Source organism: Mercenaria mercenaria, chromosome 7 (genome assembly GCF_021730395.1).
Source record: "Mercenaria mercenaria strain notata chromosome 7, MADL_Memer_1, whole genome shotgun sequence".
Taxonomy (NCBI): domain Eukaryota; kingdom Metazoa; phylum Mollusca; class Bivalvia; order Venerida; family Veneridae; genus Mercenaria; species Mercenaria mercenaria.
Genome location: NC_069367.1, coordinates 25,983,964 through 26,056,052, shown reverse-complemented (window position 1 = coordinate 26,056,052; position 72,089 = coordinate 25,983,964). Strand labels below are relative to the sequence as shown.

Sequence of the window (72,089 nt, the reverse complement as noted above, 5' to 3'; positions counted from 1 at the left end):
AACATTGCAGTTCCTTACAAGACAGAGCGAATTTCGACATTCTAAGTAAGTGTTATGCCATTATGGGCCAAAATTTAACGTTTATTTGAAAACATTTTGTATGCAAATGAGCAGGTTTTTTTTCTTTACTTTTAAGATCACACCACTTAGAGGCCTATATATTTAAGTGTTCGAAATTGCTAGTCATCAATGCTGACATCTAAATAATCACGTTACCTTTTGTCATTTCTGACACTGATATTCCGTTGACTTGCGCAGACGGCTTTGCTTGTGTTGTCTTCTTGCACTCTTTAGATATCAACGGATAAATACCTGTAAGATAAGACAATGAGTTCGGGTTTATTCTATATTTTGGACACAGTCGAACACTAAAACATGTTGTTAAATAGATTACGGGAAAATAAGAAGAAGAGAAAACTGTTAAAAAAGTTGTACAATTTCATTCTCTATATTGAATAATTGATTCATTACCTTTGAACACGGGAAGATATCAAGTATAACATAAAATAATACTTACTTGACTTGACACTTGTTCCTCTGTCGTGTATTGCCTGGAAAGTTTGAAAAACAAATCAATGAATGTTTTCCTAACACCTGTAAATTCAATGTTGACTTATTTTAGACACGAGAATGGAAAGTGTTTTACAGACATATAGTTTTGTTTATATGCAGGAGACATTTACTGAAACAACTGATATTTCTTAAATTATTACCTTAGTAACCATCCAGTTTAAAACATCACTTGTATATCCACAGCAAATCCATTCCGTCGAATTGCCAGTCATATCTCTTGTTATCTTTGCGGCCATTTCCTCTGGTAATTCCTTGCCATCAAGCCCGATTTCGGTGCAATTTTGACATACGGTTTGTTCATGTGGAGTTAGGCTTTTCTTTCTGTATTCCCGCCATCCTATCACTAGACTTAACAGTGCAGCCAGCAGTAACACATTTAATATTATCAGACACCAAGCGACAATTTTGGTAGATCGTTTTGTACCCGTCCTCTTCTAAAATACAGAATACAATCAGCGATTAGAGGAAAAACATTCAATTTATTTCTAAGGTCTGATTGAACAGAACAGACAATACTGTCTAAAACATGAATAAATTAAAAGAAAGAAGAAACCGTTTTACTGTAGTAGACATGCGTTGTTGATTAAACGTGGTATGATGACTTTATGGGCTTTCCTTTGCATAACAATTCATACAAAACTTAACATAAATCTGTGGGAAAATGTAATAGGACTGGAATGATGTATCTGTAATGGCATGCGACAAAATATAGAGTGAAGTCTTGGAGTGGAGTCTCGAGTGACATATATGAGTGACCTTGGAGTCTAATTTTGGAGTGAGATTTTGGAGTAAAATTGAATATGGCTTTGCATTCAAAATTTGAAAAGTTATTAAGATTAAAAGCAGTGGTGTTACGGGTGAAATTTCATAACACAAAATACAATATTGATTAATGTATGTTGCTGTTGCTATAGAATGGTGATTGTTCGTAAGAAGAATCAAATTTAATATAAAACGAGACTGGTAGTTAAAGTTTTGATTATGGGAATGATGATAGTTTGTTTTATATAATTATGTCTACAACAAAAACTACTGATTGTTATTCGTGTCTTTAAGATGAAAATGTATATCAAAAATTATGTATCCGACATCATAATCGTCATCATTAATATCCTGAAAATCAATTTATCACCATTGACAGACAAATAATCGAACACAAGGAAATGAATTGTCCAAATTTCAGTCGCCGCCATTATTATTAACAACAATACAAACACTTCCATCACTATAGTCATCATCAACAACAATAACAACAACAAACCGTTATCTTCCGACCACATCTGTTTTGCATCTTGTTCATCAGCAAAAACATCAGTAGAACTAACGATGATGATGATGATGTAATGACAGATTATGATGATGATATTAATGACAACTGTGATGATGACAGTGGTGATTGTGATTATGATGATAATGATGGTAATTATAATGATGATTATCTTTTGTTGTTGTTGTTGGTGGTGATGATGATGGTGACCATGGTGGTAGTGATGAAGATGATAATGTTGATGATGATGGTGGTGATGATGATCTTGATGATGGTGTTGCTGCTGGTGATGAAAGTGTTTGTAATGATGATGATTGTCGTTATGCTTGTGATGATAGTGGTGATGTTAATGATAGTGGTGGTGGTGATAAAAATGTAGATGATGATGATTGTTGTGGTGGTTGTGATGATAGTGGTGGTGATGATGATGATGCTACTGATGATGATGACAATAATTAAAACAATGTTTTCAGGTTTCTTCAATGTGTTGAAAGTAAAGAATTAAAAAATACATGATGAATGGATTTTGTAAGGCACACACTAGAGAAAACAATTTCAGCTGTAACAACTGAAATATGTGGGAATGACAAAATTATTGACCTTAAAACCTTCTTATGGTCCCTTTTTCATAGTTGCAAGAGCAAATTTTATTTATTATTGCCTGTTATCTTTTTTTCTGATCAGGGGACATGGTAATTAGATCAGTGATAAGAGTACCCATGCACGCCTTGACTTGCACTGATAAGCCTAGACTTACAAAGTCTGTTGAGATCAAATAATCTGTAATAATATTAATTTCTTCATACTGACACTGATGTTTTCTCAGAAAAAAAATCTCTCTAGGCTCATCTCAGAGGCAAGAGATATTGTAAACTTTTTCAGAAAGTGGTATCAGAGAGGATTGATTTTGTGGCTAGGTGCTTCACATTTAATGACTCTAACGACTGATGCCAGTCTATGATAAGCCCAGTTGTTTGATTTATAATATAAACAAGGTTAATAATTTCATGTGACCAAATTAGCAAGATGTTGTTTTTTTTTTGTTGAGAAACTCAAATAATTTGAAAAATTAAAGTTTCAATCATGAGCTTTCCAGTTTAATATTGGTAAAAGTACCATGAGAAACTTTCTGATGCTGATGTAAAAAATGATGATGATGATTTAAGAATTAAAACCTAATATACAGTTATAACATTTAATTGAAGTATCACTTTAAAACAAAAGTTTTAATAACACTTTCATCATCACAAACATCAATAATGTTCATCAATATTAACAATATAAATCATCTTCATTATCATATACATGCCATTCTTATTTCACAGACAACATTATAATGAAAATATCTTTATCACTATCAACATTATCATCAAAAAATCCTGTCATAAAAATCATCATCATCATCACCATCATTATCATCATCATCATCATCGACAGTAGCAGCAGCAGCAGCAGCAGCAGCAATAAAAGATTAAAAAAAATCATCATAAAGAAGCGGCATAACTACATAACATTCTTTTCCCTCCCTTTCTCAATTAAAAAAATAACAACGTCATCATCATCAGTGCTATTAACATCATCAGCTGCATTTTCATCATCAGCATTATCAAAACGGCATAAACATCACCGTGAAATAACGCTACAAAAACTATCATATTCGTTCATCATCATCAGCAGCAGCAGTAAAAAAAATCAAAATAAAATCAATAAAAGCAGCGGTATTAACTATATGTCATTCTTTTCCCTCCTTTTCTCAATTAAAAAATAGCATCATCATCATCATCATCAGGTGCACCTCCATCATCAGCATTATAAAAACATTGACAAAGGTAATATCTGCATACTTCTTACAAACATCATTATCAATTAATGCTAGAAAAACCATCATCACCATCATCATCTGTAGCTGCGTTATTTCCAACAACGTCCCTCTTTCCACCACTTTCCTTTTTTATGACCTTCGTTATGTAATCAATATATCTGATATGAAGAAAAACAAAAACAGAAAAAAAAAAAAAAAAAAAAAAAAAATAACCTATGATTTTGCCTCCAAAATCTCACTCCAATTTTTCACTCCAAAATCTCACACCATCATGGCATGACTCTACTCCATGACTCCACTAATATTTTTTCGTATGCCATCTGTGATTACTTGAATGTGATAATTTTAACTTAAACTGTGCTTAATAGTGCAATGTTTGACTAGTGTCAGTATTTTATATTAATGTTTTATAATTAAATATGATATTGTGATATCGCTCTATCTCATTTCATCTCATCTCATCTCATCTCATCTCTCATCTCATCTCATCTCATCTCATCTATCTATCTAATCTATCTTATCTATCTATCTATACTATCTATCTTATCTATCTATCTATCTATCTATCTGTCTGTCTGTCTGTCTGTCTATCTATCTATCTATCTATCTATCTATCTATCTATCTGTCTGTCTGTCTGTCTATCTATCTATCCATCTTATCTATCTACCCGCCCGCTTAGCTCAGTAGGTAGAGCGTTGGTCTACGGATCGCGGGATCGTGAGTTCGATCCTCGGGCGGGGCGTATGTTCTCCGTAACTATTTGATAAACGACATTGTGTCTGAAATCATTAGTCCTCCACCTCTGATTCATGTGGGGAAGTTGGCAGTTACTTGCGGAGAACAGGTTTGTACTGTTACAGAATCCAGGAACACTAGTTAGGTTAACTGTCCGCCGTTACGTGACTGAAATACTGTTGAAAAACGGCGTTAAACCCAAAACAAACAAACAAAATCTTATCTATCTATCTATCTATCTTATCTATCTTATTATCTATCTATCTATCTTATCTATCTATCTATCTAGCTTATCTATCTATCTATCTATTTATCCTATCTATCTATCTATCTATCTATCTATATCTATCTATCTATCTATCTATCTATCTATCGGAAGTCTAACTATGCTACATTTGTTTACGAAAAGGAAAATAAATCCATATTAATGTATATTTTTTATGTTAGTAACCACGTATACCATATTAGTATATGAAGGTCTTACCAAGTTGTCGGTATTTGTTTTTACACTAGTATATCCGTTTTTATCTGCCATATTTAACAAACTTCTCTTTTCGCTTTTGACTTATTTGATTTTGCGAGTTCTTTATTAGTGGAGATAAAAATAGAATTTTCGGAAAATGTAAAAATAAACTACAACACATACGTTCTATTTTAAGCTCAATTACTAAAGTAGGTCAAGGCTAACTAAAAGTAGCTACATCGATTAAAAGCAAATAAATACTGTTAGTGGTTGCATTTCGCTATATTAATTCAAAGCGTCACTGTTTTTTGCAGTTTTGTGATTTAAGTTGCATGCAAGTTGTGATTCATCCCAAATTAATTTAGTTGCAAATTGCAGAATCGAAACAAAATAGAGTGTAATTTAAAAATCAATATGATTGCAACTTCGAATAGCTCTGCTCGTAGTTTGCATTTATCATCGCAAACTGCAGAGTGCAAGTAATCGTCTCAATGCGAAACACAGACAAGGAAGTATCGGCAGTTTGCACATCTGTATTTAAAACTTAGGCCAAACCAAATTGATTAATAGTTCTTCGGAAAATTTCCCCCCCCCCACCCCCCCAAAAAATGGGAGCGAGCGAGCGAAATCTTTTGTTTTTTTTCTCAATTTTGATTATTTCAGTGGCGGGTAGATTTTACATGGAGCGAGCGGGTATTTTTTTTTCTCCAGCTTGGACCCTAAAAGGAGGCATAACCAGTTATGATTATACATGAAGTTAACATTTCTTTAAGAATAAAACAGAAATCAAACATTTACAGTGTGACTAACACAGTAGATAGCTTTTCTATATGTTTTAAAGACTACATGAATGGTGTTGCAAATAAATTCTTGCCAAAACTCACTGAATCAGTTTGTTTTTATTTTGTATTTATAATTACTAAGGGATGAGTGTCTTATTTTTAATTTTGATTGTTCTACATTAATCTGAAGGCGTGCCCATTTAAAGGCAGAGGATGAGGAATAGTTAAGACAAAACGGGCACCCAAGTGGAATAACATATCTTCTGAAACCCAGTTAGATGGCTTCGACACATGAGCAACTTTGTGCCCCTAGTGAAGCTCCAAACGGTAGAGGTGAGGGGAAAGTAATAAATCACTTGACCAATGAGACCAAACGGAGTTGGGCACACAAATGCTTCGACATTGCTCGAATACCATTGGAATAATTTCTTAACAGATCAGGCTAGCTTAAGATTTTGTGGTAGAGGTTTATTTCAGTCAAAAAATGATAACAGACGGACAAAAAATGATCCCAATATGGCCACTCTTAAAAGTGTTATTTGTTGTGCTTTGATTGACCAAGAAATTTTGAGTTGGGAAGGTCTGTTTTTTCAGTTTCTTTCTTTCAATCAATTCACAACCAATTAATATACAAAGAGGGAAAATTGGGGTTACAATACGACAGAAATTATCTTTATATCTACACTACTAAAGTACTTATTTGAAAAGCTTAACATTTTTTTTAAATTGAATATGCATTTTGATGGAATATCTGACTGCCGTACTAAAGAAGTTACGTTCAAAATGATTTGGGCCCCGAGACAATTAAATTTAATGTGATGGATCAGTCAGGATCTGTGAATAAACTTTTTTTTTAAAGAAAGCACTTTGCTTCGGCTCTAGATCTAACATATTGAACTAAAAATAGTTTGAAAACTTTATCTGAACAATAGTTCTATGTTTAATCCAAATACTGTATTTTTAATTGAATCCCCGTGCACGTCTTACAAGTCGGGCTCTGTTCTTTTCACTGTATTCTGTATTGAACAATCGTAGTACGTGCCTGCTTCATCACCTACCGGTACATCGAAGGCCAAGTGTGGCATTAGCCCAGACACTCCAGATTTAAAACAAATGATGAACAACATCATAATTCCTGACCTTTTTGTGTTTGAGTCATCAGCTACATGTAATACGAACGCATGAATTCCGATCAATATCACTTTGACGCATTAAAACAGCGATAAAACCTGATTTGCCGTTATCATTCCGGACCGCTTAATCAGAAAGAAAAAAAAATCGGAGATTTTTACGTACGTGCGGGCGAGTGAATTTTTTTCTTTTTCTCGGGAATGAAATCATTGATGCGGTAGTTCCGACGAACGACAAATCAATTTGGTATGGCCTTAATATATTTACATATAATAAATCAGGTAAATTTTGCTGTCATGTTTTATAAGCGTGTCTTATGAAATAGGGATGTCTTTGTTAAATAAACTAGTAGGAAAGCCTTTGCTCTTTAAATTTGAAATGAATAAATATATGCTGTAACATATCTAAGTCGATTTCTTAGACATAATGCAAAATACCTTCTAGGGGTCTCCGTGGCCGAGTGGTTCACGTCGCTGACTTCAAACCCATAATGGTTGTAGCTAAACTTATGGGACGGTCTGTGGATCTACCCAGGTGCCCTACCGTGATAAAATATTACCAGGAGGGGCATCACAGGTCTTTCACAAAAAAGCTGGAAAGACGCCATATGACCAATAATTGAATGGCGTGGCGCTAAACTTATATCTTCTGATAACTAAGTAATAAGTATTGATTGTTTATAAACAATAGCAAATCTGGTGTCGTCGTATCTGTACAAAGTCAGACTTTAAATGTCAAAATATGTCGTTGTCATGTTTTATACATCACTGAAACAAGTCATTACGACTTTATTTTTACTGTATTAATTGTAAAGATCAGTTCTAAATATAGCATCATACTGAAAAATTTGTTCAACGTGCAAATTTTTATACAATGTATGCTTTTGACAACGCAGAAAGAGGAATATAGGACAAAATCCCCCTTAGACAAAATCCGCCCTTCTGTTTCTGATCTTCCCGGACAAAATCCCCCCTTTGAAATTATCAAGGTGGACAACATCCCCTTGTGAAAATATCAAGTTGGACAAAATCCCTCCCCACACTATGATATTTTTTAAATTATTTATTTACCTTTTTATTTCAGAATGGAAACATATATAAACATACAGTGAAAAGAAAATATATATTTCGTAATAATCAGCAGAAACGATTTGCCTTTGGCCATTTACAAATAATAAACAAGAAATATGGCAAATACAATAAGCACAGCAATATATTACAAACAGAAAATATAATTCAGTTTAAGAAACCGTCATAACATGGGTCAGATAATTACCACCATTAATGAAAGTTTGGCAATCTGCTTGTAATCTTCAGATATGGAATGTCTTCATGTATCACTTTGAATTAAACGATTTTAATGCAATTCCCAACTGCAGTCAAGAACTGCTCAATGCTTTTTTTCTGCATTTGGTTGTTGGTTCACCACTCTATAATATTCTGTAGTTTAAACATTAAGACAAACTTTTCCAACAAAGATATGTAAATAAAATATTTCAATACTAGAAATCATTGTTCAAGTACAAGAAAGTTGTTAGTAGTAAAGGCATAACTAAATTGTAAAATTAAGATAATTTATTAATGAATCATCTTAAATGATAAGAATCATCGTAAATTGATCTGTTGAAAAAAAAAATACAACAACAACACTACTTTACTTTTGAATTAGGGGCACCTCAAAATTTTTCAAATCTTGAACCCCAGTCGTCTGGATCTAGAGTCAAGGGTACTTTTCCACTGAACTATTGATGACGGGGATATTTTTGGTTAAAGGGGGATTTTGTCCTCTCCAAAAATTAATCAAAGGGGGATTTTTCCAACTTGTCATTTTCACAAGGTTTTTTTTCCCATCTTGATAATTTCACAGGGGTGATTTTGTTCAGGTAGGTCAGAAATAGGAGGGGGATGGGGGTGGGGGTTGTCCACGGGGGATTTCGTCCGTTTCCCCAGAAAGTGACGTCAGACGTACTTTAGCTTTTTCCGGAAGTAAAGAAATGAAAGCAAACCGGCTAAACATGGAAGCGAAAGTCGCATTTGTATTGGTCTATAATCATGGGTCACGCACTTTCTAACGATCTGAAAACACCTGGGATGTGAGCTTTTGATCTACGAACCAATATTTGAATTCGGAATAAAGACAAATCCTACAGGGGTCCGAAAAATGGAACTTCGTCAAATCGTTCCAAAGGTCCTTTCCGATGTTGTCTAAAAGTGCCAGTATATGCCTCTGAGTTAGATATTTCAGTATTTGAGAGTTGCAGACGTTGAAACTTCAGAAATAGTTTCATAATAAATGAATCGCACCATGAGAAAACCAACATAGTGCATTTGCGACCAGCATGGATCCAGACCAGCCTGTGCATCCGCGCAGTCAGATCAGGATCCATGCTGTTCACTAACGGTTTCTCTAATTGCAATAAGCTTTGAAAGCGAACTGCATGGATCCTGACCAGACTGCGCGGATGCGCAGGCTGGTCTGGATCCATGCTAGTTCACAAATGCACTATGTTGGTTTTCTCATGGTGCGGCTCAAATGTTGATTCTACGGAAGCGTGAAAGGGACATTAGACGCTAATACGTTTTATTAACTTACAGGCGCGGAAAGTATATAAGCACAATAAATAATATCTATTTATTTCAGTAATATTTACTTACTCCTAACTGCCTTTACCATGTAAGGAATCTTTTAATGATAATACTAAATACACATTAGAAGAATGCCGTTCTATGGTTGGAAATCCTTCGATAAATATGATGAAGCAATAGTTTATATATATAATACGAAAGTGCAAGCTGATCATGATATACACCGGTCGCAAAGACATAATCAATCGTGTCCAGCATGATAAAAGGGTTAATTATGTTTTAAAAATGACCAGCTCATTGATTTAACTTATTCAAATGTACATGTCTATTAATCCGTAATTAATCAACGAGTCTTTATAACTTTTTTAAATCATGTTTCCAGTGCTAACACCTGCCATTTGGGTTTCGACGAGAAACCAATAAAGGAATTTATGTTCTCTTGAGAAATAAATCTTTGTTATTTTTCAGTAGGTACGCAAGAGCTATAATTTCTGCTTCTATTACTCTAATCAAGTCCATACAATATAACATGCCTCGATTTGAGCAGGTCACGGGTGTGGTCAATTTTATCATTTTTTATTTCAAACCGGTTTATTCCTTCACAAATAACTAAGCAGACAAGTCGATAGTTCGTGTACAAAAACACCTTCATCAAATGTTTGAAGAGCTGGCGTTTACCAGTAAAGTTGCCAAAGAGAGGAGCGTGCAAGAAAAATGCAGATAGGTTTCTTGTCTTTTTCATTTATAACGTATTTTATGAAATTAAAGATGAATGAAAAGTTACAATAATTGGCCACTAAAGCTCTTGAATACAATGTAATTTTGAATATTTCCATGTGTTATTTATTAATATCCAACAATCATCTGTTAATTACGATATATATAAAAAAGTATATGATTGCAAATTTGGGAATGAATGAACGCATCTTTCTATGGTTGTTGCCAATAGCAGTTGAATACTTTGAAAGCGTAACAATCTTCACCAAACTTGAACAAAATGTGTTTGACCATAAGACCTCGGGGGAGTTCGATAACTTGCCAATTCGGCCCAGGCACTTTGGAATTATGGCCCTTGAAAACTTGTTTTATAATCAAAACACTGAAAGTCTGATAAGACAGTCAGTTATAATCAAAGCACTGAAAATCTGATAAGACAGTTGTCGGAGACATGCGCTTTTCTCAAAAGCATCTCTAGTTTAAGAAATATAATATCGTGGTTATTTACTTGTTGTTATATTTATATAATTTTGATGGTATCCTCATGATAAGGATGTTGGTGGCGACGTTGTGCTATTAATCATACCTTTAAACACAAAAGTAAAATATGATGATGATGATGATGATGATGATGATGGTGGTGGTGGTGGTGTTTATGATGATTATTAGTCTATGCATTGTACTCTACATTGGGTGATAATTACAGCAGTACTATATTGACCTTTCGAAACTGGAAATAGTTTAAAAAATTAATCATGCATTAAGTGTTAGTTTGTGTCGCACATTTTTCAGTATACGTCAGTACAATCGTTTGCTTTGTTTTATTTCTAAGCAGGTATTGAAAGGAAATTTCTTTTGGGTGATGAGTAAAGAACACATACAGGTGGACAATAGAAATTTATGCTGTTATTTGGTAAAGTTGTTAAAACATGTTATTTGGTAGCAATACCTAAAGGTAAGTAGTCAGGTAAAAGCTATATGTTATTAAACCGTCGTCTTTGGTCTGTTTTGCTCTGCCATCTAAATCGGTTTGTGACCAAATTATCTATCTAAACACTGTTTAGATGTGGTTATTGTAGAAGCGGAGGATAAAATTTCGATGCCATTGAAACGTTGCTATTGGTCCGTTTTGTTCTACCGTATGTGATACAGACTATACATAGGTTTGTGTCCGTAATATCTATGTTAACGCTTGTTATTAAACTGTTTTCCTGCGGCTTTTGTAAAACAGGTTGTCTATGGCGGTTAAATTGATTGAACTGATTTGAACGGCATATGTCATACAAATTTTGCTTTCGAAATGCGACTTTGCTTATTCGGTGTTAGATGCTTCTTGTGCATGTATGTATTACGTAAGAAAATATTTCGTATTATACTGCCATTGACTTAGTCGTAAGAAATTGCAATAACAAAGATTCTTGAATATTGCGTCAGTATGATATCCTACTGCCGCCATCTAACTAATTATTTCCGTTCACAGTGCAAAATCTAGGGTTGTGCGCTTTGTGTCATAATCGTAATAACAAATCATTCATCAATAATAAAAAAAAACTTTTTAGTATTTCTGTTATTTAAAGATTTGAATTCGCGACGTTAAACCCATTAAAATAGATAAATACTTTTTATGTTATATTTACTTTTATTTAGTTGCTTGTGTATGCAGCTTCTACATCCTCTTGTCATTGGCGTTGTGCTGTCGATATATGTTATCATACCAGAGCCAAGGAAGAAGCACTGTCGATTCAAACAGTACACTAAGAATAGTAAATTCAAACAGTACACTAAGAATAGAAGGGCAGCATGAGAGCATTTTCCTACCATTTGTCGGATTACATTGGAGACTTTGCTAAATCTTAATGCTGAACAGACATGTAATTCTGTAAGGACAAAAGAAAAGTAGTTTGTTTAAAAATATAATTTACAAATTAATTGAATCAAACGTGTCGATCGCCAATCTTTTATTAGTATTTTCAGACACGTGTTGTTTTACTTTCAGGACGAACTGGACATTCGCTTTAAAAACATGTCTTCTCCAGTTACGAAGTAAATTTTACGGTCGGCTATAAATCATACGAAAATCTAAATCTCAATATTAAAGTACTGGAATATATGCAATACAAAGGGACAAAATAACATAAAACTATAAACGTACCAACCTAAGACAGGGTTAAAAATATATTAAGATTTGCAACCAGTGTACACACGTATACTGGTGTAAATGTAACATATCTCCACTTCGCATCAGTATGCAATGAATAAAACAGCTTGCAAATGTACGCATATGTACACTAGAAAATCAGTGATCAAATACCAACAATGTGACTATGACAAGATACATATAGGTTATTAGCTTTATATCGGGAAATATGCACGAGGTCTTCAGCGGAAATATTGCGCGACGAAATGAGCGCAATATTATTCCGCTGAAGAACGAGTGCATATTTTTCCGATGCAAAGATAATAACCTTTTTATTACATACGCATCTACACGTATAAATATAGTGTAAATATCATAAATATGTTCAATCGCCTGAATAAGATTGACAATACTGAACTAAATAGAAAAATGTAGTGCAACAACACACACGGCATTACGTCACGCACCCGATATGAAACTCAGGCATCAGTGTATGGAAAAATATTGACGTTTCCGATACCAGTGTAACTTAACGGGGAATAGAAACATGTATGTAATAAGTCGCAATATACAACCTTTAACTTAACATATTGGTATATTTGGAAAATTACCAATTTAAGTTTAAATTTAAGACACACAGTCTGTTCATGTGGTGGCACGGTGTATTTGCCGTGTACCTGCCATTCAACCATTAGACTTGCAAGCAGCAATACGGTTAATATTAGCAGACACCAAAAAATAGTTTTAGTAGATCTTTTTGAAAATATTCTGTCCCAAAATGCAGAATACAAATTTCTTCGATGGGATCAGTAAAAATTATTCTAATTAGTCTTCGTTGTTCTTTAACATGACTTGCATTATTAAAATACAAACTTCCTTTAAACGAAAAGGATTTCTACAAAAGAATTGTTTTACATAAAGTATCTATCAGCTACGGTGTTCCCTAATGGTCTTCTCTGTTTCATGTGTTCTCCCTGTAGAATAATATTAATACGAAGAATGGGCGAAGATGCTAAGATACGATATCACGATACAATAACTCAATAACACGATGCATATACACGAAATTAACATAGCATCTTCGTCTTATCGTATTATCGTACCTCGGAAGAGGTTATATTTGAGTTAATGTAACTTATCTGAGTAGCCAGTTGTTCTGCATAAGAAACGGTGAGAGTAATCTTGAAAAAGGAAAGATCGTCAAGCTTGATTCTTTTCCTTATAGCTGTGGCTAGTGACTGAGTTTCAAATAATTGACAAAGGAAGTGAAGTAAACTCTAAACTCTATATAGCAAAGGGTTTAAACCTTTTTTAACAAAAACACGCCAAGACTGTTTTAGCACATATAATATAAAAGCTACTGTGAAATCACTAATATTAGCGGGGGACTAATTTTCGTAGATTTCGTGATTGAGTCAATCCACGAAATTTAATCCAAACGAACATGTAAAATACCTATTCATTTTATGTTCAAAAATTGAAATCCACGAATTCATACCTTCATGAAATTGCCGTTTTTACCAAAACCACTAAATTTTTATTCCCATAATATTAAATGATTTTACAGTAGGTGTTACATCAGCCATCGCATTTAACTAATTAAATTGACACACGGCTTAGAACTAAGAAAAGTCAGTTTTACGACTCTGACTTTATTCCCACAATATCAAATGATTTTACAGTAGGTGTTACATCACCCATCGCATTTAACTAATTAAATTGACACACGGCATAGAACTAAGAAAAGTCAGTTTTATGACTCTGAAGATTGATTTCAAAAAGTGTACTGAAACTCTTGAAGGGACGCCTACAGAAACGTAATATGAATAATAAAGAAAACTGGTACAAAAAGTTTCAAGTTTCTAGTTTATTTATTTCAAGGCAGAAGGTCTGAGACCCATGTGGCAATACAACAATACATATGTTGTAAAGCTGGATTTTTACAACATAATGTTACATAATACATAGTTTCAGTATTGCATAATATCATCTAACAGTCTAATATTTCATCATAAATGTTTGTATTTACTAATAGTAGAGTATTTTAAGATTTGAAAGCATAGACATTTAGCTAGTCTATTAAGGGTATTCAGCTAGTCTATTAAAGACTGCTGATTTATCTATGTAGATAATTCATCACTCTAACACAGTTCAGTATATTCATTTGATACTTTATTATGGTTTATATATATTTCATAGTCATCAGTACTTTCAGTTTATCTTTATTGTTACAAACTGCATTTAATATCTTTACATTCTTTTATTTTGTATTTTCATCAGCTATTTTTAGTAAGACCAGTTATGAAAGAACTTTGAGCTATTTTTAGATTATAGACGAAGAGGTTACATAAACATTGTCAATGTCATAGCTGATATGTAAGATAAATGTTGAATGGCTTATCAGAAAGATGCTGGCCAATCAGAATGTACTTTACATCCTTCATGGTTGACTGCATTCTGGAAGAGTTTACCTCAGTAGAATTTCAGAGCCATTTTTTCACTCTGTAAGGAATTTTTGGACTGACAACATCTTAAAAACTCTCTTAGGGTTTAGTAATTATTAATTAATTAATTTTGTATTTATTTTTGGCTATATATTTAACCTAAGAGTTTTACTAAATTCATAGTAACTTTTCTTTAAATTAGTAAGTAATTTTCTTTAATTAAGTAACTTAAATTCTATTGTTTTATCAGCAATTATTTCAGATTTTCATCTTTAAATACTTAAGTAATCATTGGTGATTAATTTATATTGCTGTTTTTAGGCACAGAGTCATATAAGTACAGAGTCACAAAATACATTAGGATACTTTAATTATACCATTTTTTAGATTATTATTTACTTTTAGGCAGAACTTAAAACTTTACTCTTTTTATTCATTAAGCTTATTTGGCATTTTTATCAGTATTTTTGGCATTTTTCTAACTTGTATATTTAGATCACTTTGTAAAATATTAGTTTAGAAAGATAAGTAAAAATTTGGTTGGGTTTTAATTTATTCAGCATTTGTGTTTTATTTTCCCTTTCAAAGTAAAGGGTGGTATCATGACGTGTCAGTAATTCTGACGTAATAGTTTACTACTAGTAAACTGCTTGACCACTGCTTCCAAGCAAACTATTAAACGAACATATAGACTGACTGTAAACAAGACAGCGTTTAAACTAAAAAAATTTATTCCCCACAACACATATAAATATGGCAACATGTAAAAGAAGTATATATCCTAATGACATATGTAAATTTCTCATAATAATAATTTTATTTTCCAATAACATTCTATTCAGTAAGATATTGAGTGTACATGCAAACACCAATGTTCACGCAATCTGAAATTTATCGATGTGTTAACAACATGTACAAAACGAATATTTTCGAATAAAAATCTTTTAATTTCATAAATATTTCTGTCTTCTCTTAATCTTACAAAATTCCTGATCGAGTCACGTCTTGCTCGAAAGCGAAACTTTAATTTTGTAAATATTTAATATATAACAAGAGCGCCGCCAAGCGGGGCAATATACACCCGAAGGGTTACATCACAGGATGGGAGCAAAATTTAAAGAACATGACTGTTGAAGCCCAAAGGACAGGAACAACAAAAAGAAGAAATTCAAAAAAAAAAAAAAAAAAATTCTAAGTCCACAAAAAACTCTTACCAGGTAAAGTTAAGTCAAAATACATCTAAAAATTGGATGTACCATCCATGTTGTACCACAGAAAAGTGTTCTCGGTTTTTCCCTACAGCCAATAATAAAAAAGTTTCAAAATAAGCTATATATAGTAACAAAAAAGGGAAGTAATTAAAAAAACCCATTTATTGTAAGAGAACAAAAAGGGATCTGCCAAATAAAAACAAGAGCGCTGCAATGCATAGCAATATATACAAAGCAGTCATATATGGCCTTTGACCCCTAAGTGTGACCTTGACCTTGAAGCCAGTCATCCAAAACTTGCGCTCTGCAAGTCGCCTCTGTGTGGTGAGCATGTGTGCCAAGTTTCTTTGAAATCCTTCAAGCAGTTCAAGAGTTACAGAGCAGACACAGCAAAGTAATATATGACCTTAAACTCCTAAGTGTGACCTTGACCTTGAAGTGAGTCATCCGAAACAAGCGCTCTGCACGTCGTCTCAGTGTGGTGAACATTTGTGCCAAGTTTCTTTGAAATCCTTCAAGCAGTTCAAGAGTTACAGAGCGGACACGAAACACACTCATATAACCTTTGACCCCTAAGTGTGACATTGACCTTGAAATGAGACATCCAAAACATGCGCTCTGCACGTCGTCTCAGTGTGGTGAACATTTGTGCCAATTTTCTTTGAAATCCTTCAAGCAGTTCAAGAGTTACTGAGCGGACACGAAACACACTCATATGACCTTTGACCCCTAAATGTGACCTTAACCTTGAAATGAGACATCCAAAGCATGCGCTCTGCACGTCGTCTCGGTGTGGTGAACATTTGTGTCAAATTTCTTTGAAATCCTTCAAGGGGTTCAAGAGTTACAGAGCGGACACGGAATTGCTAACGGACGGACGGACGGACGGACACCGGGACCATAACATAATACGTACCTTCGGGCGTATAAAAAGTGATGTTCTATCTATCAAGACTCGTAAATAAGACATGAAGTTGTCTTTTCTATATGAATTAAAGAAGGATTTGAATTAGTGGCTTTTATACTGCAAAGTACGCGCAAAGACATTCCTTTGCCGTCCTGTTAGCGCGGTAGTGTTAGCAGATTTTGTTTGTTTGTTTTGGGTTTAACGCCGTTTTTCAACAGTATTTCAGTCATGTAACGGCGGGCAGTTAACCCAACCAGTGTTCCTGGATTCTGTACCAGTACATACCGTAGTGTTAGCAGAAGAATATGAATCGAAGGAATGTTGGGTCGATCCCTGGAAGTGGCGTACATGTTTATGACGATTTTATAACAAGAAGCTCCGTACATAAATTGTGGATTCTCAGATCAGTTTTTGATTCATGAAGAAGTATTTGAAAATAGGATCAATGGTGGTTTCAAAAGAATGACGTCAGTAAAATTATCAAATATTAACAGATCCACACTTTTGGCTTCTACTTTATAATGTTTAAGAAAACGACAATGTTTTTAAAAGTACTTTCTAAATAAGATACCGGTAATTGAATATGAACATAAATCGTAGCATGTAGTCTATATGCTTTTAACATTCATTTTATAAGTCTGATTAAATAATATGTTAGATCAAGTTTGAATTGGATTTAAGATGACTTATTAAATAATTTAACGCAAACATTTTAGTACATTTGTATGTGCAGATGATTCTCATTTTATTAAATGTTCTTGATGATACAACAAATAAATACTGGATAAAGTATGTACATGTATGTGTATAAACACGTTGAAATGTTCACATATGTAACATTATGCACAATGAATCTTGTTATATCTGTATATTTGTTACAATTTATTATACAATATGTCAGACGGACTTCAGTTTTCCTCTACAAAATCCGATGCAAAATGAACAATCTGTCTCAGAGCAAGCAACAGCGGTATGCTTTTCAGCGGGTCCAGGGTGATTTCACCCTCGTAATTCTTCACGGGGTGAATGTTGGATAGTGGAATTTCGAAAATTTCAGACGCCTTCTTTACTGCCTTTTTGACTTTTGTGCTTTTGAAAATGGCCGAAATATCTTTCGACACCTCTTCACATAGAAGATCTGCTTTTGTGAGAATAAGGACCCTTGGTATATCTATAAATAAGAATAAAATGACATGCTTAAATAGACAGTGCATGATGTATTGCTGGATAAACGATTACCTTTTTGCAGAACCTTGCGTCTGACGTAAATGTACATCTATCTTTGAAACAATTGCTACAATTTACCTGCAGTCGACAGGTCGTGACTGTCCTAGACAAAAAATGTTGTTTTTTTAAACCTAAATGACCGATTAACTTTAAATATTACGGATACATCACATATATATAATAAAGATATATTCAAGATGTTTCTGATTTTTGTTATTTTTTTTTGCGAAATGTTACGTAATTCTAGTTGCAGTTATTTGTGTTATTACACGTCATCTGGGCCGCTAGCGCGATTGACCCTAGTTTTGTACCGTGCGATGTCATTTTATCTTAAGAATTAAAGTTGCAAGTTGACATGTTGCTGGTTAAACAAAACCAGTTATACTAAATTGTACAAAAATGTGACATAGTTGTAGAGCTAGTATACTTAGCTATTGAACAACTCCCATACATTAAACGAAATTGCCAAGAACTCCGCTAAACTATAAGTATTTTTGAGCAACCCTAGTGCTTTGAACGAAATGCTAAACCATGGCAATCTGTATGGGCCATTTTGTAATTCTTAAAGAAAGCCACACTATTATTGAAATCTGCATCAATTTAATACTGATTATAAAGATATTAATACATATGTACCGTACTTTGACTTTGGGATATTTTCGTCATGGTTATTTTTTCACCTATTTCGCCACCTGTGACCTTGAGCCGACATGGCTGCCTCCTAAGTTATGCACATTGTCTTGATGAGGTGATCATTTGACACAACTTTCATGAAAATCCATCAAGGGGTTTAGGAGATACAGAGCGGACCCAAAATGGAATGCTGAAACATTTGACCCTGAGTTGTGACATTGACATTGAGTCGACATGGCTGACTCAAAAGTTTTACACATTGTCTTGTTGAGGTAATCATTTGACCAAAGTTTCAAAAAAATCCTTCCATGGATTTAGGAGATACAGAGCGGACACAACGTTGCTGTAACAATCCACCACTCGTGGCGGGGAAATAAAATGGATTTGAAACAAATAAATTTCGTTTAATTGTTAGCCTAAATGTTTATGCGCATGCATAAAGTATTATTTTGTTATTTTGCAATATGTTTTAATTTCATTAATGATAACAAGTTGATTGAAATATATCATTTGAAAGTTTTCTTTTACTTCTATACACGGAAAAGCGTTAGATTATCGTTGAAAATCCAGATACTTGTGTTATGTGTGTTCAAAGTAAAATGTCAATGCATGGTTTATAATTGTTTGTTGTAGAACAAAATTGACCGAATAATGACAATACATTTTACTATAATAATAAATATTTAAATGGGGGCCTACATATCCAAGAGGTTAAGGTCGCTGACTTCGAATCACTTGCCCCTCATCGATGGGCGATGAATTCTTCATGTGATGAAGCCATCCAGCTGGTTTAAAGAAGGTCAGTGGTCCTACGTGATGAAATCGAAGGGGCACCTTAGGTCTTCCTCGACCACCAAGAGTTGGAAAGATGACATATGTCCTATAATTGTTTCGTTGTGACGTTAAACCAAACAAAAACAAAACAAAACAAAAATATAGCAGAATATATTTACTGCGTCTTTTTATTTCTTCTTGTAGTTGGGTGATTTTTTTCTTCATGTCATAAGATACTGAACCGTAAGCTACTGCGTGGCTATCAATCACAAATATTACGCAATGAGTCTTTTCCTCCGGGTCGGGATTTGGGTTGTAATCAGAATGACTGGAAGTCAACGGATGACGCGGGTTAAACTAAAACAGATAATTTAATATAAGACTATGTTAATGTGCATTATCGATTTGCAACTTTAAAATTAGCAAACAAAACTACACAAGCGCTCGCAAATTATTAACTAGTTAAAATGTATCATTTTATTCTAATGAATTTATAATATTATTTTCATCTGACACAAATAAACAGGTTTTAATGAAAATTGGACAATGTCGGTCGCCAGAACTAACAACTATATACTGAATGGTATTTAAATTAAATCTTTTTAAAATCTTTTGGAAAAAAAAGAATACAACCAAGAAAAATTAATAGTGGTCTCGGGTTTATTGGGTCTGATTATGAGAGGTAATGGAAACTGCAACATCCCTTACGTTCCCTGTCGTATCCTCAGATAAATTTACCTTTGGGATTTCAGAATCATTTTTAACAAGTTTTACTTTATTATGTTTTTAAAAATAAGTTTCCTCTTTTATTGAGAAGTTAAGGCAACGTTTCTGACGTCCCTAATACCGGTTTAAGTGGTATTCCATTATAATGAAACTTTGAATTAATGCAATGATCCCAAACTTAAGTCACCACTTAGTCTAAGGATATCTTGAAATCTAAAATCGTTCGTCTTAGTCTACCTGATAAGAATTCCTAACGTGTCCTTCGATAAGATTTACTACATCACTGACATGGAATCCTTCTCCTTCAGTATCTTCCACACCCATTGTGTCGCAAAGACGAAAATTACTCAGTTTCCCTGTTCCATTGAATCTGGTAAACTAAAAGTAGTAATCACTTTGAGTGGTTTAAATGCAACCTAAACAAATGAAAAATGTTATTACATGTGTTCACGGATAGTTGAAAAATTAGAGTGATATATATTAGAGTGATATATATCTGGTATTTTCAACATGACACCGCCTCGGTAGCCTAGTGGTAGAGCGTCCGCTTCGAGAGCGGGAGGTCGTGGGTTCGATCCCTGGCCGCGTCATACCAAAGACGTAAAGAATGGTACTTGTAGCTTCCTCGCTTGGCGCTCAGCATTAAGAGGATAGTGCTAGGACTGGTCAGCCCGGTGTCAGTATAATGTGACTGGGTGGGGTATCATGTCACGTGTCTACGGCGTGATATTCCAGTGAAGCAGCACTATAAAGTTGGGCATTATGCTCACTGCTACAAGTAGACACCGTCGTTTATATGACTGAAAAATTGTTGAAAAAGACGTTAAACCAGAACACACACACATTTTCAACATGAACAATATATTTTTCACTGTTTCAAGAATTACACTTGAATGCGAAATAATGTGAATAACATATCATTGGAAATTGTGAAAAAAGTATATTTCGTTAACGTCAAAGACTTGTATAGTTACTGCATGGATGTAAAGATATACACACGCCTTCTTATCAAATAAATCCCACAAAAGTACTCAAAAGTTTCTTAAAAGAACATCGAAACATCATTATATTGCTTCAACGTTATGATGTTTCGGACGACATGTTGTTAAAATCATATAAAACTATATGATATAAAAAGACATATTTACAAGTATGTAAGATCAAATTATCCTTCACTAGTGAACATAAGGCTCTTGTGAAATCATTACAACCAGTAACGTTATTTCACTTTACACTGCATCCTCTGTATATAATTTTGTAATATCAATTTAAGGATTGCGTAATGCATTATCAACGCATGCAACGGATGCTCTGATACCAGTTATATTGTTTTTAACGTTATATAATTTTTTTTTTTTGTTCGTCGCTAATCATAGTGTTTGCTTGAGTGGTAGCCGACACTGCACATTTACAACTTTCGCTCTTCTTATCCAAAAAGAAATACGCGTGACTTACAGGAAAGCAGTATGTTTAAATGTTTTTCATCAAAATAATAAAAGAAAACACACTTACAGCAGTTGTATAACTCTTCGCTGATGCCCCAGTATAAGCTTTGTTGACAAGTCTTCCTTTGCTAATACTAAATACTGAATTAACGAAAGTTGATTTTCCTGCACCAACAGGTCCTAGTAGCAACAAGCCTGGATTTTTAACTGTTTTGCTGCCTGTGTCATTGCTTTGTATCTCACTCGATAACGCATTGCTGAACTATATTCAAAGATAATTCAGAGATGCATTATATATAAAATGCTTTAACATTCCCGAAAAATCTTTGTTGAGTGTACTTTCATGTTTGTCTTTCTTCAAATACATTTGTAATTACATGTTCTTGACACGGTGTTCTTGTTCTAAAACTACATATATGTAAAGTTAGAAAATTCCTCTGATTTGTGGTTTTTATGGCTACGAGCGCAATCTGTCTGCTCTTATTGAAAGGAAAGATTTACGCCATGACAACTTGAAAACAGGTTCCCGTTATTAACAATATTCTAATTGGTTAAACGGGTGGAAATGCTTTATATCAAACAGAATTGTCACAAATGAAATACGATAACATATTTTAATAAATATTATACAACAGATTTTATCAAAATTAATTACTACATACAGTCAAACCTGTCTATAAAGACCATCCTTGGGAGAGCCAAAATGTGGTCTTTTTTTGGAAGGTGGACTTTATTTACAGGTTAAAATACACTGTAAATGTTAAAATGGGAAACAAAACATGTGGTCTTTAGAGCCAGGTGGTCTCTGTTTAACATTTTCACAGCAGTTCGTTTTCAAATGACGACTTTATATCTATAAACAATATCGTATAATATTAATTGTTATAACCTTATTTATCGAAACATTTCGTTTATACAGATGTGTAAACCAATATAGTTACTTATAACAGAATTAGTTAACAATTTGATTTTTTATGAATTTGGCTATTTTCACTATTTTTGAAAACACTTTGATCTTATTAGAATCTTATAAGTACGAATCTTGGAAAATACAAGAAGAGAAGAATCGATCGTATACCTCTGACATGTAAAATATGACATTTTAACCCCCCTAGACCACCGTCCGTAATTTTTAAAATTGACGAGAAGGACAGCTTGATACCTCAAGAGAATTAAAGAACTATGTTTTACTTACTTCAGGCGTCCAACTACCTCCTATGTCTCGCCATTGACTCTCCAGTGGTGGCGTGTTTGAACGTGGTGGAGCTGCATATTAAGCAACCAGTCATGTTGTAAATTTGTTTCGAAGTAATAGCTATGCGTTCAAAACTAGTAATGAATTGTATTGACATAGACTCACAGTTTTTTAAGAATGAATATATCAAATATACTATAGATCAAATTTTAAAATGATGAACACAGCAATGAACGTAAATATTTTTTTTACACTGAAGTACGTAGAACATTCGAATTTCCATTTGTTACTTGCGAGTATTTCATAGAGCTAATAACATAGTTGTTGAAATTTCTGTGGTAAAAGATTACATCATGCATTTGGTTGACATGTCAGAAAAAATGTATTTATTATAACAACGATGAATAGTTAAAAGTGATATACCATAGAAATAAGTAATTTTTAAAACATTTTTAAACCTTAAATTTATATTAAATATGAAGTTTTATTTTAGTTGTCGTTTTGTCGTTAAATAACCTAGATTATCTAAATTATAAATTAAGATAAAGAAAGATATACTATTTATCAACCTTGTTTAGATCCAAATATTCCCATTTCTGACAGATTAGTAGACAGAAGGAATTGCTCTTCACCTTCAAGATACACGCATAGACACGTAATCAGAACGAAGGGCGTGTCTTCCTTTTCACACCGAGGAATACGGCACACGTAACAAGTTGATCGTTGTACGAGATTGGTTTCTGACAAACACCATTGTTCGTTTGACAAATGAGCTCTTCTGATAAAAGAAGGATACGTTAATGGTTTATCTGAGGTGTGAAATTTCAGATCTGTGTTCTTAGCTTTAAATACGTTATAGTTTATGGCTGATAATAAAATCTGTAAAAAGATGTCCTCTTTCATAGCTGACTGCCGTCTGGATGTTAAGATACTCGGCAAAGAAAATTTAACAGCGATGTATTAAGAAACTATTTGTTAATGATACGTGATCTCATATGTCAAAACAAAACTATTTATGTTTTACATTATTCATTTAGTATTTTGAAGGACTTACTAAGACTTGTATTTACAGCTTTGCTGTAGCTGAAATATGAATAATTTTAGTACACTTCAGTTCTGAAGAAATGGGAGGAGACGCATCAAGAGAAGAAACAAAGAAAGTAAGTATATTATATGCATGGAGAATTTATAATTGTTCATGTTTGTGCAAACTATGTTTTTCTGAAGATGACGCTTTATCTTAATGCAATATGATCCCTCATTAATCCAATATCTTAATAAAATATATATCGTAAATATTTGCTAATGTACAATTAATACATAGCCGAGCTTATAGCCGGCGGTCTTTATGATTTTTTTTCAGATGCAATTTATTTCGAAAGTATTATAGAAATATATGTTCATACATACAGAAAATACGAGATGGGCAGAGTGAAAAATGCTTAAAAAGTTTCAAAATAAGTTTATTGAACTTGGTAAAAAATATGTTCAAACTTTTAACTGATGGTTAAACTTTCATTTTTGCAACTCTTTTATCATCAGCAAATACTGTCAGTTAGATAATAGAAACGGCTTTGATTTGTTTGCTGAATAAATATATGTCAAAGTAACGATTGTCTATAAAAAAAAGCTGGCTAGTATATTTCTTTCATGTGATAAAACTGTTATCTTGTGGAAAATTAGCAGTATTGTCCAGGTGCATCCCCTTGCCTGAAATTAAGTCCATAGAGGCGACTATTTTTTTTACTCATTATTAATGCCGGAAGGTAACCATACGACCTAAATTGTGCAAAAAGTAAAAAATACCATGCAACTTAACAACATGCAGTCTTCGCCTACTTGTCGTTTTTGTTTTCATTTCAACACTTACTTAAAACCACCGTTTTATGATCAGGAAAGCGACGATGAAAACGTAGAGAGGACACCACAATTTCAAATTCTAGATACTTTGTACAAGGTTCTCTATAAAAAGGTAAACGAACTTAAAAGATCGTATTTTACACTTAATGTAACATTTGTCAGTGAAATCGCAAGAAATATAAACCCTATACATAAAACGTTTATTCTGTACACTATAAGTGACACGTTTCCATTTTCCTTTTATAGAATTTAACATTTAACGGTATACTAGTAAATCAAAGAAAGACATTAGTTACATAAAATATTCAAAAATTTTTGTTCTTCAATATTTCCAGCTATTTTGCGTCATCCGATTCTTTAGTAGTTTAAATTTCAGTTTGTTTAAACTCTTCTATGTGATGTGTCGTTGTATGGAGCTCATATTATGCTTCCACTTACAGAAGACTGATAATGGGACTGTTCTTTTAAACAGGGAAACGGTAAAATATTTCGAAACCTTATATCGGGTAAGTATTTATTCATATGATTTAAACTATTGAAAATATTCATAATGCATAAATAAATAAACAAGAAGAAGTTTTATGTGGTAAATGAAGTATAAAACAATAACAGGCATTAGGTCATAAGTTTGCCTCTTATACAAAGTAATATAGTTATTCGGCATCACTACTTACATCCATTCCTTATTCATAATGCCAATTGTATATCTCAACATTACACAGCTTTAGTATCAATACCTTGTTACAACTCAAATCATATCATCTTGTTATGCATTTTGATCACCAGCTTTTCAACTGTGTTCGTTTGGTTGAAATTTGTATTTTGATACTTATTAATTCGAGTTTTCATAAACATTTGCGTTTGAGTTATTTCTTTTTTGTTAGGCGAGATTAAATAATCTTATAGTAGTGTGCAGTTCCACGAAATACATCATTACTTTGCTCTATAAGTCTTATCTCTAATCTAACAAGGAACTTGTTATTTTAGGAAATGCACTGGAAGCAGGATGCACATGCATATGATTCCAATGAAAAAATAACTCCACGACTTGAGACAGAGGTACATAAAAACAACAGTAAGTAGAAGAGCACTGATTTGATATATACTGATGATAATAATATGATTTTCATTATGCAATTTGCGATTAATAGCATCAACAGGAACATGGCATCTTCAGATAATACGACGATTTGATTTATTTCACAAAATGCTTAAAGATATATTTTGTTATAGATAAGACGTCGTGTTTTTTTGTTATAACTTCTTCGTGACCGTAAATTTACAGAAAGATCTCGCAAGTCTATTGAAGTGGAACTATATGATCCTACACCTTCAGAAGCAACCGAAGCCTTCATATCTGCCTTTAAAAAAGAATTTTGTAATGATGGCACCTCTGTTAGGAAAACAACAAATATCTCTGACAGCAAAACACCAGTTCTTTTGATTTGCAATATATCATCTCGTTTAGAGGCTGACATCAACAGAGTGCTGAAGTCAGTCAAGGGTAAGTTGTAGCATATCTTTTTCATCTAGTAGCATAATACAGCGAAACACTTAGTGATAAATTCAAAACGTTTTAATAGACTTGACTTCTGGGTGCAAATATATATCTATTTTGACGTGCAAATACAAGAAATGATTTAGGCGTTCAACAACTAACAACCGCTTATATATGTTTTGTTTGTATATCAGTTTCGGTATTCAAACGTATGATTGGACGGACTTAAAGGAAAGAATATCTTACTTGATTTGTAAGTAAACCTATGAAACAATGTTAGAACTTTTAATTAAGAACATGAACACATTTTATACACATGTTCTTATGCATATAAACATGTAGATGCGTACACAAGAATTGGACATTGATGTGTTAGTAAATGTACTATCGTTTCAGAAACGGATTTTGACCGTATTGTGTTAATTACGCTGCACGTTAAAGATAAGCATGCTTTGCCACAAGAAGAAACAAAGCTTAAGATAGGTATGCAAGAAAGATACTGTTACTTTAAAAGTATTGTTGATATTGCTTTTACACAAGAAAATGGACTATATAGTTGTCGCATGAACGATACCGCAAAAAGTGAAATACGGCGTCTTTACAAGGAAATGCTAGAAACTAAAGTTTAAGAAGATTCAAACGTTTCTGTAACAATACATTATTCTTAAATACATATGTAAAAATATTGATATATAACTGATTTATTATCTACTGTGTTACAATTCAAATCATGTGTTTACGAACGCAGAGCGACTTTATACAAACACAGCGTTTTCTGTTTTCTATAAACTTGTGATGAGTTTGTAGAAAGTCGTTTTGTTAGTATTTTTGTGGCATGACTTGATCTGTATTTTCTTTCGTTTCCTTTGTTTGATATATTAATGAAGTATTTAGAGCTCATGTTTATTCTTTCTATATCCGCAAAACTTCAGGCGTATTATTAACAAGTTTTCGCAAAATAAAGTTTTCTCAAAATCTGTTAATTTTATGTTTTGTAGTGATCAAAATGACAAAAAATGATAAGAACACAAAGTGTGTCGGTAGAAGTTTCGTTATACATAAGCCTTATTTGGGAAAAATAATGAACATTCCCTTTATTTACAATTTTGATGTCCACTTTCATTCTCGGTTACAAAACTTATATATAATCTGACATTGTGATGAGTCAGCATAATTTTATCTACTGTTTTGCTTTCATTTTCATTAACATTCGGTTCATAATATATCCACACTGTTTCCGTTTCAACAGTGATGAATAAATAGAAACATGTATATCAAGTATGTTCACATCACAAGTTTTATCAAATTGAAATTTGTATAAAAAAGCATAAAAGTTTGATTTTAGATTTTGGTGAAATACCAAATTAATACTTTTTTAAATAGTAATTTAGACATATTTTATATCGAATTGTTAAAAGCCATTAGCATTTCATTATGTTTTGTACATGAAAATCAAACGAACACAATGAATTTTCCTTTTATTTATGACGGTTTATCTATCCCAAAAACGGATAATCTCAAATAAAGATTGGATATTAGAAAATATTGATCTCTTATGTGCTTGTTGTATTGAAAATTTAAAGTGCCTTTATTTAAAAAAAAGCTCTTTTAGAACAGTTGAAAGATACATGATGAAAGTAAGTTCATCGCTTAGTTATGATATACCACATGAAAATTCACTTGCGATTATACATAGAAAATGGCCCCGCTTCAGTTTTCTCAAAGTGCATAATTCGCCTTTTTACATCCGTGGACAATAAACAAATCGCCTTATCTGATGGGACACCAACGAATGGAAGAAGTTACAGACAAACAGACGAATGTTAATGTTATTTGAAATTTCGACTGTTAGTTTAATCGCCTGTTAAAGTTTCAAACAACTGGACCCTGGGCTAATTACAAACTATTGTATTCTAACTGTCTTTTGTATAATTAAATATTTCAAGTTTTTTGCATACATTTCTTACAGATTTCGTGGTGATAAAACTATAAAACAATCTTTATGACTAGCTGCTCTCTATTCTTTGTAACTGTCACCTGTTGGCCTAATATAAATAGCGTTTTGTTTAAGTAGACTTGGTCTTAGACCAACGCTGATTGATCTTTTGACACTTTGTTCAGGCAATTAGAGCAGAAACCCTGGGAAATCTTATTTAAGTCGATGTGATTATACAGAATGATTTATCATAATTACTTTAAAACAATGAACGACTTCCGTCGCAGTATAAATCTGATACGAGAACAATGAATACAAAAGATACCAATTACATGTTGTCATTGATAATTGTATCATTATCAATAAACAAATCACGATATTTAAACAAGACTGTCTCGCCAGTTTGCATCTTATCAGATGGGCAGTACTTTTTATTTATGTTTGGTCCTTCATTGAGTCTATTCATAATCGTTTTATGATAAAATATAAAATTCCGTTTAAACCAGTTTGGGACGTGGTAGATGTTGCCTAGTTCATAATATCTCATGAACAGACACATTCAAACCAAGTCTGCTAATATTTTGCTTGGTTTCAATACATGCTATTTATACGTTATAAGGATCTTCAAGATATTTTAAGAAATTTTAAAACACTCTGCTAATTAAAATATATTAGAATGAATTTGAATAAGTACATAAACGGCAACTGCAAACTGCAAATTAAAAACATCAAGTCCAGATGTAAAAAGACAATATGCCAAGAGCGTAAATTTGACCTTAAGCGGAAAGTCTGGGTGAAACAAGAGCATGACGTGCTTCAGACGTGTTTAGCAGTACCTGCACAGACAATGTTCAGTGAAAGGGATGTTTTGTACTGGTGTCGGAAATTTGTAAAACATTATACATGTTTTTGCTATTACGAAATATGTAACTTTTGTTTTGGCATCATTAACTGGTTAACTGTTAAAATCAGACTGCAGCTCATTTATTTGCAATGATATATGTTGACATACATTAAGAAGACATTTCGGCAAGCAAGTTCAAACGTGGATAATTAGTTTAAAATATGGCACAGATAGATTGTTTAACATTATGTTAAAATAATATACGAATCCAAATAAGTTAGTTAAGGCAGTTAAAGCAGTTGTTATGTGTGTGCAAATATTGATGCGATAATACGAGGGCGCTAACAATTTTTTTAAATACAGTGAAAAATGGTCTAATATCGCTATTCTTCAAAATTTGATACATAAGAACACACAGAATGTTAGGAATAAATTATATATTTCAGAACCCGAACATTATTTATGACGATTTTCGAAGGCACCCCCACTGCCACCGAATGTCCCAATGCCCAATGTCATTTTGACGCTGTATTATCAAAGAAAATTAATCATTCCAAATCGTGATATTTAGCGACACCAATTTCCTCACCATTAAATGCATTTGCAAATCGCAAAATATTCGTACAATATTCCTGTGGTATTAATCTAATGGGACATTGAGCTGTGATGCACCAATCCATATCAAGGAGCTATCTGACTGGATGTTATTGTGGTCTGTCGTCTGAACCGCGAGTCGTCAGCGATACATTGTATGTTTTGGGTTTTACGCCGTTTTTCAACAGTATTTCAGTCATGTTACGGCGGGCAGTTAACTTAACTAGTGTTCCTGGATTCTGTACCAGTACAAACTTGTTCTCCACAAGTAACTGCCAACTTCCCCACATGAATTATCAGAGGTGGGGGATGAATGATTTCAGACACAATGTCTTTTATCAAATCGTTACGGAGAGCATACGCCCCGCCCGGGGATCGACCTAGAGCTAAGCGGGCGGGCGTCAGCGATACACATGTATACTATTAAACATCTCATACCACTGATAAAATATTGTTTTCTACAATCATCATGGCATTTGTCTCTTTCCTTGAGTTTTGATTTAAAACACTACATGTCATCGCATATCTCTTTTTAACACATTGATAACCAACACAATATGCAGGCCAAACATTTTAATGATACCACCTGACATTATTAGCGTAACGATTACACCTCATATGAATATTCATTCGATTAAAGAAAATGTAGCTTGAAAAATGTGTGCATGGCACGTAACGTTATGACATCACATGACGTTGCCTTGAGGACCAGTATCTACTAATTACTTGTTCACAGAACATTCGATTTTGACATATCAATAAAAGTTATTTACAATTTTTAACAAATTCATTGATTTTTAATAATATGTGAAGAAATAAGAGCTTATTATCGATGTTTATTGAACACTACACGTACATATTAGATTTACAGTAAAACGAATATTATTTCAGCTTGTTAGAAAACAACAACAATATTTGTAACATATCCAGTATCTTTGGTCCATATAAACATTATATTCTAAAAACCAAGCCATCATCATTATACATTCGGATATAAATTGTATCCGAATTGTAGTCAACTATCATTTTCGCGTATCGGTTAGTTATATCCTTCATATGCATATTGTGGATTTATCGTGCCATTACATAGCAAACATAGCCATGCAGAGACTATGAAATACTTATATATTCGATGATTACAATTTATGAAAGAAGCGGAGGTAGGTCTATATAAGATCAATTGTATTTATTGAAGTCTCATAAACGTTTAAAACAAAAGCCAGTAACATAATTAAACACATATTTAAAAGTTACATAATAAAGTAAATGGAAAATTTTACAATTCATTTCAGTCTATATGAACTGATACATCAGCAGCTGTTAAATTAAACGGGATGTTGTCTGACTGGTTACCTACTATGTCTGGTGTACGTCAATGTGATAGCAGTTCACCGACAATATTTTCTTTCTTTTTGAATGATCTTATTGAAGGTCTTAAGTCTCCTAATAAGGGTTTCATGTGCAGCTGATACACTAGCAAAAACTGGGAGCAGAGCATGGGGTAGTGTTATCTCGAATATACAGAGTAATAGAGATGTTGGTTACAAAACATACAGCAAAGTATATTATTTTTGTGTGGTACCAGTATTGGACTATTGTTCCTCTGTTTGGGGTTTTAATAATTTCAATCAAATACACATGATCCAAAAAAGAGCGGTTAGATATTTCTTAGGTGTTAATGAATTTACTCCGATTCCAGCTATGACGGGTGATATGGGTTGGATTATCACAAGACACAGACAGTGGGTTAATATGGTTAGGTTTTGGAACAGATTGATACAAATGGAGAATACCAGGCTAAGAAAACAAATTTTTGAACATGATTATCAGTTTGTAGGTAAAACATGGTGTTCAGAGATCAAACATATATTACAAGAAGCAAATCTGTTAGAACATTTTTTGAACAAGACATGTGTTGATCTCAAAGAATTGGAAGTTTGTTTATTAGAAAAGTATAAGCTCGATTGGTCTGAAATACAAACAGTATCGAAACCGAGAAGTTACGTACCATTCAAAAACGAGTTTACCATAGAAACTATCTTCTCAGTAGTCTTTCTAAGGTAGAATGATCTCATTTAGCTCAGTTTCGCTGTGGAATTTTGCCTCTTAAAGTTGAAACTTGCAGATATACAGGTCTTAACCCAAATGAAAGAATCTGTCATTTCTGTAACAACGGCCCGATCGATAGAATGAAATTCACATCTCCTTTCATATCTTGTACAGAAAGACTAAAATACCTAGTTAATGACAATTTTATTCAAGTTGCAAAATTGATTGTATTTGGCATGTATAGAAGAAAATCTCTTTTGTATCATTGATAAATTTCAAATCATTGTGAATAGGACTTGAATGTACATAAATATTCTCATATTGTATCATAAAATCTATTTACTGAAGTGACTTACAGGCCCAACGTGGCCGGGCGTTGTAATTGTTATAAGTCAAATGTTTGTCATGTATATACGCAATGTCACCATAGTAAAATATACTTACTAACTTTCTTGCTTATTTAATTACACTGTACTTAGATAAATAGTTATAATTTTGTCAGAAAATAAAATTATAGATTTAGCTGACATTACACCTATAATTTATTGCGACGGGTTTTCAATATTATCATATCTTAATTTAGCAAAGGGGAACGTTAAGTATATATATCAAAATTATGTTTACTGTATTTGATATTGACATCATTAGAGGATTTAGCAGGCATATGATGTTGGTCATCACTCATAATATAATGGGAGTTTTTGCGGAGATAGTAATCGTCAGTTAAACAACTCGATATAAACACGTTTAAAACAAAATTTAGCTTAGTTAAACTGAATCTGGAATCTGAAACAGGATTTAAGAATGTTGATTTTCAAAGATTTCAAGTTGGTCACACGTTTTCCATGATAGGGTTTGGGAAAATAATGATGATACAGAGCTCTAGTAGCATTGGCTTTGGCTTAAGTAATGGTCGTTTTTTTTTTGCTAGGTAATGGGCATATGCTTCATGACCTGCATCATGAACATGATATAACAAAGGATATAACAGTCCTGGAATTTTTCTCTATAGAAGTGGCAACAATTATCTTGGGGTGTGTGGTGGTGGTGGGTGATATCCTTTCAATGAATATATATGTTTCAGATCAGATAACATGGCAGTTGTGCTCATAATTAATCCCATAGCCTCAAGATCGGAAAGAGTCATGAGATAAGTCAGAAATCAAATAACGCAGTGTCTGACATGAAATATTTCAAAGCTGGGTAATGGCGTTGAGATTTCAATTTCAGACAGTTTTTCCCAAAGGCACAACCGAAGCATAACAAGTGACAGACCATGTCTAAAACTATTTGAGACAGAGCGAAATCTTTATCTAAAAGTTCTGTAGCAGAAAACACACAAAGTGCCTATGATAGAGCATTAGACAAATTAATTCATTTCAAACAGAATATTATAGATTGATCAGCATTGGCCAACCCCAGCGCCCCATATTGTGTCATTTATTTCATTTTGCAATGAAGTGGACTATTCAGTTGTATGTAGCAGGAATCAATTTTAAACATAAAATACTGGACTAGGGTGACGCTACACAATATTCTCTAGTTAAAACAGGTAGAACTCATGGATGCTCCCCTGAATATGATATTGTATATTATTCAAAAAACTTAAGTGGAATTCACTGAGAATATATTGTTAAGTAAATAAATGTTAAATAATCAAAGGACAATTATCTGATTGGAAAATCATCCAGTTGTAATATGACCTGTTTTTAAGAGTGATGAAGTTTCGCTGAATTCTAGGCAGAGACAACAATTGCGGGACGACGGGCTAACGGACGAAGTGACGACTATATGCTTTCCCCTTAGGGCAGCATAAAGATTTGTAGAAGGATGTATACACCTAAAGACGGTTTCAAATAATCGTGCACCGATTATGCTCGATATACTGATTAAGATATGCAATCAGTTACCTGAAACATGCTAAACCCCTTATGAAAAAACTCTTTGTTGCTGCATATTCACTAGCATATCATGACCGTTTTACGGTAAATGACGTTGTTGTGACAAAACCATTTCAACAATATAGGGTACTTAGAAAAGATGACCTGATTATAGAACTTAGGCTATCTATTTCATACTTGAAGAAACCTGTTACAATAAGAATTCCAAAGTCAGGCGGAGAAGGTACATGTTGTGTAAAATGTGACCGAATATATCGAAATATTGTTTTGTCATAAAAATGGCCCTCCACCTACAACATCATTCGATTACAATGGGTAGCTATCCATACCATAGTGGTGAGAGACAGCAAACTCGCTGAACAAGGCCTCTTCGACGAGTAAATGTATAAAATGGGACTAAGGTTACAAGACATTTCCTCGAGTAACATTACCGTAAACGTCGATAAAAATAAAATTGTGACATGAAAGTTCAGGCACTATACACTACTATATGATATGGCATTTTGCAAGGGAAAAAGCCTAAATGCATAATTTTACATGTAAGTGGATACAACATCTCATCTTCCAATGCTTGTCAAGTAATTTTTATTGAATGGAAACCCATAGACTACATCTTTCTGAGCGTTCATGAATCACTTGTAGCCAGGCCATTATACTTCCAAGACTAAATTGGAGGAACACCTTTAACACCCTATGCGCTGCCTGAATTACACATAGTGATGTGGGAAATGACACGTATAGCCTCCTAAGACTATCAATATGAAGAACCAAGGAAGACAACTCTGATGAGTTTAACTTCTGCATCGGAGGGCTGGATGTTTTGCGTCCCCTGAATATGGTTCATAGAATAACAGAGTTCGGTAGGTAATACAAAATTAATTAGAGATCTGGGTTCAGCTCTAACAGCTGTTGTGCTAGGCAGGCCTATTTAATGCGCTGAAGTGTACAGCGATAAATAGTGTTGAAGTGTGGGTAAATGTAGAACGGTAAAGATTTGCTATATCATGTACAGCAAATAAGAAAGGTTACAAGTTACTTATAAGCTAAACGTTGTACTGAAACTGCAGTTCAGGGAGTATTTCAATAAACATTAACAACAAGATATGCAAACAGCATGTATTACATGTATATGAAGGCATTATTTATAATCTACCTTGATAAATATACTATTCAGCACTCAAAACTTCTATTAGCTAGAAAAAGGAAACATACATGATGTAGCAATGCAGTTCACAATTTGCTCTAATATTCGCAGTGAGCAAAATGTTAGTGAAATTGTTAAAATGGATAAGATGTTTTCCTTTCTTGAATATTAATTACATGTTCAAGCATTGAATGGCAGTAATTCTAACTTAAATTATGATCACTTTGAAATGTCTGCTGGAAGTTCATTTTAAAAACGCAATCAAAAATAACATACAGCATCATTGTGTCCGCCGTCACTGATAAGTTAGTTTAATAACCATCAGACGCAAAAATGAAAAACTTAAGTTTCTAGCACTCTTAAATTACAATTTCAAGAGCAGGATCATCTGAATATCTCTGGTCTGATATATCATATCCTTCTAATATAGTAGTGTTGTCCTATGTCATTTATAAAAACATTCCATGTAGACATGCCTCAATGATGTTGCCAAAAGTTCATCAAATTATTATTAATGTTGTCAAAAAAACCTTGACAATTTTACACTGTTCTCTATAATAGCATATTGCCAAGGTGCATATGGGACGTAACTCTTAGTACCTTGGAGCACAAGGATAACAGAAGTTTGGCAAGTATACTTTTCCATTGATTTTGAATTCTTAAACGTTTTCCTGGGTATGTAATTATATTTTCCACTGTTGTTTGGTCTTAAATATTTCCGCACTAGTATATCTATTTAGTTTACTTTTCTAAATTGTATTGTATATATCTGGAATAAAAGCCGAATATTTGACCATCGTTATTCCGGTATCTTGACAAGCGATTTACAAATAGTTTAATAACTTTATTTATAAAGGGTAACATATTTGGCTATAGCCAGTCTAACATAGGGTCTAACATATGGTCCTTTAACAAAATACTGTAAAAAATCATCCTAAAGTATGTAACATAGATAGTGAAGAGAAATACATGAATCAAAATAACTTTGAACAAATTAATATTTGGTTTAACGACTGCTTCGCTAGATAACGGCCTAATAGTCTATATAGTCTATATAACTGTTTGAAAAAGGTAAAATTTTTATACTCGACTATTTTTCGTCGAATGCCGTATTAAGAACGAATGTGTGACCATGCCACGTGATTCCAGTTTGCAAATCAGACGACTCGATAACGCATTATAGATAATTTATCAAAAATGAACGATTTATGCAACACTCTGTCTGATTGGACGAGAGTGTCTTTTGTTTTACTCTGCTGATTGTGCTACGCTGGCTGAAATGTAGACAAAGCATTTATGCTAAATTACGCTGTTCACAATTTTAAAGCTAAGTTTCGCTCAGTATATTTAGCAAGAATATTGATATATCTAAAAATGATAAGTAAGTTTAATAAATATGATAAAAACCTGTTCAAATACCAACATATATCAATTTACAGAAAGAGCTGAATACGGTCTGCGTATCACATGTATAAGGGTGTGATTAGAGTTTTCTATGTAGAGAAGTGCCTTCCAGACCGCTGCTGTAATTATTTGTCATAGAATAAACGAAACACAATTGCACATCTAGGAAACAATTGTGAACATTTTAAAGATAACCATTTAAATTGTTGTTCAGTCTGGTGTTTGGTTTTGCTATTTGCAAAATGTTAGATAGATGATAGAATGACACGATTTGTAAACCTCATATACTTCTTGTCTTACTACAATTAGCCAACAATCTTTTTTAAAGATTGTTCTTATTTTTCACTCTCCTGATTGTGCAACGCTAAGTGAAATGTCAGACAATGTGTGTTTAATGACGTTGTTTACAGTTTTAAAGCTACGCTTCGATCAGTAAGTTTAGCAAGAATATTGATATATCTAAAATGATAAGTAAGTTTAATAAATGTAATAGAAACTTGTTCAAATCCAGTATGTATCAATTTATAGGGAGAGCTGAATACGGTCTGCATATCACATGAATGAGGGTGTGATTAGCCGATCGATTAATGTATTCTAGGTAGAGAAGTGACTTCAAGACCACTGCTGTAATTATTCGACATAGAAAAAAAAGCGAAACAGTATTGCACCGTTACGAGACCTTTGTGAAAAATTAAAAGAGAACCATTTAAATTGTTTAAGTTTTGTGTTTAGTTTTGCTATTTTCAAATTGTTAGATAGATGATAGAATAACACAAATGATATGAAAACCTCATAAACTTCTTGTCTTAATACAATTCGCCGACCAACTTTTTTAAAGATATTTCTTGTTTCTATAGTATTTACACCTAAAGCTGCAAAGCAGAAGTCTGTTTTTATTCCAGCTTTCAAAGACTGCATATTTTAACATCGAAGCGATGTGAAGTATCTAGCTTGCCTATATCACTGTGTGCATATGCATGCCACAATTTGCTTCCATACAGTGCATTCGGAATAATAATACATGTATACACTGTTTTTAGCGTCAGGTGATAAAATCCATTCGGATGAAGTCCATTTACGTACCTTTACGCGTGCGTCATGGATTGATTTCTATGTTGCAACTGTTACCAAGGTGGGTGTAGTCTGCTACTTAATCCCAATTTTCACTGGCGTTCTAGTCTATAGTTCCGTTTCTAGTTTTATTAAACACAATCACCGACACTTATTTCCATTAGTTTCTAGAAGAGGCGTCACATATTGACAGCACATTGTCCAAACCTAGAAGCTTTCTTTAAAAACCCGCTAAAATCATGTCATCATCTGCAACAGATGTTAGTATAACTGCCCGCCGTTAGTAAATTAAATACTGTTGGAAAACGGCGTTAAACCCAAAACAAAGAAAAGTATCGAAGAGAAGTCAGAAAATTATTAACCTTAAGCCTGCTGGCGGCATGTGATTTAGCTTTTGTGACCATTGCAGGCTGATCTTGGTCTGCACTGTATGCTTCTCAGTCAATAAGTTTTCAGTAAACACCCCTTCGAATGTTAAATGATATCACCCAAATTGAATGATGCACCGGTCAATTTTAGATATTTAGCATTATTATTATTATGATTATGATTATTATACCAGAATTGTTGTGCGCCCTTTTCAAATGAAAAAAAAAAAAAAAAAAACCGTTCGAGGGCGCTTTACAATTAAACATGTGACATATCGCAGATATGTAGATATGTAGGAAAATCACAAAACATGGCATATGCAATAATAAACCTGAAACTTAAACTGAATAATTTGATTAAACGCCTATATTTTTATAAATGATATATTGAATGGCGTTGTACATAATAATAATAATAATAATAATAATAATAATAATAATAGTTATTATAACAATATTAATAATGACCATTATAATGATTACAGCCTTATTGTAACAAACAGTCATGACTGCACCTCTACCCGTGAGGTCATTTTACCGCTATTGCCAAAACCAGTGCTTAAAGCATCTGGTAATCCCAGACGAGCTGCGTATAGAGGTTCAAAACCACCGGTTAATGGTGCCATCATACACTGTATGAGAAAGAAATACCACACACTTCAACATCATTTTACTAGTGTGAGACTTCGTCCAGTCATCTCAAAAATGATCTCCCGTATTCTTGAATGAAAAAGTGTGTTTTCAGTGATGTTTTAAATGAAAAAAAAAAAAAATTTAATCCCATATTCCTGGAGGGAGTGCGTTCCTAAGCCTTGCAGCGGCTGTTTCAAAACGTCTGTCACCATAAGTTGGTGTTCGAATGTTCGTAGGTGAACCCTTCTGGGATCGTAAGTCTCGTTTTCGTTGGATCACATTCAACATTTTCTTGATATATACTGGACCTTTGATATGTAATGTTTTAAAGGTAAGTGTCAGGATTTTGAATTTGATTCTGTACTTTACAGGTATCCAGTGGAGATCTTTCAGGATAGGAGTAACATGGTCATAGCGGGACGATTTTTTGATGAGGCGCTGCTGTGTTTTGAACGTGCTGTAGTCCTTTAAGATTTGTTTTCGGTATTCCATGCAACATCATGTTACAAAAGTCCATCCGTGTTGTTACTAGGGTGTTTATAAGAGATTTTGTTGCGTCAGTTGTTAGATATTTTCTTTTGTGACCAATTTGTCTGATCTGACTATAGCACGATCTGGATACCGAATTTATGTGCTGTTCCATGTCTAATCTCGCGTCAAGCATTGCCCCAAGGTTCCTAACACAGGACGATGGTTTTATTTCAGAGTCGCCAACAATAATTGTGACGTTTTCAACTAAATGAGCAGTTTTGTCTGAGGCGAAAACCATCACTTCCGACTTATCTGTATTTAGCTTATGGATGTTGCTGTGCATCCATGACACAATTTTCTGAAGACACGCTTCAACACGATATATTGTGTCTGCTTGAGATTGCATATTCGTTGGTTTGAACGATAGGTATAATTGCGAATCGTCAGTATAAAATTGATGTTTAAGTCCATGTCTTTTTCAGATGGAACCAACACGCTTCGTGTACATGGTGAAGAACTGGGTCCTTGTACTGAACCCTGGGGAACACTGAAATGCATCTGAACTGTTTTGATCGTTTCCAATCAATCACACCGTTTGATAACGATCAGTGAGATATGATTTCATTCAAGAGAGAGGTTTATCAGCAATTCCGGAATGATGTTCAAGACGGTGTAACAATGTTGCGTGGTTTATTGTATCAAAAGCTGCTCTTCGTGCCGATTATTTTGTGTCAAATGTTTTTCAATGCGAGAGTTGACCACTTTTTCTACAATTTTTAAAAACATATGGTAACTTTGATCTGTAGTTCTTCAACATATTTTCATCAAGATTTTGTTTCTTCAAGAGAGGTCGTATACGAGAGCTTTTGAAAGATTTTGATACGGTTGAAATTTCCAATGATAAGTTCACTATTTTTGTTAGAATTGGTGAAAGTTCAGCTGTGCATGATTTTAAAAGCCAAGTAGGAATCGGGTCGAGCACACATGATTTATTCGGTGAACTGTTAATAAACTTTTTGACTTCTTCTGATGCTGGACTGAAATTCGTTAAGCGGCTAATGTCTGTGTTCGATTGCGTTTCCGTTTCTTTATCGTCTATGTTTTAATTTGATTGAATCTGTGATGTTATTTTGTTCCGAATGCCTTCAATTTCTTCAATATAGAAATCACTAAATTCCTGTGCAAGGGCCTGGGATGTTTTATCCGAGGGCAGAGAAACCTCGCTAGGTCCGTCCAATAGATGTTTAATGACTTTAAACAAACTCTTTTTGTCCCGTCCGCAGGATGAAACTTTGTCCGAGAAGTAATCAATTCAAGCTTTTCATAGCATTTTGTTCATAACAGCACATTGGTTTATGTATATTTCATGATCAATTTCAAGTCTGCTAGTACGCCATTTCCGTTCAAGTTTTCGTCTGGTGTGTTTGGCGTCGTGAAGTTCTTCCGTGTACCACGGGCATGTAGGTCTTTGCGTTATCGTTTTTGTTCGTAATGGTGCCTGCATGCTAAAGGTTAAAGGCATGGCTAGGCAAATTGCAAGACAAAAATCCATTCCATCCGTTCATTTACGTTAAAGTCTCTTGCACTTTATCATGGCACCAGCGTGGCGACTAACTTGAAAGGTGTCAGTCAAAAGGTATACTCAGTCCAGTACAACTGAACAATTTATATCATCAGACAGCGGTTCCCTCTGACGATCTCTTCTATACTTTCGCTTATTATAAATACTTACAGATATTATGTTTTGCGAACGAAGTGAGCAGAATATATTTTTCTAAATGACAAGAGGTCTGAATTTTAGGGAATCAACTATTTATGCCCTCCGTTTTTAGAGAGACGCGTTGGGTACACCTTCCCCACTCCCCTGAATCAGCTAGTGCATTTTATGTTTTATGTGTCCATAACATGATTCTTGAGCATTTTTAGATCGTCTGATGTCTGAAGAGAAATTTACGACGTATTGTCTTCACTTGATCGTCGGCGTCGGTGTCGGCGTTGCTAAAATTCTTGATAAGGTATACATTTTCTTAATGCTGTTAGAGTTACAGCTTTGAAACTTTGCACACTTGTGTGCCATCATTAAGGGACTATGTAGGCAAAGACCCATAACTCTGATATGCATTTCTTTCGAATTATGACCCTTTTTATACCTAGAAAATCTGAACTATAACTCTATTCCTACATATTGTCCAGCACTTGCAGACGAGCGATGGCACCGCCCGTAGGAGGTGCTCGTGTTGAAGTTGGAGTAGGGCAGAGTGGAGAGGAGTATGGGAATGGGATCACCAACAAGCTGTAATGTACAGATCATTGTTGTTTGTAGTCAAACATTAAAAATGCATGTCAGGTATAAGCTGAGTTATGCGCCTTAGTCCTGGGGTGTTTGCCTTCGGAAAGTTTTTGTATGACACCGTTCTTGTTGGTTTGCCATTTGTGATTTTACAAAACTATACGAACATTCATTTTTATTTAGCTTTGCTGCTAGCACATGATAATTTGATAAACAACTGTGTTCTCGATAACACTGTTGGTCAGGAAAATGAAGACATCAATACAAATTTGAAATATTGTTTTATAGTTCTAATGTCGTGTATAATATAATACATATGTTGACAAAGTTCATCATATTATAGACTTAAGTCTAATAGAACAGACAGTAACGAAACAATGGTAAAAGTAATATAAATAATAACATCTGTAAGAAGATCTATAGAACGCAAAATAATAGCGGACTCAGATTGATTGATACAATCTGTTTATTGAAACAGCTACAGACGAATTCAGTAATTGCTAAATGAGCTATGAATTAAAATATAATGTAAAATGTACCACAAACACATTTTTTAAAGTCAATGGTACTTTTTAAAATAAAATCTGCATTGACTGATGTTCTCTTATGTTCTCTTAAATAGATATTGCAATTTATCTGGTGAAATTGCATTGATAGTTTATAATAATATTTCGACAAAATTAAAAAAAAAAATACTGTTTATTAATTATAGTTATGACAACACAAATGTTATTTCCTTAAAAATGGCATTGTAACAGTTACTATGAATGCATGTAAGTTTTGTCATTATGTTTTATACTGAATGCAAGTTTTTGCCCTTAAATACACATTATTATTAAGATTTGCATATATTATAGAGTGAAGTAACAGAAATTGTATTTATATATTGTCAAAATTGAAATACATTATATCATAAGATACTTGCACCGTAGTTTTCATTCAGCTTGTTCAAGAAAATAAGAAAAATACTGAAATTACACACACTTGATATTGTACAAAATATACAGCTATGTGCACCAATTTCCACAACAATTAAAAATGTAGCACATCTTATTTGAAAATTATACGGGACAAGTTTCGCTTTCTGGCCAATTTATGCCATTTTTGCGTTGAAACCAATACTTGACTGGTTTTCATCGTTTAAGGTAATGAATAGGCAAACTGAAAATGACATGCGATGACGTCCTGTTTACAAGGAATGCATGTACATTCACTCCACTTTTCTCGGACTTTTTTAAAGTTCTATTTTGCAACTTTTCTAGCACCAGCTTCAACACATATCAGCTATTCCCTGCCACCTTGATTCCAGGCAAAACTACAAATCTGGATATCGTTAACATTAACACACTACGTGTCTGTACAATCTGACAAAAGTACTTCATCTTCTAAAAGAAGATCTGAAAATGACCCATTCACATTCGTCAGCTGTATATTTTGGATTTCCAATATTGTTATTTTTATTTTCGCAAACCCATTTTTATTTGAACCAATCAGACAACTTGTTCAAATGTCAAAGATAAGACAAATATGCAGTCCGGGGCTCGAACCCGGGACCCCTTGCTTACAGTACGAGTGCCATACCGTCTGAGCTAACCGACTATCTGACACTTTATGTCATAAGAATTGTAAATATGAAAAACCCAGGCTAAATATAGATTGTTTATTCTTGCAAAATGCTGTAAGTAAGCATTCAGATTGGCTAGCGGAAGGGTCGTCAGAACGAGGCTATCAATAGCACGTCTTCAGATCCTAAGCGTAGCGTAATAGGAGATGTACTTTAGTCAGATTGAGTGTCTGTATTATTTCATTTCAGTTTATCTAGCAATGCAAATTATACTTATGCAGTATTTTTCGGGGACCTTTGTCAGCTCGTCGTTGAAAATGGTCTGTCAAATTAAATGAATATGAGCAAATATGAAATCAAATTAATTGTATAAGTGCTTGGTTGTAAGTAAGTACAATCAGCAAAGACGAGCTGTGCCCTCACCACGACGCGCACGTGTTCCCGACGGTGAGGATGAAGTTGTCATATCAAATTAACCCCAAAGTAATTTTCGCGTGTATATCTAAGATACGTTAAATTGCTAACCTTTACAGAAAGCTCATCACCTGCTTTGAGGTCTACAAGTGACGAAACATAGCTGCTGTAAGAATTGAAATATCTGTTACTCGAAACTGTATGTGGTTGTACATTTGAAACTAATTCCATTTCCTCCCCATCAAGGATATTGAATTTAGATATGCCGTGCTTAATAGGTTTAGTGGTATCGTTTACATTGGGCTCCCCGTTTGGTGGATTACATGACTCAAATAAATCGACGTAAGAGTAAATGAAATATGTGCCATCTACAGGTACGACCAAACGGCCATTTCTGTATCGAATGCCGTATCTTTCAAACCCGCTTGTGTCGTAGAGTTCTCTGCCATGGCGCCATTCTCTTACAGGTACCATGTCGGCACCAATATCACCTAGAAAGAACAAAAAACCTTGATACACAATACAGTTACCTTTCTTCTAGATTATGTAGCCCTTACAGTGCAATAATTCTTTTTTATGTGGTAATTGCATATAAAAATAACAATGTGACACATAAAGCAACATGAAAGAATATTGGTCTCTAGCTAACTTATATGCGAAATGTCTTTGGATTAAATTATTGATGATAGAGAGACATTAGAAATGATGTATAATTTTGATGTAATCCAAAATAAATCCGTTATGAATAAGATTTATGATTTTAAGAATATAGAATATATACAATATATTACTAAGTGTACATCATTATACATTTTCTTATGCCAGGCTGTTCTTTTCCTGTGAGTTTGGCGGCTGGCTTCATTTCCCAGAATGCTTTGTCGTAGATACTCATAAGACGGACTCTGTTCTTATTCAGATACTCCTGTTGTCGCTGTTCATCTTCTGTTTTGATTTCATCATATTTCTTTGTAATTTTCTGAGGAAAATTAAGCACATACTGGAATCAACAAAGCAGTCCACTATGTGCAGTTTAGGATTATTCTTTTTCGTCTGTTTTAATAAGTATTGAAGGTAAATTCATAAAACAGTTAAAGCTACTCCCCCATAGTGTTGAATTTGTGATTTTCTCAACATGTTTATTTCCACTTAGTTTGACAAACAATGTGACACTGATAAAATGACAAACTGGGGTAAAATCTGTAAGATCAGTAAGATGTTGGTAACGATGCAAGACGAAAGTAACTTTTTTGCATTATTTCAAAAGCGTTGCAATGGTTTACTAGTGTTACTTCCTGCACAATGTTTTTGGTCATTTATATGAATATCTTGCAAAAATCTTATATCAATAAGTGTGTACAACTAGTCACCTTCAGAGTACTTATTTTTACGGATTTTTGAGAGATATTATTTCCGAGTCGCTAAAAATGTGTGGGTTAAACCTTTATTGTATACCTGTATATTTTTTTTGTATCTGTCGCCCGTGACTCAATATATCGTCTTAAAGCTTGAATACACTGATGATTCACGGTGTGTTAATCCAAAGTATGTGTCAGTAAACTATTATTCAGTAACCTAATATTCTTCTGTTTCGGTGATGTCACAAAGGAAGTGGGTTTTTAACTCATTCACTAATTTAATATCCGCGGACATTAAATCTATAACTGGTGTACGGAAGTTAAAACCAGTATTAAATGTGAAGATTCTTGTGGCATTGTTTTTGGGTTCAATAGTCTCTTAGACCGAGTTACAAAATGAATTTCGTTCAATAGCCGTAAAATCGCGAGACCATACAACAATTAATTCACATAAACTGCTTGCCTGTGGCTGGAAGATATACCATTTTGTGATTAGTAGGTTAACGATCGTTATTACAGTTGTCCGTAGTAAAAAAATATTTTCCAACCAATAGCAGGATGTTTGGGTTACATGTTTAAATTCCGTGTATTCAGTGGCTGGTTGATCCTCTTCCGTTTCACCTTTACTATTAGAAGGTTTCTGTATAATCCGTATAGAAATAATTCCTACAGACATTGGACATTTACATAGTATGTTTAGTCTTTATGTAGCAAATGATTTATTTATTTACTGGATATGTAGGTCAGACTATCGTTTAGTTTTAACATGTTTTGTTTGGTCGCATGCCGGGAGTTTGGGTTTTGTAGGTCATACTTAAAAACTTAACATGGTGTTTGATTAATGCAGACAGATATTTTTTGTCCAGTCAACAATCAGGCAGATGGTGGGTTATTTTGATGATTTAACATTTATCAATTACAGCCCATATATTGGCTACATCAAGTGACATTCGAATGAGATAAAGTAAAGGTAATAGTTGATCAAATGTGCATGTCTTTAACAGGATATCAAGTCATTTTGGCACGCTCGTTCTTTGAACATGAATTTTATGTCTGGAGAAAATCCGGTAAAGAAGATAATATTAAAAGTTAATAATTTAGAATTATTTTCCTTGACGGTAATCGGGTATGGTAAATATCTTGGTATCTAACTTTAATCTTTCAAATTGTATCTTAACAGAAGAAAATCATGTTGTCTTACCCTCTCTAGATACTCATGCAACAAATCAGCCGTTGAACCACATTTTAGAGGACCAAACTCACTCGGTAGACATATTCCATCATTTCGAACAGTTGTTGGCAAATCGGGCATAGTCCACACCAGACCTAAAACTGTACCAAGACATAAGACTACACTGATTAATACAGCAACAACAGCTAATTTTAACTTAGTTTCCATTTTTTATCCTGGTTTAAACTCGCCCGACGCTAAACATAATACTCGTTATCTGTTTACGTTAGCGATTTTGTATCTGTAATGTAGTTTTAAATAGACATTTACAGCTATAGGGAATTTCATGTCACGGTTTAATGTACATGTTAATTCATATAAGAGATTAAAGGATACTGAGAGTGAATATACTTACGACTCTGTTGTAGATATACCTCCTTGTATATCTTGCTTTTTGTCACATTTAAGGTTTTAAAACACCGACTCTCTTGTCATCTATTTTTACGCATGACAGAATGTGAGAAACGGTACGAATCATGAAGGACTTTTGAAGTACATGTACATGTAAATAATGCATCTAGCAATTAGATTTTTTCAACTCCTTGATGTCCACATAATTATAACTACATAATTTTAAAATAATTAAAAAAGCAAGTAGCAGAATGTAGTGAATACAATATAGGGATAACAGATGTTTTATCGAGTCCGGTAGGGATTCTGCGCTTCGTATATCATGAACATGTTAACGCTATAGCAGCATACATGTACACAATATAATTATATATATATATATGTTCTCCATCAGCGTCATTAAATGTTCATGAAATACGGGGGAATATTAGCAGCATTTTTGATCATGTTTATGTAATTTATTTCCGAATTATCCGCTACAGAACCGCAATAATTTTATTCTTTGCCACGAAACACGTATATAAAAATGTGTGTTAAAAGCGCGTGAGCACATTTACCATTTCATGCAGCAGTTTTGTGCTAGAATGTGTCAAATGTTACAAGATAGAACAAATATGCAGTTTTATCTCGCGTTATCATAAAATAAGTGTTCAAACTTTCAGGCAGTTTACAGTCAAACTTCGAAAACAAACATGTACTTATATTAAAGATCAATGATTTGACACTCATGTTCATCGTGTTTATCATGGTCAGTATCGTTCACGGTTTCAGGCTTGGAAGCTCTTGGATATACTTCCAAAGATAGAAAGGACTTTTTCAAACGTTTAACCTACTAATACGCAATTATCATTGTATGCTTACTTAAACAGTACAAATGGATACCATGATAATATTGTATTTGTTGATATCTTTACTAAGATTAGATTCAAATGATATATATAAGCTTTGCATGTAGTCATGCAGTGACAAAATATTCATTAGCAAAAATATATTAAATGAATGCAAATAATGCATTGGAAGACTAAACTAAAATCATATTCAATACATTTATAGAGTCATGCATTCTTAAAATATTCAATATTTTATACTTCTTTAGTTATACGCCTCAAAAGATATCAGGTAATCTCCGCATTGTGACTTTTAAAAAAAGATTTTCGGTTGTACAGGTATTTATTCCTATTGGCTGTTGTCCAAATGAACTGTTTTTATTTTTAGAAACAAATCATCGATCTAGTTACCTGACAAGTTTCGTTTACTGTTACAAACCTGTAGATCAGCTGCTATATGTAAGGCAGACTGTCGGTCATGACAGCGTAACTACTAAAGTTATCTGATACGTGGTTTCCCTAGTGCGCCAGTTAAGTCGGTGCATGCTAAGTGACAAAGCTTTACGTATGATTTTTGTTTTGTATAAAATTATACTTTTCGGCGTAAATGTATATGCATACGACTACGACTCGATCAAAAATGGGGGATTTCTCAAAATAACAACGAAATTAATAATATATGACAACCTCTAGACTCGTATATGTACTTATGTCATCATCCTCTTTTTATTTTTAACAAGCTGTATATATTACTGCTCTTACTTTCTTAACAACATGAATATCATGTATAATGTAACATAGCAACATGCTTTTAACAACTGCCCCGACCTCCCAGTTATGATCAGAAATTGATTGTTGGGAGTATTTCCGTAGATGTAGATGATCATCAGTTCATATTGATACCGAGTCTTACGGTCATGACCCAGATTGGTGTGAAAATCATAAGGAATGATCTTGCTTATATTGAAAGATGATTTTTCTTCCACCCTACCTCTGATTTTCGCTCCGTAGTTCTATAGCCCAGTGTGAAATCATCCATATTTTATAGGCGATTTAGAACCAAATATATTTGAGCGATGACCGTTAGAAAATCAGTAGCGAGGCTGTCAGAAAAGAAAATAAATATATATGTATTCTGGGTCCAACATTAAAATTTATATATACTAGTAGTCTGGTTTCTGTTACAATGAAAATAAATATCTTACGAAATCTAAACTCTCTGAAAACATTTTGCTTGCTTCGCTCTCTATAAATATTACAGTATTTAACAAATCTTAGTGTCTCCCAGCCAAGGTCAGTATGCAATAAAATGTCATAATCTCGCTTCAATTAAAGGCTATGCTAGAATATTCAACAAAAATAAGTTCGCTTCGCTTGTAATAACTACATGTATTTTATTCTGTCCTATATCCTACATATTAGGTATGAAAGAAGTATTGTTATAACTTGATTTTAATGCCAGAGCTGCTTCACGCGCAGTTATTATGTTGCCCGTTAAAACTATATTTAAAAATGGCATCCTTTGGACTTAACCGTCTACACCGTAATAAGTTCTTAATGAGCATAACAATTTAATGTTTATTTGTACATGATTTTGTTTACAGAAGGAGGACAATTATGAATTATTATCATAATGTAAATTGATGATTCGGATCAAGTTTTGTATATGTACAACCATCAGTTGTCAACACGACGCTTTGGCTCATAAAAGTATATTCAAGTCTAATTTCCGGTTAGGCGCTGGCTGTGACATTGTGCGATCATCTAAATTTAAGAACTTTTTCAGCTTTCATTGAGCATATTTGACCCTATTGGCTTTTTGCTCCTCGGTTAATATATGAGGCATCCATCGGGCGCAGACCTTTCTTAAACCCAAGTGCGTGGTGAAAATCTCATGAGTTCTCCCCTGTCGTCTTCATTAATCAGGCGTCTTACAGAAGCAATGTTCTTTAACGTCACTGGTATTTTGGGCCTGCCAGAACGAGCCCTGTCTTTAAGGACTGACTGACTATTTTTGAATTTATGTACCCACCTGTTAACCATTTCTCTGATACGGCACACTTCCCATATGATGTATGCAGTTCACTGAGTATCTACCTTGCTGGAGCTCTCTAATTTCAGATTTTTGTTCCCTTTTCATAGCAGCATTTATTTTTCATAGTGTATATGACTACAACTGATACACAAAATTAAATATCTCCAAAACGGTATGCTAGTTTTCAATAACACTTTTCGACGTTTATGTAAACGAGTTTCCTGCGTGTCCAACTTATACGGAAGCGGGCGATTGTCATTGTTTTTAGACTGGCCGTCAAGAAGTCTGCACAATGTGGTGATTCTATACTCATAAAAACATACGATAAACATCTGATAAGTTAAGTACATTTATAAGACTATAATATATCACCGAACGTAAAAAAACAAAGTACGTCGCAGTAACATATATTATATAGCTTTGCTTTTAAATTGAATAACAAATTCTCCTCGACCTTTGGAAAAGTACCAAGATTATAAGTTGTGTCGATTATCTTCTGCGTCGTTGCAAAGTATCATATATCTAATAAAGTATACGTTCTACTTTTCGACAAGCTACAATCTGATATATAAATATATATGTCCTAAATGAAGAACTATTTATATATCAATTCGTCCTACTTTTCGATGTGCTAAAATAGTACTACATATGTGAAAAATGAAAACTATATTAAGAACATGAACATGTGGTTTTCAAATAGGAGGGTGGCTTCTTCTGTGAGATGAATATATCTATGTTGGATGTAATAATTATTTTATATGGTACGTGATGTGTCTGAATTGCCTTTGTGATAGTGTACATGCTCTAATTTTATGACTTTGTTTGGACACGAAATGTATGATTAATTAATGAAGATATGATATACACAAACATGTACATGTATACACATATTGTTAGAGTATGATTAATTCCGGGTATTTAGGCGGATTTTACACCATATTGAACAGATAAAATGTAAGTTAATCCATTTATAATTATATTTAGCTTTTGAAGCCTTTCACAACCACATCAGTCACATTTTTAAAATGAAACCTATCCTTAAGATAAACGACGTAGCAGAAACAAAACTTCCAAACCGTACATACAAACAAAACAGGTAGGATGCATGATTATTTTCAGTTACTTTTTAACATTTTTTAAGCACCTAATACATAACAATTTATGACGACGCTTAGAATAGACACCTGCTGCTTTCCTAGGGTTTCTGATTAGTTCAGTGTTTTCAAACATTGTTATATCAAAATTTTTATCTCTAATGTGCATTTTTCAAGAATTTAATTAACGTACCAGAATTACCTTTTTGTACATTTGTGCTTGATTACCAAATAAATCAGTGTTGGTTGAACATGTCTGATAGAATATCATATATAATTGAGGACAAAATACAAATCATTTAGACGCAATGATGGATGTTAAAGATTACCAACAGCAGGACAATCAAGTTTGTAAATAAATACAAACAAGTGTTCGATAGTTATGATAAACTATGATCTAATACACAGTTTAGTTGTAGTTGTGTAGTTAACATGCGCGGAGGAGAGGAAAGGAAATATTTCTAAATTGTATCTCTGAAAAAATGTGTAGTTGTAGTCAGGCTGTTTGATAGACAATCTACTATTTTTGTAAGTGATCTCTTCCGTCAAAATGACGATTCAGATGTTTTCCATTTGTTATGTCTCTTTGTCCTGAAATATGTAATATACTGATTACTCACATAATGACTGATGTATGATTTTTTCTTGCCCTTAAACAAACGCATTGATGTGCCTTACATGACAGAGAGAGTAACAGTTTTCCTTCTGAATTCCTGCCATCCAATCACTAGACTTAACAGTGCTGCCAGTAACAACGCATTTAATATTAATTCAACAGACACCAAACGATAATTTTGGTAGACCTTCTCCTAAAATACAGAATATAATTTTCCTTCATATGATGTGTGAAACTTATTTCTTTGAACAGAATATTTTAAAGTGTTAAAGTTACAAGATATAAATATCCCCCGTTCATTATCCAGTTTCATTGTGATAGATATGTATGCATAAATTCTTTACATAAGACACTATTTTTAATAAAAATGGTTCCTGCGAAATAAATCTTATTTTTGTAATTTACAAAAAAGTATCTAATCAGCATTTGATGTTTTATGATTTGGGAGAAAACTCTGTCTTATACTTGTATACCTACTTTTTGTTGCACTTATGCTGATAGAAAATGTTATTTAGCCCACCCACTTAGCTCAATTCCTCAATGATCATAATAAAAGTAAATGAGTGTATTAACAAACCGTGTGCGGTTTTCAAACAAAACGGAGCTTCCTCCATCAATGACAATTAACGAAAGCAAAATTTTGTATTTATGAAAAACACTTAACATCACCGAACTGTTTTCTCATATATTACTATTTACTTGATAATAAATGCTTAATCGCGACATTTCATAGCTTACACAAACATGTATAATTATTGTTCCGAACACTTAGGGTGATATTTCACACTTGACTGAGCAGTAACGGATTGAAGGGTACTAACAAAGGAATCCGATTACCAGTAGGACGCCATCTTGGACTTGTGCATATTCATTATAGATTACCTCCTCGCTAGTATGTTTTCATGAGTCTTTAAATCAATTCATTACAAAATGCAAATCGGTATTAGGCCGATAAAAAAATGTATATAGTATTTACAAGTGCATCGAATATTTGCTAATGTAGAATAGAGATTAAGAGATCTAAAAATAGACTCCTGCTAATTAATCGCGTAATGAAATGGTCGCTGGACACATGAAGTTTTTAGCTGCGATTTGCTATCAGGTTTGCAGATGCTCCCTTTCATTTATTTTCACCTGTCTAGGTCTTTTTCTTGCGTTTAGTAAATGCATAATTGTGTAAAGATTTTTTGTGAATATACATATATGTAGCTCGTGTGTATTAATCACGTGACGGAAACAGTCCAATGAGGGCTACCTCTTTACACAATTCAGAAGAGTTTAATACTATAAAGGAACCGACATTGTGATATTGCATATCTGTATCATGATCCGAAAACAGATTTCCTTAAATTGTAACAGAATTTTCGGAAAACGTAAAAATAACCTAAAGCTACGTAATGTGTTCCATTTTTGGCTTAGTATCAACAAGGTCAAACGAAATGCACGGAGGATCAAAATTATAATAGTTTGTTTATATAGCTGAATGCTTTGTGAAAATGGTGGCCTTATTTCTTATGTACCTACGCAGTTTTATAGTATTATACACATTAATGAAATTTTAAACAATTGTCAGAGAACATGTGGGCATTTATTGCAACTGCTGAGGCCCAAATAAGATAATATACATTCACTAGCTGACAATAAGAAAGGTACCTTTATCAAATGGTGAGATGTACATGTTAAATAATTCAGCCTACTGCCCCTTACTCCAACCCAAATCCCAATATAGATACACGTGTGTTCCATATCCTTTGTAAGAACTTCCTTTGGCCTTTGTTGTTGCAAGAAAAGATAAGTTCGATCTGAAAACATTTTCAAGGTTTGAACTGCAAAATACCTACAAATTCACGTTGCGAACTGCGATAACGGTCTGAGGTTTTGAAAATATTGTCAAATGCAGACTGCAGTTTGAACTGAGATAAATCAAAGCCAAATGCATGCTTTTTTTCTAAAATAACTCCGCTATGGTCGCAACATCAAGGACGTCCTTATGCTATGCCACACATGAATTTTTATCAAATGCATTGCAATGTAATACCACAGTTAAAGATTACTGCGCATTTAAAATTTTAAAAGTAGCTATGCTATATAGGTTTATGCTTTATATGACGTTAATTTCAAAGGGAATTCATTAGATAAATTTTGAAGATAATGAAAGTCTTGTTATAATATTTACGGGGATCTAATTACTCTTCCAATCTAATATCGAAAGAACTGTTTTATATATAACAAACTGAAACACAAATAAATTTGCTGGTTTATAGATACATAAATGGCACTGTTCTGGTACGAACACGCGCATCGTATGCCGGCTATTACATTATGAAGCTTTCTGGTGTATATTTTCTTGCTTGTTTTATTTGTAATCCAAACCTTTTATTGCGTCAACAACTAGATATGTTATTCTTTCTTCTTCTACTATGTCGTTAACTATGAGATGACATGTTAATTAGTGTTAAAATGACGAGTACAACCTTAAAAACAAAGACAAATATCAAACAGGGAATACCAAGTACCAAAAACGCAGCCTCCACAAAACGAAACCCACAGCACGTACACGTGCACACCGTTCACAAACACACAAATTAGCACACAGGACAAAACGAACAAACAAAAGAACACAATAGAGATGAAAACAAAAAGTTGTTAGCATTTTTGATAATTATACTTATTTGAGCGACTCTTTGTAATTTGAATTCGTAATATATGATGATCAACTCTGTGATAATTGCTGCATTTAGATATACGTTATTGCGTTAATCACCTTTATCAAAATGACAACGTGTATACCATTCTTAAATATAATTTAGATTTCATTGCTTGTTTATGTTATTGTTATTTTGGGAAATAGACTTTAGTTTTGCGTGCTTTGTTGGATGCGTAGTAATCTAATCACGAAGGCCTGAGTGATTAAATACAACGCATCTGAATGAAAACAAGTGTTGTATTTGCCAACAAAGCACGCAAAACTAAATTCTATTTCCATTCTAACACGTTCGAATTACACCAGAAGGGATCATTTTTAGGCGTAAATGGACGGGTTAAACCGGAATAGCAAAATGTAGATCATTTTTCGAAACGTATTTTAATCGACAAGACGATACACGGTAAAAATCTCCTTTGTTTATATAAAAGAAAATCTTTTAAGTGTTCGAATGGTCTTTTTATCATTCACATTATCAGTATTTTAAATTCCTGTGGTTTTGTCATATTGCAAAATTCCGATGGCATGAACAAAAAAAAGTAACTACCAGATTTGTAGCGGTAAATATGTATGGTTTGGTTTCATAGATAATAAAAACGATATACACTTGTCTACTAGAACAAATATAATACTAATTTTCAGTATGCAATATGGTGTTGAGAAACCTTATCATATTGATCATTTCTATGGCATTATATGGCAAAATCAGGTGTAAGTACGTTCTATACAATCCAAAAGTATATCATAACGAATCAATCTTTAACAAACAATTACATAATGTATAATGTTTGTGCAAAATTATTTATACGCTTGTCACTTTTTCATTGAAAACGCGGTCCAATGCCTGGCTGAATTTAAACAGAAAAAAATGATCATAATTGTATATGAAACTTGTCTTTAGTTCTTAAAATTATACATGAATAGTCTGAATGACAAAATAATGTGCCTTTTTACGTAGTTATAGATTAGGTAGTGTTTTATAGTGTTTAAGTACATGCAATTGCAAAGGTAACTTGTAGCGTCTTCCATCAGCATTGTTACTAAAGGGGGTTTTATCAGACAAAATTGAAACAGTGTTTTACAGTACCTTGACGTACATATTTTACTTCCCAAGTAAACCACTTTCGGTGAAATTGGCAAGCTCCAAAATTGCAAACCATTTCTTACTACCAAAGCTGGCAGTATAGAATATAAAGATATGGAATTTAATTTTAAAGGATTTTGATGTGTATGGGATGAAAGTATGTTTTCAAAGATCATTGTCACCACATTATTAAAAACAGATGTTAGGAAATTAATGTGTTTTGTTATTACTTACTGGCAGTCGTGTCGGCCTGAAGATCATTGTGCTTTTCAGCTGAGGTCTGTCGACCATAACTGATGATCGTTACAAGTTAGCTCTTATGCTACAAACTTTTGTTACTATATTTTCGTTCCACATACAGTAAACGTAGATAGTCTGTATTCTTGTTACGAATGTATGATGATTGGTTACTATAGATTACACACTTCGCTGTCAGTCTAAGATCCGAGGTTTGAGTCTCGGTCCAGGCACTGAAAATGTTTGAGATGGTCGCTCTCCCAACCAACTAAGTGACAAGTACTGTTTATTTACATGGGGGAGAGTTTCACGTATATTTGTGCAATTTACAGGGTTCGTTAAAGAAACAAGGGCAAGGTTAAGTTAGCCAGACAGGTCTGTATCTAAATGTTCCTCTGGTCAGCTCGCACTTTATCTCTCTTGGCAGATGAAGGATTTGGTGTCCTAAACGGCTTCCTTTCTTGTGTAAAACACTTTGAAAATGTTTATCATAATACAGGATGCTATACAGATTTATGTGGAGAAGTTGGCCGTAACCTGTGGAAAACAAATCATCCACGAACATCGGTTCGGTATTGCTGGTCGTTACATAACTGAAATTCTGTTGAAAGTGCGAAACCCAACAAAAACGAAAAAGGTGTCAACTTTTAGTCAATAAATGAACTGAAAATGTTACATACACCTCATCATTCATTTTAATGTTGAAGTTGAAAAGAAATAAAAACATAACTTGAAAAACTGTAAATGTAGGGAATGTATTACATATTTTTTATAATAACACATCAGTACATGTATTTAACATTTGCATATGTATCATACAATTACAATACATTTTGGCCGCTACTGTTACTACTTCTTCTACGACTCTAGAATATGTCAATCTTTTCGGGGCAAAAAGTGTTCAAATAGAAGACATAAGTTGAAACATGTTGACTGCTTGAATTACTCAAGTTAAGTCAATACTTTTATTCAGAGTCAGAGTTAACATGGTGTAAATACATGTGAACAAATACATACACAGAAATGGTAAAGTTCATACGGAGAAGTGATCAAAACAAACACACATTTTAGATAGAGAAATTTATATCATAAGATGAAAACTATCAATAATATAATGTCAGGTTTCAATATCGAAAAAGAACAAAAAGCAAAAACAAAAATAGAAGTTGGGAAACATAGCTTCTAAATTATATTTATAGGTTATTAGCTTTATATCGGGAAATGTGCACGAGTTCTCAGCGGAAATATTGCGCTATTGCAATATTATTGCGCCGAAGAACGAGTGCATATCTCATCTAAGGTAAGGTAAATTTGTTCAATAGCCTGAATAGGATTGAAAATACTGAACTAAATAGAAAAAATAGTGCAAAAACAAACACTAAATTACGTCACACACCCGATATGAAATTCAGGCGTCAGTGTATGGAAAAATATTGACGTTTCCAGTACCAGTGTAACTTAACGGGGAATAGAAACGTGTATGTAATAAGGCACGTTATTTTTGTTGTGTACTAACGAAGTATCTAGGTTTGTATGTACTCGGATTTGATTGGACGAGTTCGTAGGGTGCGCGAAGATCACGGAATCCACATGTACAGTTTATGAATGGAGGCTACTACGGAGGTGTGTTTACCGTACATTGTAATAACAAAATAAGTTCGAAAGTACATTTTCTTTACACTGATATAAAAATGGATTAAGATTTCGGAAGCACGGACTTAAACGAAGGTACTTTTAAATGATATAAAACGAACAAGAATTCGGAATGCCGAACTTACACTATTAAGTAAAATCTTATTAATTTCATTTGGTACATCATGGGCACAGTTTAAGAAAGGTATGTATACAAATAGGAAATTACTTCAGTCCTCGCATTACATTTTTAACAAATTAGCATGAATAATTGTTTCAGTTTTTGCACGTCATCAATTCTTTGCATTTCAGGATATTTGGTCCATGAGAAAATCGACGAGGGATATTTTTATTCCTAAGAGTTTTAAAGAAAGGACAAATTAACAGGAATGCATTTCATCCCCAATGTCGTTAAGTTGACACTGTGGGCACTTTTGCTCTTCATGTGCAACAAAAGATTGTCGCAAGCGCGCGTTTCCACCGGAAATCGACGGTTTCCCTGTTTTGAAATGCAGGCGACTTAGTCGAAGTGAGCAAGACAACAACAAATAGCTTTCCATCAGAATGTTATCTTTAAACAAGATTTAGCTTACCAAAAGGTTCCTTCTAGCGCACATTAAATATTCTTTTTAAGGGATCTTTAATAAAATAATTATGAACTATGTTTTTGCTAGTTTATGTGCATTCTTATCTATTTATTTTAAGAATACTTAAAGCTATTTCACACAAACATTTATTTAACTTAAAATAATAAACAAACACCTTTAGATGAGCGGTCCTACCTAAATATTATTAGCGGACAATAAATACCATCACTCTGTCAAAATTTAGGGAACCAATATCGACACCTGTCCTAGTGGCACAGATCAGAATTTGGTCGTATGTTTGCCTAATTTTAATTAGCAATACAATGGAAAAATAGTTCTGCCATATGCCAGTAATTGCATTGCATGAATGGATACTTACAGCTCCAGAACGACTAAACTAGGAGAAAAAAGGCTTTTATATAAGTCGGCACCAACAAACTGATGGATTTAAAAAAGTGCGTATAAAAAGTTCACAACTTGACCATTACAAAACAATTAATCAAAAGGTATGAAATTACCAAGTTCGAAATATTTATAGCTCGGTAAAGTGAAGAAATGCATTATACATGCAATTCTAGATAAAAACAAGGGAAGTAATTGAAATGTTGTTATCCGGTGACGGTACGTATCGTGCAATAGCATTAACAGACAAGTAAAAAATCTCGTATAACTTTATTAGTACAGTATGTTTTGATGGTTATACTTAAAATGTTAAAATATTAAAGTTGGTATGAAATAAAATCGTAAAAAGAACCTCTGGAAGCAGCAAAGAATGAAACCGAGAAGAATAATAGTAGACGATAATTTAGGCGGGAGTCTATTTTTAGATGATGAATATTCATTTAGTTAATCTCGATTCTACAATATGACATGTAAGATTTAGGAGTTAGATAGTTTAAACTAAATTATTGTTTTTGTAGGTCTGTTTATTACGTAGTTGTATTTCACTAAAGATTAACTTAAAGATGCGTAAAAACACATTGGCAAAGAGGCTATTTGTAATGAATATGCATGAGTACAAAATGGCGGCGCCTACTGGAATTCGGATGCCTTTGATGATACCCTTGTATCCATTACCTGCTCAGTCAAGTGTGACATGTTCACCATAAGTGTTCCTTCTCATGAGAACAATAAACTATATAGCCTATGCCTTTTAGGGATCCATTTAGAGAAGTTGACCACTGCTGATACCTTTGCAATTTATTGTCGCCTGATAAAGCCAATATCAGGATAGCCCGTATTGTTTAGAAAGCTCTTAATACATGATAACAATTTAAAAGCATGTGCAGAATGTATATTCTGATTACAAATATAGGCAAGTTTAGAATGGCTGGATAAGATTATATTGATGTCTCTAGGATTCGGATTATGCGAATATTTTCAAATGGTGTCAGTTGTCGTTTTTCTCTTGAACATGACTGGAACCATGGGGACATTGTAAAATGTCGTTGACATTTCACATTTTCTCTGATTCTCTGAAGTTTACATAAGAAACCTTATTGGTACAAATATATCAAATAGCATTTTGACGCAGGTGATATAGATCTACCGTGAAACCATTAGGGGGAATAATTTTCTCGGATTTCGTTGTTTCGCTTCTTTTGCTTTGATAAGTGGAAATTCACAAATTGATATTTAAAGTTTAATGAAGGCAAAACCACATATTTGTTTCCATTTGATATTAAATGATTTTGCAGTAAATTTGAAAAATGATGCATAACTCAAAAATTATGTGAACAATACATAGAATGCATTGTCTCTTTGCTACTATGATACAAGTTATCTTGAATATTATTAGGAAAAGTACAAATATTGGGGCTGGTCAGGGTTTTATGTGTTAGATTTTAACATTAAATTTTACATAATATTATTTGTAGTGAGCTGGTCCGTCATATTAGCGAAGTGGCATCATTCCAAACATATTTCCAACTGAATTGATTATTATTCGGCTTGCTTCGGACACTTTTACGTAAACAACATCACCGCTGGCAACGTAAACATGTCCCGCAACTGCCAACGATGATATCGAATTGGTGCCACTTTGTTGGTAACTTTGAGATTTGTACAAAACAGTGCGCTCATAACCACGACTGTTAACACAAACTTGAAGAATAAACCTGTACGCTTTTCCGAAATGGATCATGACATTGGTTAAGTTGATTAAAACAGAAGAATACAAAAAGTAGAATCGGCCCTCTGGTACTTTGATTTCTCCTTTATGATACACAAGATCTTCGGAAATAAATGAATTCTTCGGATGTTTGTCCCAGTGAAGAACGAGATTTGATCCTTCGCCTTCAATAAAACACATTTATATGTGAGCGAAAATTCAGACTTTTCACGTGTTTGACGTCGTTTGAGTGTAAAGAGCCATGTCGCATTTTTGGTATTACAATAATGTAATATCATTGATCAATACAAGATAAAAAAAGCAGATTTGTCAAGGCTTCATGAGAAGAAAGCTAGCATGTGATTAAATACTGGTGTCTTTTCACATTGAATTTGATAATTCATTGAATAAAAAATAAGGTCCTAGGCAGAGCCTCGCAATTTATTGTTTTGTTTAAGTAGTTTAGTAAATTCAGTATGAAAAGACATTCATATAAGATTCTTTTTTCATTTCATTTGAATGCTGACATGTGTGCACAAATGAGATAATTCATTACCTATTTTTATTTATCGACAAATCACCGTTTGAGATATATTGCGTCTCATATAGAAAATAAAATGTTTTGTGTTGCAAGCATCTCTTCTATTTAGAAATTATTATAGTATGTAGCCTTTCATGCAATTCCAAAGCTCTAATGTTTTTAAGCATTTAACTTTTTGATTTATTTTATGGTTTAAGATACAAGGTTGAACACAAGTAATGTACAAAATGTCATTTGTTCTGAATTTAGAAGTTAGTTATAGTGTTTCGGAAATAACGAAGAAATTGTCAGTCTTTATTCATATTCGAAATATTTGTCACAAATATATGATATGAAATATGTAAATAAATATATAATACCTTCGTAAGTCTGGTGCCGTGAGACTTTTCTGAAAGCGGCACTCAGGTAACCTGAAGGTTCTCTCAGACTCTCGTTGCCACATTGTAAATATCTTTCTCCCTCTAGTCCTGCATAATAAATATATTTGATAAAAAACATATTCCTTTAATGGTTACCAATGCTGAACGCTTACACACACCGCACACGTGTCATAAACTGTTATTAAACTGTGCCATCCCAATAGTAAAAAATTGATATATATATTTTTAATTATTAATTAATTGTTGTGAATTTAAAATGTATTAGAGAAACACCGTTATTCTAAATACCTGAAGCAAGTCTCCGTCTTGATTGCCGTTCCACAAACTGTAGAAATAAACATTTATATGCAACTATATATAAAAAAGCAGTGTAAATAATCATTATTCAAGATTACGTGTCAAAGTATAAAACAACAAGAAAGAAAAGTTGTAGAAACAAAACGTCAAATTCTCATAGAAGCAGACTGAATAAAGTCTAGAAATAGATTTTTAAGTCCTTCAAATAACCAAAAGTAATTTTACAAAAATGTCTGTGTATTTATAAAAGTTTTCTTTATCAATAATCGCGAAAACTGTGTACGCAAAAAAATGACAACATTTGCCTCAGGTGTAGGTTGTTATCAGGCATTTATAAAGCACTGATATGTATATTGCACACTCACAATTAAGTGAGATATGAAAACGGATTTAAATACAATATTATATGAGCCGCACCAGGAGATAACCAACATAGTGCGTTTGCGACCAGCATGGATCCAGACCGGTCAGGATCCATGCTGTGCGCTTTCAAAGCCTATTGCAAATAGAGAGACCGTTAGCGAACAGCATGGATCCTGACCGGTCTGGATCCATGCTGGTCGCAAACGCATTATGCTGGTTTTTTCATGTCCCGGCTCAAATATTATTTTCATAATGAAGACAATAAAGATATAGTATGGGTATCTTTTACCCTTGCTTCACTTCATCAGATGTCAGCTTATGTACAGCAAAAGAACTCTTAACAATTTGATGATAAATTATACATCAAGATTTTATAGCTTTTACAATTTTGCATATAAAACATGCCACATTTATCGTCCCATTAATGCTAAAACGTACCATAACCTTCAATTAATAGCACATGGTACCTTTTTGCATTAATGTAGCGTTATGACAATTAGTAATGGTGTAATAATACCGGCTTACATGTTGCTGCATATGATTTTTGCAGAGTTTGCCATTCATTGACGCCTCAAGTAAAAACGTACCAATTTAACCCAACATACCATTAAAAAATACTTTTATTAATATTATTCGTTTTGAATCAAGACACACTTTTTAATAAATTGCTGATATATATTATTTGAAAATCACGCCCTTACAGTCTCGAAAATTTTAATCATCGCAAATTCAATGCTTTAGACAGTAACGAAATGTTTTAGAAATGATTTAGAAATATATTCAAAATAAAGAAAGTATTCTGAGTGTTACAAAACTCAACCTTTCGTAAAGGTACTGTAAGATTCCAAAAGCTGCAAACGTATCTGTTTTTGTACAAGAAATATTTGTACAGTTTTTTCTTTACATTAAAAATGTCGTAATCCTCATCAGCACTCAGTGACAAATCATCACAGAAAAATGGGAACTCCTCAATAGATTTCACGAAATATCCAATATTTCCGACCAGATCTTCCTCCGAAACAAAGCTGTTAATTAGAATATTCAGAGCGAGAAGCAATGTACATAATATTGTCAACAAAAGAATTAAAAATGAATATCCCTGAGATTCTGAATTTCGACACATTAGTAAACATGACCTAACATACGAATTTGCGAAACTGCTTTAGGTAAATTTGCAAATGAAAAGTTGAAGGAATGCTAATATATACAGTGGAACCTGTACATAATAAACCCATTGCACAGAAAGCTAACGGTTCTACCGATCAGAGTTTCCATTACCGCCTTTACACTTAGTCTAGCTGTTTATAGTGACCTTTATATAAACATCACCTGTAAATATTGACCACGATTTCGATTTCCGACATGTGGATCTTATTTACAGGTTCGACAATACATTTTGTTAAACGAAGTCAGGTTAAGTTTTGGCGACGATCCAGTATTGAAACGCAGTAGTTCGACTGCCCTAGATATCAGAGACATGATATAGGGTATCTTGACTTACTATATCAATGTAAATACGATTGATTGCCATAAAGGATCAATTTATTGGATGACAGCTCAGTCTGATCAGAGAGACACAGCAAGAATAGATTTTGGCAAACATAGAAAAATACGAATCTTTGACTTGTGTCAACAGTATTAAATATCTCGTTTCTGATACCAAGCCGATATTGGATCTTAATAAAAACACATTGGTCCTATATAATACCAGGAGCGTATTTGATAGAATTATATATTTTTTGCTAAGCGTTGCGTGTTAGAATCCCGGTTATGGCTACATTGTATGTGTAACTTGTAAAACAAAATTAGTATCAATATAAAAGAAAAAATAGTTTACATGATCGTTGGTAATATAGTATCGCTATATCAATAACAACAAAGCAAGTCACGCGAAACCAGGTGTTAGATGTTGCGACAGCTGTTGCATTGACACGTATATAAACGGCATACTACAAAATATGGAGTGGAGTCGTGGAGTGGAGTCATGGAGTGGAATCGTGGCGTGGAGTCAAATATGGAGTGGAGTCGTGGACTGGAGTCAAATTAGGAGTGGAGTGGAGTCAAACTTGGAGTGGAGTCGTGGACTGGAGTCAAATTTGAAGTGGAGTCAAATTTGGAGTGGAGTCGTTGATTCAAACTTTTGAAATGTTGTATTAAGCCTGTGAAACTCCATCAAAATTCTTGTTAACAAAATATTGATTTATAGCCCTTTAGAGAGACTTGTTATGTTACCATGCGAGTCATCTGAAATAATGAATATAGTGTCTATATCTATGTAAAAGTATTTCTAGTTCCGTGTATTTCTAACACCTACCATGCGGTTAATTAAAGAGTTTAAGGTTTTATTAGGGTATATTGGATGGTTGTTGCCTACATTAATTTTCATTATAAGTGACAGGGGAAAGATTGTGCATTATTTTTCTTCAACATTCTGATGTCTATTCCAATTAAAAAGGATGAAAACAAATTATAGCATTCCTTGATATAGTATGGAATGATATTTAGGTAAATATTACACAGTGCTTGCTGACTGTTACAATTTACTCACTGACACTCCCATTGTGCTTACTGGTATAGTAATCATGCATGCTGGCACCTTTAACACGCTTGTTGACAATAATACCACGCTTGTTGACAATGATACCATGCTTGCTGACAATGATACCATGCGTGCTGGAAGTTACAACTTCTTTGCTGCTTAGACCCTGGTGTCTATATCATAATTTCATTTGGCAAAATGACAGTGCTGTGTACCGTATTGGAATATTTCAGCATGCTGGGACTGTATATAAGCAACATTGCACAGTTACAATGCTCAAAGAAGAAAATACACGATGTGACCACACAATATGAAAGATGCAATCAGCCACTAAGCAAGTTGAAAGTAACCATAATGCAAAGTGCAACATTGCACGTCACATTTTGATACTAGGGGGCGCAAGTTCGTAGTTTTCACGAAAGGTAACGGGAATATCCGGCCTATAACGGATTTTAATAGCTCTTGGCTAAACCATTTGCTATCAGTTATGTCCCTTTGTTTCAATTACTCCATTTATTAGCGAGAATTTTTATACGTTCAGCGCTCATTCGCTGCAAGAAAATCAGCCTGTTTAGCGCACATTTGCTGCAAGAAAATAAGCTTTACCTGTAGTAAAATCTTATATCATTTTTGTACGCTTTGACGATTTGACCCATTTTACAGACATTATTTTTATAATTGGAAGAAATACATCGCCTCTGTTAAAAGTTTCCTCGATGTTTCTTCTACCGACTCTCGCTGTTTCGGCCTCGTTATATTTTGTCTCTGTAAACTGGTAAATAAGCATAGGGTTTCGGCTCAATGTTCAGAGTGACCAATCTGATAATGTTGACAATGAAACCGTTGAACTTTTGGCCGAATCCCGTTATAATAAGTTTGTTGGGCATAGTATACTGCCTCAGGTGCTATGAATTAAGCTGGAGTGATGTTGGGATCCTACTACGGCTACGACAGGTGCCGGACTAGCTCAGTTGGCAGAGCTACGGACTAGTATCCCGGGGTCGTTGGTTCGGGTCCCAGGTCGGGTGCACTTTCCCCATGGTTTACTTTATTGGTGTTAGAAGTAAAAACGGTGTGGCGACGCCTGGAATAGCTCCGCCTTGTTGGGAAGACATTGGTGTGTCTCACAAGATAAAAGGGGGAAGAGTGTAGTGACGTTGGGATCAGCCTGGGATTCACAAAATTAAACTTAAGTAACAGCTTTAAGAGTTTAAAAAATGTATCATATAATGATATTTAATTTATGTGTGCCGAATCTTTACTTAGTGGTGGTGAGTCATTATGGGGCAAATATGATATCATCTATGAATATAATGTTTTACTTCAATAAATACTTACATATAATGTAAAACAACAAAGAGATTTCCACTTCTTTTTCACTATTTATATTCTGTCAATTTTATGATTAACACTCCTTCCCCTCAGTGACAGCGCATATTAAACTCCTTCAGTCTCCCCACCCTGTGGTGAAAGCTGGGAGGTAAAAAAACAGCCATTTCCCCTCCCATACCCAGTTCCTCTACAGTGTGGAGGCAATGACTGCAATTGACTATTGCAGAATGGCTCTAAAGTAAACCAAAGGGGAAAAGTGCGCCCTTACCCATAACCCCCGAATACAAGTCCATAGCTCTACCAATAGAGCTAGCTGGGTGCCTGTCGCAGGCCGATTCCAACGTCACTACCCTCTCCCCCCTTTTATCTTGTGAGACAAATCAATGTCTTCCCAACAAGGCGGAGCTATTCCAGGCGTCGCCACACCGTATTTACCTCTAACACCAATAAAGTAAACCATGTGGGGAAGTGCACCCGACCTGGGACCCGAACCAACAACCCCGGGATACTAGTCCGTAGCTCTGCCAACTGAGCTAGCCCGGCACCTGTCGTAGCCGTAGTAGGATCCCAACATCACTCCAGCTTAATTCTTAGCACCTAAGACAGTATACTATGCCCAGCAAACTTATTATATAGGGATTCGGCCAAAAGTTCAACGGTTTCATTGTCAACATTATCAGATTGGCCACTCTGAACACTGAGCCGAAACCCTATGCTTATTTACCAGTTTACAGAGACTAAACATAACGAGGCCGAAACGGCGAAAGCCGGTAGAAGAAACATCGAGGAAACTTTTAAGGTTCATGTAAAGTGTTTGAGACTGCCCCTCGAGTAAATTTTTGTTTCATGTTTTGAAACCTCATAGGCCTTTGTTTTGCATACATTGTATACCAAACCGTTCAGAAGGAGTAGACATGTCATTCAAGAGAGGTTGTTTTGCTCGGTACAATAATATTTCTCTTTTATGACATGTACTTTGCTTGTCCACATTCGGTTTTGTAAAAAATATTAAACTTCTTTTTCAAAAATATTTTGACATTAGGTATTTACTTATTGTGTGCCTAACATATTTCTCCAGGTACTCCCAGAGTTAAAATTGCTACAATACATCTACATTTAAAAAATTTGCCAAAATTGCAAAACGAAAGTGAAAGTAGAGCTGTCAAAATGACAAAATACTCCTATATTTCAGAAAATATGTAAGTTAACTGTATTCCAATACTAGGAGTACCTAGATAAATATGTTACAGACACAAACAAAACGTATTTAAAGAAAAAATACTTTTGAAAAAAAAGTTTGATATTTTCTACAAAATAGAACCGTGACGGTCGAAGTACCTGCAATTTTAGACAAAATACTTATTCTCAAAGAAGCTTACCTTTGTGTAATGTATTCCCTACTTCCTCTAAACAATTCAGTGTATTTATAATAAATAGAAACGGTCTTCGAAAAATAAATTTCCAAAATCAAAATTCACCTGAGGGGTGGTGTCCAAACACTTTACATGAACCTTAAAAGAGGCGATGTATTTCTTCCAATTATAAAAATAATGTCTGTAAAATGGGTCAAAGCATACAAAAATGATATAAAATTTACCTGTAAAGCTGATTTTCTTTCAGCAAATGTGGGCTAAACAGGCTGATATTCTTGCAGAGAATAAGCGCTGAACGTATAAAAATTCTCGCTAATAAATGGAGTAATTGAAACAAAGGGACATAACTGATAGCAAATGGTTTAGCCAAGAGCTAATTAAAATCCGTTATAGGCCGGATATACCCGTTACCTTTCGTGAAAACTACGAACATGCGCCCCCTAGTATCAAAATGTGACGTGCAATGTTGCACTTTGCATTATGGTTACTTTCAACTTGCTTAGTGGCTGATTGCATCTTTCATATTGTGTGGTCACATCGTGTATTTTCTTCTTTGAGCATTGTAACTGTGCAATGTTGCTTATATACAGTCCCAGCATGCTGAAATATTCCAATACGGTACACAGCACTGTCATTTTGCCAAATGAAATTATGAAATAGACATCAGGGTCTAAGCAGCAAAGAAGTTGTAACTTCCAGCACGCATGGTATCATTGTCAGCAAGCATGGTATCATTGTCAACAAGCGTAGTATCATTGTCAACAAGCGTGTTAAAGGTGCCAGCATACATGATTACTATACCAGTAAGCACAATGGGAGTGTCAGTGAGTAAATTGCAACAGTCAGCAAGCATTGTGTAATATTTACCTAAATATCATTCCATAATATAGCACTGGATTTATTTTGTACATTTTAAATGGCATTTGCATTTATATAAATGTTTATCACATGGAGATGACATGTTGTTTTTCTTGTTGTTTTTTCTTGTTAATTAAAAGTAACAGACTTTGAGGTAAAACTTTACACAATACATGTACATAACATTTTACTTGTCTGTCAAATGCATTTGAGACCACTGGGGGCTATTGGAATCAAGGTCAATGTCACTATTTAAGGAGAATTTTCTTACAAACATTTGCCAGCACAAATGGTTATTTTCACATGACACAGCCCTATTTCTTAACAGGTGTTACCATCAAACTTGCACCAGATCTTAATTCTACATAAAAATCTTTTGGACTGATGCAGAAATGAAAGTGTCAACGTGGGAATTATTTCTTTATTGATCAAGGCCTTATAACTCTGACCCTGCTAGACTTTTTAGTCTGATTTGCCTTATAATAACCCCTGATCTAGATCTTAAGATAATTCATATTGTATATAAATATGATTAGGATTCCTAATGAAATCAAGATACATGTAATATACTAGAATCTAACAAAGTGATATGTAACAAATTGTGTTAACCGAGGGCCGACAACTCTTGACTTACGGCTACAGGTGTATATATAGCCCAGAAACAAATTCGGCTGCACTTTTAAGAGCACATGTATTTTATTTTGATATGTATGTATATAGATGAAATAGGAATAAATTAACTAAACCTTTGACAAACTCACAATGGTGCAAATTAATGAAAATTCCAAGTAATAGACAGAGTTTTAGATGCACAGAAACCTACTGTAGAAGTGGTAAAGTAAGCAAGGTGGAAATTTTGGCAAACTGTAAAAATTCCCTAATATTGTAATACCATAACAATGTGTTATCATTACATAACTCAGGAAATCTGAAATTTCCTAAAATTTGCGCACGCTAAACATGGATTTCCAAAATCGCTAACTTTTTGACACGCAGAAATAAGAGGGGCGTTCAATAAATAATGCTACTCCATGTGTAGTTCCGTAACCGTTGGTTAGTTTTTAATGCGGTTTTCAGCACATTATGGAGCAATTGTTTTGGGAAAAAAGTAACATCGGAATAAAAAAATCGATAAGGCCAAGTTATAAAAATAATTATCTGAATGAGGTATACGCAGGTATACTGGAGCATAGCAAAAATAATCATAACTTAGGTTTGTCCTGGGCATCTCAGAATAATAGTATAACTTGTAAAATCACAAAATTCTATCATTTTTCTACGCGGTATAGCAAATTGTGATGAGTTTGAATTTGTTTTTGAACTACTTACGGCGTTTTTCATTTTACAAGACAATTAAAACATCTAAACTCGAGGTTGATTCTTTCTGGAATGAGTCTCGAGAGCGATTAAGCTAAGTTGTAAGAACTTGTTTCGCAATCGAGAATAAGGAAATTAGTACAAACTTAAAATACAAGATTTTTTTCAACGATCAACATCACACACATGGTCCTGACAAAATTGCAGAGGCTTATTGTACTCAACTTACAATTTTTCGAGTAAAAAATGTGCAACCATTTAATACAGTAACACTAAATTGCGGGTTGCTATAATGGAAAAATGTTCAATTGTAGCAACCTGCAGCCTGCAACCCGCAAAATATATACATGTATACACTAAATTGCGGGTTGCGGACTGCGGGTTGCGGGTGGATACAATAGAAATTTTGTCAGTAATAGAATTAATGAACACACCGACTTGCATGTTACTTATTTTTATGCCCCCGAAGGGAGGCATATTAGTTTTCAACTGTCTGTCCGTTCGTTCGTTAGTTCGTTAGTTAGTTAGTTCGTTCGTTCGCCACAACGTTAACTTTTTGCATGAAGGCACTTTACTCGCGAACCACTGCACCCAGGACCTTCAAACTTCACATGCTGATAGTATTTATTGAGAATACTACCTCTACTGACTTTGGGGTCACCAGGTCAAAGGTCAAGGTCACAGGGGCCAACGTTAACTTTTTGCATGAAGGCTCTTTACTCGCGAACCACTGCACCCAGGACCTTCAAACTTCTCATGCTGATAGTACTTATTGAGTACACCACCCTACTGACTTTGGGGTCACCAGGTCAAAGGTCAAGGTCACCAGGGCCAACGTTAACTTTTTGCATGAAGACTGTTTACTCGCAAACCACTGCACCCAGGACCTTCAAAGTTCACATGCTGATAGTACTTATTGAGTGTACCACCCCTACTGACTTTGGGGTCACCAGGTCAAAGGTCAATGTTACAGGGCCAACGTTAACTTTTTGCATAAATGCACTTTACTCGCGAACCACTTCACCCAGGACCTTCAAACTTCACATGCTGATAGTACTTAATGAGTACACCATCCCTACTGACTTTGGGGTCACCAGGTCAAAGGTCAAGGTCACAGCGGCCAACGTTAAATTTTGCATGAAGGCACTTGACTCACGAACCACTGCACCCAGGACCTTCAAACTTAACTTGCTGATAGTACTTACTGAGTACACTACCCCTACTGACTTTGTGGTCACCAGGTCAAAGGTCACGGTCACAGGGGCCAACGTTAACTTTTTGCATGAAGGCACTTTACTCGCGAACCACTTTACCCAGGACCTTCAAACTTCACATGCGGATAGTACTTATTAAGTACACCACCCCTACTGACTTTGGGATCACCAGATCAAAGGTCAAGGTGCTGCGGGGGCATTTGTCACCATTAGTGACAGCTTTTGTTTGTTTTGATATACCCGAGCTAAACGGTAGCCAATACTACAATACCAGTTCAAACGCTAATATGCATAATCACAAAATCAGCCAAATAAATGTTAAATTATTTATGTAACAAGTTAAATATCTAATTTTTATCTGACTTGCATAAATTCCTCTTGTTTATTTTAAGTTAAATGCTGTTGAAATAATTCGTCTTATAAAATAGTTAAACTTGTTAATTGATTTTGGTATTTAGAATGGGACTGAAAGGTTCTCATAATAAATTTGTTGACAAATTTTGAAAATTATCTAAGGCCAAGTGAAAAATTTGTTAAGTAAAACAACAAAAACAACAAACTTTTATTGCAACACTTCATTAAGATGAGGAGTACTTTATTGTTCACTGATAAAGGTTATGAAAAATATTGTCTATTGCTATACCCAACACATCAGAGAGTACATAAAGTAGTCATTAGAACATGCTCCTACAGGTGTTCAGTTGGAACTAAGTTTTGGAAACTTGGTAATTACTTTTTAATCCCCCACCACTTATAGGAATGGTCTCCGTCCGTCCTTCCGTCCTTCCTTCCGTCTGTCCGTAACACTTTCGTGTCCGCTCCATATTTCCTAAACTCCTTGAAGGATTTTCATGAAACTTGTGTCAAATGATCACCTCATTAAGACGATGTGCAGAAACCATGTGTCAACCTTGTCGGCTCAAGGTCAAGGTCACAACTCAAGGTCAAAGGTTTGAGCCTTCCATTTTGTGTCTGCTCTATATCTCCTAAACCCCTTGAAGGAATTTTATAAAACTTGGGTCAAATGATCACCTCATCAAGACAATGTACAAAACTCATGAGTCAGCCATACGGGCTCAAGGTCAAGGTCACAACTTAGGGTGAAAGGTTTGAGCTTTCTATTTTGTATCCGCTCTATATCTCCTAAACCCCTTGAAGGATTTTCGTCAAACTTTGGTTAAATGATCACCTCATCAAGGCGATGTGCAGAACTTATGAGTCAGCCATGCCGACTCAAGGTCGAGGTCACAACTCAAGATCAAAGGTTTTACCCTTCCATTTTGTGTCCGTCCTCTATCTCCTAAACCCCTTGAAGGAATTTTATAAAACTTGGGTCAAATGATCACCTCATCAAAACAATGTGTAAAACTTATGAGTAATCCATACCGGCTCAAGGTCAAGGTCACAACTTATGGTTGGTCAAAGGTTTGAGCCTTCCATTTTTGTTCACTCTGTATGTCCTAAACCCCTTGAAGGATTTTCATCAAACTTGGGTCAAAGATCACCTCATCAAGAACTCATGAGTCAGCCATGTCAACTCAAGGTCAAGCTCACAACTCAATCTCAAAGGTTAGAGCTCTGTATCTCCTAAACGCCTTGAAGGATTTACATGAAACTTGGGTCAAATGATCACCTCATCACGACGTTGTGCAGAATTTATGAATCAGCCATGTCAGTTCAAGGTCAAGGTCACAGCTAAAGGTCAAGTGTTTACTATCCATAGCAGTGGCGGGGGATTTAGCTGTCTTTCAGACTGCCTTGTTACCATTATTTTATACTGTGGTCTATTTGAATATGTTCCCATGGGTTGACCACCTTTCGATTTGTTTACAACTGTTCTCAAATAAATAAAATTGTGTTTTATATGTTATGTATGTGATGCTTTAATTTTTACATAAACAAAGAGATAAGATAAACTGACAATTAACAATTTGACCAAGACCACTGTTCCGTGTACCTACAATCAATGTAAGACAAAAGCATTATTGTGTTGAATAGTTATAAAAACAAAATGTAAATAGATAAATATTATAGATGAAACAAATTTGACTCCACTCAACGACTCCATTCCAAATTTGACTCCACTCCACGACTCCACTTCAATTTTGACGCCACTCTACTCCAAATTTGACTCCACTCCACGACTCCACTCCAATTTTGACTCCACTCCACGACTCAACTCCATGTTATGTAGTATGCCTATATAAACTACGTTAAGCTCTAAGAACAACAATGATTTAAGATAACGAGTGATATTTGAACGGGGTTTCATTAATTTTTCGTAAGATTCTTTTCGCAATTAAGGTAGTTCTCACGTTTGGATCGAACTTTTTTCTACAATGTAGAATTTGATTAAACACTCATTTTTCAAAACTTCAGAATATACCTAGGAAATTTAGCAAATAAAAAGGATAGGGTCGTGTGCTTGATTTTTTGCTAGACTGATTTGAAGAATTTGGACTTCACGCATTTTTTCATAACGCGTAAAAAGTTGTTTGTTTCCGGTATCCCGAACTACCCTAAATTTTTGGACCGACCCTAAATGTTTTTTATGGCCTTGGAGAATATTTTTTTTCAAAAAGTTGCAAAACTGCACTTTGTATGCTTTAAACATGGCCAGTGATGTTAGAAATCAACTTACTGATGCTCTAAAGGCATTACCCCCTTATTTGCATTCATTTTTTGACACAAAAATAATTTCCGAAAAGTCTCCCTTAATAAAAAAAAATTCTAAAAAAAAAAAAATTCGGCCTACCTACCCTAATTTTTTGAGCATGTTACCGGAAACAAAAAAAATTTTTAGGCCTAAGGGGAGTCTTTAGGAAAATAGCAGCTTTCATAACGTTTTCGAGAATAGAACATTTTCCACAATGTAGATTTTAATGAAACTTCTCACAGTCGTAAATAAGCATATGGCCTGTAATATGATTAAAGTGAACCGCCTATTTGAAGCTAATTTTAAGACATTATTTTGAATTATTTAACGTGTCAGATGTTTTAATATCATATTTTAACTTTAGAAAGATAGGAACTGTTACAATTTAATAAATTTATCCAAAGGTTTCCGTACGCCGAATCAAGGCTTTATTCTACGTTTTCCGGATAAATGACGTTACGCCATCACTTCCGGTTTATCAAACGTGCAGAACTACCTAAAAGACTTCATTATGTATCATATTCAGTAATTCAATAACTC

General features: G+C 34.0%; 5 protein-coding genes across 6 annotated transcripts in view; 1 reads left to right on the top strand and 4 right to left on the bottom strand.

Annotated features, from left to right (window-relative positions):
- Window positions 1–5,002, bottom strand: part of LOC123554526 (tumor necrosis factor ligand superfamily member 14-like) — a 7,420-nt gene extending 2,418 nt beyond the window's left edge. Inside the window, exons 1-4 of the mRNA XM_045344743.2 lie at window positions 4,883–5,002; window positions 714–1,007; window positions 518–551; window positions 217–312 (exon numbers count right to left, since the gene is read on the bottom strand). Coding sequence (XP_045200678.1) covers window positions 217–312; window positions 518–551; window positions 714–1,007; window positions 4,883–4,933 — 475 coding nt within the window. The 5' untranslated portion in view covers window positions 4,934–5,002. The remainder of the gene's footprint in view (window positions 1–216; window positions 313–517; window positions 552–713; window positions 1,008–4,882) is intronic.
- Window positions 5,003–17,573: 12,571 nt separating this feature from the next.
- On the bottom strand, window positions 17,574–23,687 carry LOC123554525 (interferon-induced protein 44-like). The gene is made up of 6 exons (XM_045344741.2): window positions 23,345–23,687; window positions 22,776–22,846; window positions 21,648–21,842; window positions 20,373–20,513; window positions 19,589–19,766; window positions 17,574–17,946 (listed from the first exon to the last, which is right to left on the bottom strand). The coding sequence occupies exons 1-6, from the start codon at window positions 23,676–23,678 to the stop codon at window positions 17,684–17,686; spliced, it is 1,182 nt and encodes a 393-aa protein (XP_045200676.1). The 5' UTR covers window positions 23,679–23,687; the 3' UTR covers window positions 17,574–17,683.
- Window positions 23,688–23,797: 110 nt separating this feature from the next.
- LOC123554535 (uncharacterized) lies at window positions 23,798–28,069 on the top strand. Of its 2 annotated transcripts, XM_045344756.2 has the most exons (6): window positions 23,798–23,935; window positions 24,670–24,747; window positions 25,076–25,141; window positions 25,623–25,710; window positions 25,921–26,139; window positions 26,530–28,066. In XM_045344756.2, the coding sequence occupies exons 1-6, from the start codon at window positions 23,900–23,902 to the stop codon at window positions 26,760–26,762; spliced, it is 720 nt and encodes a 239-aa protein (XP_045200691.1). In that variant the 5' UTR covers window positions 23,798–23,899; the 3' UTR covers window positions 26,763–28,066. The 2 variants fall into 2 exon arrangements, with proteins under 2 accessions (XP_045200691.1, XP_053403852.1); XM_053547877.1 differs by lacking the exon at window positions 23,798–23,935 and having other exon boundaries at window positions 25,012–25,141; window positions 26,530–28,069.
- A 13,035-nt stretch (window positions 28,070–41,104) lies between these two features.
- On the bottom strand, window positions 41,105–45,966 carry LOC123554529 (tumor necrosis factor ligand superfamily member 15-like). The gene is made up of 3 exons (XM_045344749.2): window positions 45,373–45,966; window positions 43,627–43,792; window positions 41,105–43,307 (listed from the first exon to the last, which is right to left on the bottom strand). The coding sequence occupies exons 1-3, from the start codon at window positions 45,568–45,570 to the stop codon at window positions 42,865–42,867; spliced, it is 807 nt and encodes a 268-aa protein (XP_045200684.2). The 5' UTR covers window positions 45,571–45,966; the 3' UTR covers window positions 41,105–42,864.
- Window positions 45,967–55,265: 9,299 nt separating this feature from the next.
- On the bottom strand, window positions 55,266–61,436 carry LOC128558471 (uncharacterized). Its single transcript, XM_053547870.1, has 4 exons — window positions 61,081–61,436; window positions 59,889–59,925; window positions 59,580–59,687; window positions 55,266–58,864 (listed from the first exon to the last, which is right to left on the bottom strand). Exons 1-4 carry the CDS (start codon window positions 61,381–61,383, stop codon window positions 58,464–58,466), a joined length of 849 nt encoding a protein of 282 aa, XP_053403845.1. The 5' UTR covers window positions 61,384–61,436; the 3' UTR covers window positions 55,266–58,463.
- Window positions 61,437–72,089: the final 10,653 nt, after the last annotated feature.

Bases quoted from the DNA above. Each gene is read 5' to 3' on its own strand.
- LOC123554525 (XM_045344741.2), bottom strand. From the start codon at position 23,678: ATGAAAGAGGACATCTTTTTACAGATTTTATTATCAGCCATAAACTAT. The intron at 20,514-21,647 runs GTAAGTGTGTTT...TACTACTTTTAG, and splicing joins CGAAGAGTTATACAACTGCT to TTTACCAGATTCAATGGAAC. The intron at 19,767-20,372 runs GTAGACTAAGAC...TATCTGTTTTAG, and splicing joins ACGTTAGGAATTCTTATCAG to TTTAACCCGCGTCATCCGTT.
- LOC123554535 (XM_045344756.2), top strand. From the start codon at position 23,900: ATGGGAGGAGACGCATCAAGAGAAGAAACAAAGAAA. The intron at 23,936-24,669 runs GTAAGTATATTA...TTTTATGATCAG, and splicing joins CAAGAGAAGAAACAAAGAAA to GAAAGCGACGATGAAAACGT. The intron at 25,142-25,622 runs GTAAGTATTTAT...TTGTTATTTTAG, and splicing joins ATTTCGAAACCTTATATCGG to GAAATGCACTGGAAGCAGGA.
- LOC123554529 (XM_045344749.2), bottom strand. From the start codon at position 45,570: ATGGAAACTAAGTTAAAATTAGCTGTTGTTGCTGTATTAATCAGTGTA. The intron at 43,793-45,372 runs GTAAGACAACAT...AATTTTCCTCAG, and splicing joins TGCATGAGTATCTAGAGAGG to AAAATTACAAAGAAATATGA. The intron at 43,308-43,626 runs GTATAATGATGT...TGTTCTTTCTAG, and splicing joins ACAGCCTGGCATAAGAAAAT to GTGATATTGGTGCCGACATG.
- LOC128558471 (XM_053547870.1), bottom strand. From the start codon at position 61,383: ATGTGTCGAAATTCAGAATCTCAGGGATATTCATTTTTAATTCTTTTG. The intron at 59,926-61,080 runs GTTGAGTTTTGT...TTATTTCTACAG, and splicing joins TTACAGTACCTTTACGAAAG to TTTGTGGAACGGCAATCAAG. The intron at 58,865-59,579 runs GTATTATATATT...GTTTTATTGAAG, and splicing joins ACGGCACCAGACTTACGAAG to GCGAAGGATCAAATCTCGTT.